Here is a 66735-nt window from a genome sequence, read left to right as displayed (position 1 = left end):
CAGTTTTTGTGACTCCAGTCACTGAAGGCACTTATCAGATCCCTGTATTCGGCTTCTTGTCCATTTGCCCATCCATATTTGGGGTATCCAGAATTTAAACTAAATATTTAGGGATTCTGAAGTGTCGAAAGGTTTTTTTTCACCCTTTCGTTGATCAATTCATGTAGTGAGTTCATGTTATATTCAGTTTCCACTGTGAATTGTTGTATCGCTGGTGTCTTTTGAGTCCATTTACATTTATGGATATAATATTTTCCATACAATACAATTAAACTTAATATAAAATTGTCTGACAGTTGTCATTTCCATTGTCATAAAAAATAAAGCACCCTTTTCTTTTAAGTGAACTCTGACTTACATAGTACATCTTTTTTTAAATAATGGGGTTTATTTTTCCATCCAAAGCTGAAAAGTTTCCTGTCAGTCTGTTTTATAACTTCTTGTGGAACATCCAGAACCATAGCTGGGTACACCAGTGGTGAAAGCCCTTCACTTAAAGTCAAATACGTCCATTTTAAGATAAATCTCTGAACAACCAAACATCACATTTCTTTTTCACTTTTTGAATTAAAGGATCAACCCTCATATGAACCTGTTCCTTTAGATTTTGACATATTTTAATGCCCAGATATGAAACCACATCTTTTATACCATTACCACAGATTTCTAGGATCATTTGGTTCATCTTTTAAAGCAAACAGGTCACATTTTCCAACATTTACAGTCAATCCTGACACCACTGAAAATGTCTTCAGGTGTTCGATGGCTTTTTTTCACCTCAGTTCTGTTTTTGAATCAAATGTTGTGTCATCTGCTGGTTGACAGCACTTGATTTCTTTTCCAGCTAGTTTAAAACCTTCTGATTAATGTGAAGTAACATAGTTTACATGACTAACAACAATAAGAAGGGAGCAGCAGGATCTACGTAGACGCCTCATTGGCTGTGTTTGCCCGCTGCTGAGATACGTCAGCCTGTCCGCCATATTGCTAGAGGCAAGACCGCCTCACAAGCATGTAGAAGTATACGAGGGAACTTAAGTTTTTCTGAATAAGAAGCACACGTGTTCACATAAAACAGATTGTGATGAATGGTTTTAGGACTCAGTGGTCTGTATTCATGTATGTAGTAATAACGGCATCCACTGAGAGCAAAACATGAACGAGCTCTGTGAAATAAAAATATATCAACTGGCAGTAAGCAACAGTAAAATGTGTTAAATCAACAGCAGCATTTGTAAAACGCCCGTCAGTGTTTCTACGTGTCTGCATGTGAATGGACAGTGATAAGCTAAATTTATTAGTGCTGCTGACGGTACAGAGGGTGGAAATGTAGTCAGTTCAGTTGATCTGGATAATGCTACAGCAGGATAATATACTGTATGTCTGTTCATTAAATCCATCCATCCATCCAAACCAACAATAAGACCTCTGAGGTTCAGATCAGTTCAGCGGTCCATACGGGATTATCTTTACACCACTAATGATTAACAGTATCAAAGGCTTTGGAAAGGTCAATAAACAGAGCTGCACAGTGTTTCCTGTTATCAAGGCTGATATAATGTCATTTAAAACAAGAGTGGCAGCAGTGACAGTGCTGTGTTTGTGTCTAAAACCACACTGGTGTCAACTTAAAACAGAGCAGTCTAAAAGAAATGATTTCAGTTTCTCATTTATTAAAGATTCAGATATTTCTGACAGACATCACAGTTTATAAATAGAGGAGAGTTCCTATTTTTCACTCTGTGGTTTTGAAGGGTGCATGCTTATCAGCAACAGAGTTCAATGGTTTACTAAAGTGGTTATGAGCCACGCCAACATCTGTGATTTTAGTGGTATCATGAAGGTCACGTCTAAAATGATGTTTGCTCACTGACATGTTTGAAATTGTGACTAGGACAGTCTCTGTTTAATTTTGTATTTAGAATAGAAGTGATGGGACAGCGATCACTGAGACCAAGCTCAAATCCTCCAGAGTCAGTTATTCTGTCAGCTCTGTTTGTGAACATTAAACCAATCAGGGCTGACTTTAGGAGGTGTTTTTGAAAAGATGTGGAACATTTATTTGTGAATTTTGGGGGGACTTGATTTAAATTTTTGGAGAATTGAGCTTTTAAACTTTCATGTATTAAAAGAAAAATTGAGAAATGTATTTGGAAATTTTTAAGAATTTGATTAGACTTTTTTGAGGGGGTGGGGTTTATTTTTGTGAATTTTATTTTAATTTTGAACATATATTTGTAGATTTTGGGAAATTTGATTTAAATTTCTGGGGGTATAAGCATATAAATTGTATAAATACAAAGTTCAGATCTATTCAGAAGTCTACAAACATACACTTAGCAGCTACAATAAAGAAATGAAAGTGCTGAGACAGCAGCACATCTCAGAAATCATCCATGAAAAGTCAAATAATAGCCGCTACCTGTTCTCTACAGGTGATCAATGGATCAATCCCCCCAGATCAACCCCCACTGACTTCTTCTCTTCAAACAAGTGTCATGAATTTGCCACAAACTTCTTGTAAAAAATGAGCAGCATGAAATCTAACAGCCTACAATTACAACACAGCAATTGTGAGCTTTTCTGTTTGTGGCTTAGTAAACATGTCCATCATAGATCCATCATAGATTTGTTGACTGTAAACCATGAAAGGAAAGTTTCTGTAGTCAAATATCAGAAGTGACTGGATCAAATGCCATCATAACATCATGTTTGTTTAGTTTGGTTCCACGCTCACAGAGATCTTCTCTGGGAGAATCTGCAGTGAGGAGATAGACCAATTTCTAAACAATGGAAGCATCCTGTCAGTGAAAGTGTGTGTGAAGGAGTGTATGAGTGTGTTAGTATCAGGATCAGAGAACAACAACTCTCCTTTGTTACAGTCCAGATTCACTCTGATCCTCTTTGGTTCGGTCTGCATTGAGAGTTCAGTGACTGGATGTGATGGTGATTGGGTGTAGTATTTACCACCACAGAATCGTACTGCCCAACCTGTAGACAACATGTCTTCCTTCCTCTCAGCAGACTCTGGTAACACTCCCAGGATCCAGAATGGACAGTCTCTAACTTCGACGTCCCACCTGTGAGTCCCTGAGTTAAAGCCCTCAGAGCCCAGGACAGAGTAGGAACCATCAAACCTCTCTGGATTATCAGGAAGCTGCTGTCTCTTTCCTCCTGTCACAGCTGTCAGATCATCAGACAGGATGAGGTTTGGATGAGCAGTGTTTGGGTCTAAAATGACGGGTGTGTAGGAGATCATGTCCTTCAACCTGGTCCAGATCTTGAAGCCCAGGTTGCCCAGGTGTTTGGCCTGGTCTATCAGAGCTCCTGAGGGCAGCTGTGTCTCCTCCAGCAGGGGGCGCTGCTGGACTCTCTCCACTGCAGCCTTGTAGTTTTTCAGGAAGGAGACGTCTTGGGCCGTCAGCTGGTCCTCTGTAGCTCTGACTGTCTGTGAAAGATCTGCTATCTGTGCTCTCAGAGCCTCCATCTGCTCCTTCATCCTCTTCATCTTCTGCTCTTCTTCCTCCCTCAGTGCATGCAGCCTGGCCTCCTCTTCCTCTGCTAGAAAGTGATGAAGCTTCTTGAACTGCTCCTTAATCTGCCTCTCTGTGTGTCGGGCCTGGACCTCCATGTGAGCTTCTGTTTGATCAAACTTCACTTGAACGTCTTTAAGAGCCTCTAACTTCTTCTTTAAGGGCTGCAGAGTTTCCTCAAGGTTCTTCTTGTGTTGTTGAACAGCTTCATGGATGGGTCTGAACTGGTGCTCAGCGTGTTTTTCTGAATCTTTGCAGACAACACACATCTGCTCCTGATGGTCCAGACAGAAGAGTTTGAGCTTCTCCTGATGCAGACTGCAAAGATCCTCTGAAGCTCGTCGTTTTCTCTCCTGCAGAAAAGTCTCACACAGATTCTTTAAAGCAGAGTTAACAGGTAATAATCCCTTTGAATGTCTCCTCTTACAGATGGGACACTCCTTGTCCTCCTCCTCCTTCCAGCTCTTCTCCACACACTCTCTACAGAAGCTGTGGCTGCAGGACAGCATGACGGGATCTTCAAAGATGTCCAGGCAGACCGGACAGCTCAGATCCTCCTCTAACTTGGACGCCATTTTGTCTGGAGAGATGCTGGAGACGCTGCAGACAAACAGGAAGCCACTCCCTGTCCCTGAAAGTTCCTTTCTCTTTGGTTCTGAGTTCTTTTAAAGTCTGCTTCAGTTGGTGGAGTCAGTACCTGGTTAAAGTGGAAGTATTCCCAGTATTCCCAGTACTCCCAGTACTCCCTCCTGCTGTCCTCTCTCAGTGAAAGTGGAGCTGGTTTTGTTGCGGAGCTCTCTCTGCCAGAGTGAGCGTCTCTTCAGGGCAGAGTCACAGTCTGTCTCTGTTTGCAGTGAGCTGAAACAGGAAGAGGGGCGGAGTTTCCTCAGAGCAGGAACACAGAGAGGAGGAGGAATGATGACAGTGTGGTTTTTCTCACTAAAGACTGAGGTGGTAGAAATAGAGAGAAAAATCATTGCAATGAAAGTGTTTGCTTTAGTGGGATTCAGTAGGAAATCTGTGATTCAGAGGAGAGGGACTGTGATCTGTGTAGAATGTGTTTTAGACCTGTTATAGCATCTGAGGTAGAAATGACAACATTTACAAAGAAATGCACAGCCACAATGTTATTGTGTGTGCTGTAATACAACCTGAGGGTTCAACACGTCTGATCAGTGACAGCTTCACATGCTGTTATTAGTAGTTCACAGATATTTGAATCAGTAACGCTCTATTTAAGCTGAAATCTTTGTTCCTCTAGACATCCAGATCCAGGTGTGAAGGACCAGCTCAGCTCAAACAGGACCGTTTCCCCAAGAACCTTCAGGGAGGAGGCAGAAGAATTTGTCCCATTTCTGCCAAGTTACTATCTCATATGCCATTTTTTGCCAGCTTTACCAATTTCTGCCTATTTTTTCTTTTTCAGTTAGCACTATTATGACAGTTTATATCAATTTGTCTTCCCATTCACCAGATTTCCACCCATTTTTGCCAATTGAAAGCCTTTTCAGCTGCTTTCTAATTCCCTTTTACCACTATTTATGCCTGTTTTTGCCACTGTTACCCATTTTTGCATTTTTTCTATTATTTTTTGCCATTCTTATATAATTTTTGCCACTTCAAACCCATTTCTGCTACTTTTAAGATCCATTTTCATCACCTTTTCCATCATTTTTTGCCATTATTAACCTTTTTTTTCAATTTTTAGCCAATTGTAATTATTTATTTTTAATAAAACATATAGACATTTTTAAGAAGGCTATATACTACACAAACAATTTTAAAAAGGCATTTGTTTCAATGATAGAGTGGTTATTTTTTCAGGTTAAATAGAAAATAAGGATATCACAGCTTAACTTTACAATAGACCATGATTTTGTTGACCTCCATGGTCCCCCAGTTTGGCTGGGCCCCAGAAAGCTCTCCTCTTTATCCCCCTCATGGACGGCCTTGTCTCCACGTGACTGTTCTAGAAAGTTCATGGCTGTGTTCAACCACCTTCAGGTACAGTGGGGGGTCCCCGGTCTCTTGCACCTTTATTTTGGAGGTCACGGGCTGAAAAGGTTGAGGACCCCTGTTCTAGCAGATTGCAAACTCAAAGGGAGATTCTGAGAGGACGTGTGCCCCAGCAGGCCTCACCTGCAGTTTTCCAGGCCTCACCTGAAGCCTCACTCAGTCCTCATCAGAAGGTCACACCTGCTGCTTCCACTAGGTCCAAGTCTGTGGACATGGCAGACTTTGATGAGGTGAAGAGATCCCTGAACTACACGTCTGAAGAGATTTCTACCTAAAACCAGTCTAATGTTGGTGAAGATACGCCCAGTGATTGGGTATGCTCAAATGTCTGGTTGATGGCTGACAAGGCAAATAGCCAATCATTTTAAAGATTTTGAGGAGGCCAATCAGAATTGGGGGGGGGGGGGGCTAGTCAGCGCTGGCTACCACTGGCTCCGCCCCTGGAACATGATTGGTGCTGCTATTTGCTGCTGTAATCCATTAGGGTGTTATAAATCAAGTTGTCTTTATTATTTGGTTGCCAATATTTTTACTATTTATAGTGTCGTCTCAATTTAGTCCCTAAAAACCAGCCATAAATCCCTCTAGTCAAAATGTTTGTTTACAGTATTAGCATGGTAGCACTGCATTGTGCTGACACTGAGAAGAGTAATACAGTGTAGCACAAGCTTCATGAACTATTGAGGGTCAGACACTTTAGTTTGACTTTCTCTGCTGGAGTAGGGTGAGGAGGGGAGGGGTGTAAATGGACCTTAAGCAGAACAAAACACCAGGACCAGAGAACAACCTTTATGAACGCTCGTCTGAGATTATTGAGTTTTTTTTTGACAAAATCCAACCAAGAACTAAAATTGGGGTTTAAAAACCCAATTTATTTTCTCAAAGCTTCAGCAAAAATATGTACCAAAAATACTCCAGAAATTCATAAATCAACCCTGAGTTGATTAGACTCAGCAAATTTCATTGAGGAGTACAGGCATCAACAGCAAAGAAAAAATGGATTATATGAAAATTTCAATGATTACATGAATGAAAAAGGATTTAAAAGTCAATTTTAAAGCAAAAACAAAACATATTGGTTCAACATGAGAATATAGGTACCAAAAATTCAAAATGGAGTTGAAACCACAAAAGATATCTTTTGGTTAAATGTAGTTCTCCATTGGACCATAGAAACTGTTTACTCTAATCGGCTGATGCTACCTTCAGTGATCAAAATACCAGCATGGGTCTCCCTGACTTTTAATAGCCGTTGGGTAGTACTTGTTAGCTTCTATTCATACCCTCTTTTGTAGAGGGGTTTCCTTTCCACTCACAAGTAGTAACCACCCTTAACTGGTTTGTTCACCCATAGGAGTTATCACTGATCACCCACAGAAGGTCTCAGGACCCAAGAACAGGTACATGCCAATCTGAGCCTATGGTTGGACTCTGCACTAGAGCCCCGACAGGAAACTTGAGGCCTTTTTATTAGGTACGCTAGGTCTCCACTGGTACTGGGACTTCCAAGAAAAGTCATCTTAGAAAGCAGACTTTAGGGAAAACCCTATGTTGAATCTAAGTTTAGAATTTAGAAGGTCACTGTAGTTTAGCGGAACTCAAAGTTCATCCAAAAGGTCACCTGCCGAGGTCAAAGAAGTTCACCCAAAGCAAAAACCTCCTTGCTGTGCTTAGAAGTTCACCAAAAGGTCTCTTGTGGTTTCAACTCGATCAGCTCAAATAAAGAAATGAAAGTACTGAGACAGCAGCACATCTCAGAAATCATCCATGAAAAGTCAAATAATAGCCGCTACCTGTTCTCTACAGGTGATCAATGGATCAATCCCCCCAGATCAACCCCCACTGACTTCTTCTCTTCAAACAAGTGTCATGAATTTGCCACAAACTTCTTGTAAAAAATGAGCAGCATGAAATCTAACAGCCTACAATTACAACACAGCAATTGTGAGCTTTTCTGTTTGTGGCTTAGTAAACATGTCCATCATAGATCCATCATAGATTTGTTGACTGTAAACCCTGAAAGGAAAGTTTCTGTAGTCAAATATCAGAAGTGACTGGATCAAATGCCATCATAACTGGGGTTGCACGGTATACCGATACTAGAAAAGTAGCATGATACCACGCCGTTAAAAAAACAAAGATACTATGTGTTTTCAGTATAGACATTTTATGACTGACAGTGTTTTAATCAGAGTGGCTAGAGGCTGCACACTGTGTGTGTCTGGTCTGCAGCCACAGCACGCTCGGGCTTCTCTCTCTTTCTCTAGCAGTGAAGCCTTCTCTCGCTCCCAGTGTGTCTGTGAAGTTAGTTATGCTTTACACGGATAGACATGGCTGAGAGAAGTGCTCTCACGGACCGGCGGACAAAAATATTTGATTATGCAGCAGTGGCTTTTTCAAAACAATACAATGTACTTTGGTTTTTTAAACATATTTTCACAGTTGCCTTCTCTAAGTGCGAGGCGTTTCCACGTCCTCCATCAGCCACTGCATGTTTCAAAATATGGGACCTTCGCTTTATCCCCGAAAATTGCTTTATTTCTTGAATTGTACAATCGCATAATGGCGTTCTCCTGGAGAGATGGCTTAATCTATATCGTTAGTAGATGAGCTGAGTAGAGCACACATAGACCCCAGCCACAGAGCTGCATGGAATCATGATGTAGTTTAATAAGGTGACACCTGGTTATGAATATAACAGTGTAAATGACGTTAACTATGAAATAAGCCACCTGAAGTCAAGTATACTTTACCTTTTTAAAACTCTAATTTATCATGTTAAGAATGTGGCAATTCAATTCAGTGTATAAACAGCATAGGCTAAACAATGGGGTCACAGAGTATGAAAATAAATAAATGTTAATGTTAACTGTAAATCTGGCAGGATTATGAACCTGCTCACTACAGCACTACAGTGCATTAAAGAAGCTGTCACACCAATGAATCAATACACCTGTGTGCTGTACTCAACACGTTTTCTAGTTTTCCATTTAGTCGAATTGTATTCAAAAATTATACATAAAAATTATACATGAGCACAGGGCAGACTCTCTCTAAAGTTGCTGAATCTACATATAAAACCTTAATATTAAATTGCAATAATTTATCCATCTCCACCCCCCACAGACAAACAAACAGATGCCAGCAAAATTAACTTCCTAAATATATTTATTTTATTGAGAGAACACTGGCAGTTAAATGTTGAAAATATTATTTTAAGTTAATTAAAAAAAAACTAAAAATATTTAGTTCCATGTTCTGTCATCAATTCTTCCATTAGTTTTATGAAGTTTAAGATTTTGCTGCGGTATCGTTTCAGTATCGGTATCGAGATACTTTAGGCAGGTATCGTATCGAGGTCATTATTTTGTTATCGTGACAACACTAATCATAACATCATGCTTGTATAGTTTGGTTCCACGCTCACTGAGATCTTCTCTGGGAGAATCTGCAGTGGGGGGTTTAACCAAGTATGAAAAAATGGAAGCATCCTGTCAGTGAAAGTGTGTGTGAAGGAGTGTATGAGTGTGTTAGTATCAGGATCAGAGAACGACAGCTCTCCTCTGTTACAGTCCAGATTCACTCGGATCCTCTTTGCTTCTGTCTGCACTGAAAGAACAGTGACTGGATGTGATGGTGAGTATGGTCTGTATGTACCATCATCGAACCCTACTGCCCAAACTCTAGACCATATGACTCTCTTCCTCCTAGCAGACTCTGGTAACACTCCCAGGTACCAGTGTCTATTGCCTCTGACCTTGACATCCCAGCTGTGAGTCCCTGAGTTAAAGCCCTCAGAGGCCAGGACAGAGCAGCAATTGCAAAACCTCTCTGGATTATCAGGAAGCTGCTGTTTCTCTCCTCCATCTCTCACAGCAGTCAGATCATCAGACAGGATGAGGTTTAATCCAGCAGTGTTTGGGTCTAGAATGACAGGCGTGTAGGGGACCACATACTTCATCTTGGTCCAGATCTTGAAGCCCAGGTTGCCCAGGTGTTTGGCCTGGTCTATCAGAGCTCCTGAGGACAGCTGTGGCTCCTCCAGCAGGGGGCGCTGCTGGACTCTCTCCACTGCAGCCTTGTAGTTTTTCAGGAAGGAGACGTCTTGGGCCGTCAGCTGGTCCTCTGTGGCTCTGACTGTCTGTGAAAGATCTGCTATCTGTGCTCTCAGAGCCTCCATCTGCTCCTTCATCCTCTGTCTCTTCTGCTCCTCATCCTCCCTCAGTGCACGCAGCCTGGCCTCCTCTTCCTCTGCTAGAAAGTGATGAAGCTTCTTGAACTGCTCCTTAATCTGCCTCTCTGTGTGTCGGGCCTGGACCTCCATGTGAGCTTCTGTTTGATCAAACTTCATTTTAACATCTTTAAGAGCCTCTAACTTCTTCTTTAAGGGCTGCAGAGTTTTCTCAAGGTTCTTCTTGTGTTGTTGAACAGCTTCATCAATGGGTCTGATCTTGTGTTTGATGTGTTTTTTTGAATCTCTGCAGATGAGACACACCGGCTCCTGATGGTCCAGACAGAAGAGTTTGAGCGTCTCCTGATGCAGACTGCAGAGATCCTCTGAAGCTCTCCGTTTTCTCTCCTGCAGAAAAGTCTCACACAGATTCTTTACAGCAAAGTTAGGAGGTAATGATCCCTTTGAGTGTCTCCTCTTGCAGATGGGACACTCCTTGTCCTCCTTCTCCTTCCAGCTCTTCTCCACACACTCTCTACAGAAGCTGTGGCTGCAGGACAGCATGACGGGATCTTCAAAGATGTCCAGACAGACCGGACAGCTAAGATCCTCCTCTAACTTGGACGCCATTTTGTCTGGAGTGAGGCTGGAGATGCTGCAGACAAACAGGAAGCCACTCCCTGTCCCTGAAAGTTCCTTTCTCTCTGGTTCTGAGTTCTTTTAAAGTCTGCTTCAGTTGGTGGATTCAGTACCTGGTTGAAGTGGAAGTATTCCCAGTATCCCAGTAGAACCAGTACTCCCAGTACTCCCTCCTGCTGTCCTCTCTCAGTGGAAGTGGTGCTGGTTTTGGTGCAGAGCTCTCTCTGCCAGTGTGAACGTCTCTTCAGTGCAGAGTAACAGCCTGTTTGTCTGGTTTTTAACAGGCTAGGCAGGTGAGGAGGCGGGGCTTGCCTCAGGTGTTTTCAGAAACATTTGAAATCACAGTCTGCGTCCTGGTTTGTCTGAGGTGGCAATGTTTCAAAAATGTCCAGATAAAATGGTGAAAAAGGGTTAGAGAGTGGCAAAAATGGGTGATCAGTGTCAAAATAGGTGGTGGAGTGGCACAAAGGGACAACAATTGGAAGGAATAGTGGCAAAAGGGGGTTTAAATTGAGACAAGAATTGGTAAAAGAGGAATATTGTGTTGAAAAAAATGGCAAAAATGGATAAAAGAGTGGCACAAAGGTGATGAAACATGCAGGAAAAGTGGTATAAATGGGTTAAAAATGACAAAACTTGGGTTAAACAAGCAGCAAGTATCAAAAATGTGTAGCAAGTGAAAAAACAAGGCTAAAATAGCCTGACAAAGTAGAGAAAGACGTTGCAGAGTTGCACACAGGGGCAATAATAAAAGTAGTGGCAAATCCGGGTTAAAAAGTGGCAGCATGTGTGGCAAAAATCATCAAAAATGTGTAAAGAGCTGCAACAATGTTACAGAAATGGCCTAATAAAGTAATGAAAAGGGGTGGAAAAGTGTCAGAAATGAGTTGATATTGGTGCTAAATCACAACTGGGGAGGGCCCATTGTCTGGGTTTTAAAGATAACATCAGTACAACAACATGCTTATCAGACCAAAATATTTATTTTTTTGTTTGACTTTGTTTGATTTTCTTTGTTTGACTTTCACTCCAAACTGAGGACTTTCAAGGTGAGGTAAGAGGAGTTAACCATCTCTTCATTCTTCAGATCATAGAAGAGCCACAGATTTAATCTCAAACAGTTTTGACTTCATAAATAAAGAGGAGCCACAGTCTAATTCTTGTTAGCCTGTTTAAACATTGATAAGTTTACATGAGTGGATGGATAGCTGGAAAAGAATCAAGTATGTATTCCTACAAGCCTCTTCAGGGCAGAGTACCAGCCTGTTTGTCTGCTTTTTCACAGGTGAGGAGGCGGGGCTTACCTCAGGTGTTTTACGAAACATTTTTAATCACAGTCTGTTTCCTGGTTGGTCTGAGGTCAAACAGGGTGAGGGGGCATTTCTGATTTTGACACTACAATGTTAATATATCCTACAGATCTGTTTAAAGGAGGCTCATATTAGTGACATTTTCATAGTTAAAGACAATAAAAACACACTTTTTTTCTTAAGATTTATTTTTGGCCTTTTTGCCTTTATTTTGATAGGACTGTGGATAGAGTCGGAAACAGGGGAGAGAGCAGGGAGAGACATGCAGGACATAGTGCCACGGGCCGGATTCGAACCCGGGTCGCCTGCGTATATGGTATGCGCCTTAACCAATCGACTACCGGCGCGCCAATAAAAACACACTTTTAACCTGTTCTTTAACCTTAGAAAGAATGAGTTTGAAATATATTTTTGGGACAGTAAATGAGACGATCACTTAACTCTGCTAACTAGAGCTAAGACCAGAGCTGGACCGGCTGTGGAGAAAAACCTCAAAGGTGACTACAGGCAGGAGGGAGATCAGGGACAGGAGACAGCTCACATCCTGAGGACTGATGACCAGAGAATAAAGACAGTCACTCTCCATTATTTCCTTCCTCTTAGTAACATTTATGTGCAACAGGTGGAGACTCACAACTCTTTATGTAAGACAAAATACGTCAACTTTTACCATTCCACTTAAAGAGGGAACCTTTAAAGGGACATTTCAGTGTTTTTGAAGTTGGGCTGTATGAAGTAGCAGTAGTAGTGGCATTAGCCTGCAGTGATTTTAGTGAGCATTGCTCCTTTAAGAAGGACTCCATGGTTGTACTGGCCAGGAAGCTAGGCTATACAGCAGAACAGATGCAGCTTTTAGTTAACAGTTACGTTTCCTGCATTGCAAAATAGTGACAAAAACACAGAGGCTTTATATGAAATGAAATGATTCAAAAAATGTACACCCTACAACCAGTGAGTCCTTCTTGGAGACCCTGTAAAGTTAACTTTAAACTTTGTGTAGAAGTACTAGGGTCCAAAACATTAAATAGGGCAGAAAAATGTAAAGCTGCTTGTCAAAAACACCGCTACCAGTGAACAACCTTTATGAACGCTCATCTGAGATTATTGGTCTTTTACATTTATTCTGGCTGATTTCAGTATTCCACCTCAGTTTGACTTTACTGGTTGGGCTACGAGACACCTCGCCTCCTGAAGCAAACTCTTGCCCTTTAACAAGAGAAACCTTTTTCTCCTGCCCCAGCTTAACTCTGCTTGGTTATAAAGACCTTCTAGACTCATGGTGAGTTCTTGCAGTTTAACATGGAGACAGTCTTCACTCTATAGATGCTCTGGAATCTCTATTTGTCCCTGTGACACCAAGTCCTTCATACTATCTTCATGCCACACATGTTGAGCTCCATGTGATGAGATCCTGGATAAAATACTGAGTATTGAAAAGTTACAAGGACTGTTTTAATCCTGTCTGGCTTCAATCTGCAGCTTCTTACTCACTCGTACATGCTGTAGTGTTAGGGCTTGTGGTTTCCTGCACCTAGCAGGCTGAGAGAACTCTGAGCTTCAACATAACTCTACATCTCTCAGCCCCTCCCTTGTGTGTGTAAGAATGAGCCTGCTGGATTCTGAGAGAGAAGCCGGGTCAACTCTTGAGACTCACCTACAGGGGCGGAAGAAAAACTGGGAGAATTTACATCCTAAATAATTCCACAAAAAACAGAAAAAAAAAATGAAATCCTCAAAGGCGTGTAAGGTTAATCCAGAAGTTTTGACAAAATCAAACCAAGAACTAAAATTGGTGTTTAAAAACCTTTTTATTTTGACAAACCTTCAACAAAAATATGTTCCAAAAATACTCCAGAAATTCAAAAATCAAACCTGAGTTGATTAAACTCAGCAAATTTCATTGAGGAGTACAGGCATCAACAGCAAAGAAAAAATGGATTTTATAAAAATTTAAATGATGACATTAATGAAAAAGAGTCAATGAATCCAAAAGGTCTCCTGTGGTTTCACCTCCACTTGTCTCCATTATGTAGGAGAGAAAAAACAAAACAAAACAAAACGAAACAAATCAAAAAACTGAAACCCACACACAAAAGTAAATCCGCCTGTTGCTAGGGCAGATTTCAGACATGTCATACTTTGTTATATCACCTTAGGATAAATGTTTAACAAGCCTCAATAAAGGAGCATTAAGCCATGGTACTGTTATTTCAGCTTCAGGAAAGTCATTTAATAACAGCAGAATGTGGATTCTCTCAACAAATGAAGCAAACACCAAAGGCTCCTTGGAGAAATGGGGAAAGGCTGAGGATGCTAAAAAGATCTCAGAGAAAGGCTGAACATCAACGGCCAAAGAACAAAGTTCAGATCCATTCAGAAGTCTCCAAACATACACTTAGCAGCTACAATAAAGAAATGAAAGTACTGAGACAGCAGCACGTCTCAGAAATCATCCATGAAAAGTCCAATAATAGCCGCTACCTGTTCTCTACAGGTGATCAATGGATCAATCCCCCCAGATCAACCCCCACTGACTTCTTCTCTTCAAACAAGTGTCATGAATTTGCCACAAACTTCTTGTAAAAAATGAGCAGCATGAAATCTAACAGCCTACAATTACAACACAGCAATTGTGAGCTTTTCTGTTTGTGGCTTAGTAAACATGTCCATCATAGATCCATCATAGATTTGTTGACTGTAAACCCTGAAAGGAAAGTTTCTGTAGTCAAATATCAGAAGTGACTGGATCAAATGCCATCATAACATCATGTTTGTTTAGTTTGGTTCCACGCTCACAGAGATCTTCTCTGGGAGAATCTGCAGTGGGGAGCGACAAAAATTACTAAAGACTGGAAGCATCCTGTCAGTGAAAGTGTGTGTGAAGGAGTGTATGAGTGTGTTAGTATCAGGATCAGAGAACGACAGCTCTCCTCTGTTACAGTCCAGATTCACTCGGATCCTCTTTGGTTCTGTCTGCATTGAGAGAACAGTGTCTGGATGTGATGGTGAGAATGTTCTGTATTTACCATCAGAGAACTCTACTGCCCACATTTTACACAATGTGTTTCCCTTCCTCTCAGCAGACTCTGGTAACACTCCCAGGAACCAGAGATCACAGTCTCTGACCTCAACGTCCCAGCTGTGAGTCCCTGAGTTAAAGCCCTCAGAACCCAGGACAGAATAGTAAATAGTCAAGATACCACCAATCCTCTCTGGATTATCAGGAAGCTGCTGTCTCTCTCCTCCATCTCTCACAGTGGTCAGATCATCAGACAGGATGAGTTTTAATCCAGCAGTGTTTGGGTCTAGAATGACGGGTGTGTAGGAGACCATGTCCTTCATCTTGGTCCAGATCTTGAAGGCCAGGTTGCCCAGGTGTTTGGCCTGGTCTATCAGAGCTCCTGAGGGCAGCTGTGGCTCCTCCAGCAGGGGGCGCTGCTGGACTCTCTCCACTGCAGCCTTGTAGTTTCTCAGGAAGGAGATGTCTTGGGCCGTCAGCTGGTCCTCTGTGGCTCTGACTGTCTGTGAAAGATCTGCTATCTGTGCTCTCAGAGCCTCCATCTGCTCCTTCATCCTCTTCCTCTTCTGCTCCTCTTCCTCCCTCAGTGCACGCAGCCTGGCCTCCTCTTCCTCTGCTAGAAACTGATGAAGCTTCTTGAACTGCTCCTTAATCTGCTTCTCTGTGTGTCGGGCCTGGACCACCATGTGAGCTTCTGTTTGATCAAACTTCATTTTAACATCTTTAAGAGCCTCTAACTTCTTCTTTAAAGGCTGCAGAGTTTTCTCAAGGTTCTTCTTGTGTTGTTGAACAGCTTCATCAGTGGGTCTGATCGTGTGTTTGGCGTGTTTTTCTGAATCTCTGCAGACAACACACACCGGCTCCTGATGGTCCAGACAGAAGAGTTTGAGCGTCTCCTGATGCAGACTGCAGAGATCCTCTGAAGCTCTCTGTTCTCTCTCCAGCAGAAAAGTCTCACACAGATTCTTTAAAGCAAAGTTAGGAGGTAATAATCCCTTTGAGTGTCTCCTCTTACAGATGGGACACTCCTTGTCCTCCTTCTCCTTCCAGCTCTTCTCCACACACTCTCTACAGAAGCTGTGGCTGCAGGACAGGATCACGGGATCTTTAAAGATGTCCAGACAGACCGGACAGCTCAGATCCTCCTCTAACTTGGACGCCATTTTGTCTGGAATGAAGCTGGAGACGCTGCAGACAAACAGGAAGCCACTCCCTGTCCCTGAAAGTTCCTTTCTCTTTGGTTCTGAGTTCTTTTAAAGTCTGCTTCAGTTGGTGGATTCAGTACCTGGTTAAAGTGGAAGTATTCCCAGTGTCCCAGTAGAACCAGTACTCCCTCCTGCAGTCCTCTCTCAGTGGAAGTGGTGCTGGTTTTGGTCAGGTGCTCTCTCAGGTCAAAGTAACGGCCTGTTTGCTTTTCTCTGTCTGCAGTGAGATTAAACAGGGTGAGGAGGCGGAGCTTTCTCAAAGCAGGAACACAGAAATCAGTCTGATTTTTTTCATGAAGCAGAATCTGGAGATCAGGAATGATTTTTAATGTTAATATATCCTACAGATCTGTTTAATAGAGCTGGAGTTAACACTGGCTGAGTACGGTGGCCCAAAGGGTCCCTCAGAGAATAAAACCTCAGAGAGAGTTACAACATTTAAAATGATGTAGAAATAGTTGGTCTGCTGCTGACGTCACATCACAGTAAAGAACTCAAGATTTCAGAGTTCATTTTGTGGACTAAAACTCTGACTAAAAATGTTTGTTGACTACCTTTGGATGATCAGAAACAGTGATATTTCTCCACTCCATTTTTATTTATTTACTTATTCATTTTTAAACACATACAGATATTCCATTACATGGGTTTCACTCGTGTTTATACAATAATATACACTACATATATTTGTACATGTAGATACAATACAACACAATAATAACTTTATTCATCCCCGAAGGGAAATTCATTTGTCAGGAGTCTCATCTGTTTATAGTAGAATTATAGAGTCTTATTGCTGATGGTATAAAGCATCTTACTGCAGATGTCTATTGATCGGAGTCTTCTCAGGCAAAAGAGGCGGCTCTGCCCCTTTTTGTAGATGAAGTCTCTGTTTTTAGACCAGTCCAACTTATTATCCAGGTGTACACCTAAATATTTATACGATGTCACCACCTCCATGTCCACGCCACAAGCGTTCACTGGCTGAAGAGGGGGTTTGGATCTGTGGAAATCTCTGATCATTTCTTTTGTCTTTGAGGTGTTGAGTAGGAGGCAGTTTTTGTGACTCCAGTCACTGAAGGCACTTATCAGATCCCTGTATTCGGCTTCTTGTCCATTTGCCCATCCATATTTGGGCCTGAGTTTCCATTAGCCCGTAATTACCAGTCATCAGCCGGTAAAAAGGGCGGAAGTCCGGCAGATAAAAATATAACCGGTCAAAACGTCCGGCAGAAAACATGCAAAAGACCAGATAAGTAAATACTGAATACTTATATATTATATTTTGTGTAACCTAGAAGATATGTTGCGAGAATGCGTTAATATAAACTAAGAGTTGCCTAATCTAACTACATCTACTGTCCTGCGGTGCTGGGGTTGTTTATCTCCTCAGACGGCAAGCACATGGCTAATTATGTATGCACAACGACGTCAAAGCGAATCTATCTCTCTACTGCATCTGCTCATTACTGCTGGAGACTCTGCAACAGTCTATGCTCTGTGGGGAAAGTTTGACCAGAGCTTTCGCATAAAGCAGAATTTTAATCTAAGTGAGGTTTTCCTGGTTAACCAAAGGCTTAATATCATCAATATCACTATGGAGGGATTTTGAGTGTCATCGCTGCGAGTAATGGAGAGGCTGAAACAAAGGGACAACTGAGCATCTGAAACACCGATGCAGCAGCAGAGAGAGAGAGAGGCCTACGCCGGTTAATTAGCAGAAGTAGTCTTGGATAAGCCGTTAATGAGAGGAGGACTGGACCGGATCTGCTGTGGAGTTTTTATCTTTTCGGGACCAGTCCAAATAAACCAGGATGGTTGGATTTACTGCTTTATTGGAGGTTACAGTTATATCATCATGAGGACTGATATTAGCAACTGACGGTAAGACTCATTTTTTATTTGAAATGTAAAGTTGTAAAGCAGCGTCCACTTAAGAGAGCACTTTTGTTATGTGTTTGGATACTTCGTTGTTGTCGGTGGAGGATGGTATTTTGCTGATGTAAGCTACAAAGAACTTAGCGGCCAATGAGCTAACAGGCTAACGGTGCTAATGTGACGCTAACTGTTGTTTATAAGTTTAATGTGGGCGTATATTGTGTAACTGACTGCGTGTGTCAGGAAAAGCGCGCAGCCTTTATTTTGAGACTTTAACCCACTTGCACAAAAAAATAAGAGAAAGTCTTTGTGCAGTCGTTTTTAGTGTCTAATCACGTGTCTACTAGTTTTTAATAATGGGGTAATAATTAGTCAGGTTTACTGTTGGCTTGGTTTCTACTGTCTCGGTTTTGGGTCAGGTCTGGAAATAAAAACGTGTCCTCTCTCCCGTTTAGCGCAGACTTGTGTATCAATGTATCACAGAATATCAGATTTATGCGTTTTGCTGCTGTTAATGCAGCAAAATAATGTTAAAGCAAATGTCCAGTAGTTGTTCTAAATGGCTGGAATTCTTGAGGACTGCTGGTCATTTTGACCAGGGACAAAAAAGTCTAGCGGAAACGCTGATTTGGGGTATCCAGAATTTAAACTAAATATTTAGGGATTCTGAAGTGTCCAGAGGTTTTTTTTTCACTCTTTTGTTGATCAATTCATGTAGTGAGTTCATGTTATATTCAGTTTCCACTGTGAATTGTTGTATCGCTGGTGTCTTTTGAGTCCATTTACATTTATGGATATAATATTTTCCATACAATACAATTAAACTTAATATAAAATTGTCTGACAGTTGTCATTTCCATTGTCATAAAAAATAAAGCATCCTTGTCTTTTAAGTGAACTCTGACTTACATAGTAGGGGCAGGGGGGACATGTCCCCTGCACTTTTTAAAAAGGCAGTTTTGGTCCCCTGCAGTTTTTACCATCCAAAAACAATGTTACGCTATATTAAATGGAGACAGGTTGAGCACTAGGACCAAGCGGAAAACGGCTGCTCAAGCTGAAGCCTGTTTCCCTTTGTACCGCCCACTGGCCCACAAGCTCATTGGCTCTGCCGTTTCTTGCTAAGGTGTGATTGGCCGTCCCCGCTGGTTGTAAACAGCTCCTGGACTATAGCACATGAGCACACCGGTGTTCAGCTAGTTGGCCATGAGTCCACGTTCATCTGCCGCTGTAAGTTGTTAACATGTTGGGCATTTGTTCTGCCTGGGTCACGTCAGCTAGACGGATTTAAATATCAGAGGTTTCCTTTACATTAACATTGAATGTGTGTCTGAGTGCGTGTGTATGTGTGTTTGGTAAATAGGCGCAGCCAGGTGGCAAGATTTCGAAAAAACAGAAAACTGGATATAAGAGACTTCTTTAGAAGTCAAAGTGTAAGTTACTCAGAGGAACACATTACACCACAAACTCCTTCCCCTCATCCATCAGAAACTCAGACTCTCTCCCCTCCTATTATTATTATTATTATTATTCGTAATAGTATTACTTGTATTTTTTAAATATTCTATTATTTAACTTTATGATAAACGTATGTATTGCAATTTATATGTTCATATTATGTAATTGTTTTATTCTTGTAAAGTGTCTTTGAGTTTTATTGAAAGAGCTGACAAAATGTATTATTATTGTTATTATTATTATTATTATTATTATTATTATTATTATTACTGTAGAGCCTCAACAACACAGAGATTTTAAAAAAGTGTATATTTAAAGCCAAAGAGATACACTTTTTGATTTTTTTCTCATGTATTTGTGTTTTGAAAGGAAGCCACTGTTTAAAACACTAACAATGAAAGTTTGTGAGAAAAATAAAATAAAACCTTGGATTACAAATGTGATTTTATACATCCATATTGTTTGTGAATAAATTAGACATAATAATTGAGAAACTGAGTTTTTTATTCAGACTATACCATTAAAATCAATGATTGTTGCATCCCAAATTGTCCCACTGTTCATATGTCATCCATCAATATATTTTTGTCAGGTGACAGATAATAGAAATCCAGAAGAAGATACAGGAGGAAGTAGAGCAAGAGAGGCTGGAGGAGATGGAGGAGGTAGAGGAGGAGAGACTGGAGGAGATGGAGGAGGAGAGGCTGGAGGAGATGGAGGAGGTAGAGGAGGAGAGACTGGAGGAGATGGAGGAGGTAGAGGAGGAGATGGAGGAGGAGAGACTGGAGGAGATGGAGGAGGTAGAGGAGGAGATGGAGGAGGTAGAGGAGGAGAGACTGAAGGAGATGGAGGAGGTAGAGGAGGAGATGGAGGAGGAGAGACTGGAGGAGATGGAGGAGGTAGAGGAGGAGATGGAGGAGGAGAGACTGGAGGAGATGGAGGAAGAGAGGCTGGAGGCTCACAGGTGAGGTTGAAAGAATAAAGATATGTTAGTCATGAGATTGAGCATTGTGACAAATGTTAGGGTGATGATGATCTTATTTTTATATCTTATTATAGCTTATTATAGCTTATTTTTACTCAAAAATTAGGTATAATTTTATGTAAATGAGGTCTGTTGACCACACCCCCCATACTCAAACCAGTTGTGCCCCCCCCACCTCTGAAATCAAAATTTCGTCCATGGAAGTAACATAGTTTACATGACTAACAACAATAAGAAGGGAGCAGCAGGATCTACGTAGACGCCTCATTGGCTGTGTTTGCCCGCTGCTGAGATACGTCAGCGTGTCCGCCATATTGCAAGAGGCAAGACCGCCTCACAAGCATGTAGAAGTATACGAGGGAAGTTGAGATTTTCTCAAAAAGAAGCACTCGTGTTCACATAAAACAGATTGTGATGAATGGTTTTAGGACTCAGTGGTCTGTATTCATGTATGTAGTAATAACGGCATCCACTGAGAGCAAAACATGAACGAGCTCTGTGAAATAAAAATATATCAACTGACAGTAAGCAACAGTAAAATGTGTTAAATCAACAGCAGCATTTGTAAAACGCCCGTCAGTGTTTCTACGTGTCTGCATGTGAATGGACAGTGATAAGCTAAATTTATTAGTGCTGCTGATGGTACAGAGGGTGAAAATGTAGTCAGTTCAGTTGATCTGGATAATGCTACAGCAGGATAATATACTGTATGTCTGTTCATTAAATCTATCTATCTATCTATCTATCTATCTATCTGTCTGTCTGTCTGTCTGTCTGTCTATTTATGAGATAGCTCTGAAACCAACAATAAGACCTCTGAGGTTCAGATCAGTTCAGTGGTCCATACGGGATTATCTTTACACCACTAATGATTAACAGTATCAAAGACTTTGGAAAGGTCAATAAACAGAGCTGCACAGTGTTTCCTGTTATCAAGGCTGCTATAATGTCATTTAAAACAAGAGTGGCAGCAGTGACAGTGCTGTGTTTGTGTCTAAAACCAGACTGGTGTCAACTTACGGTTTTTCTCAGTGGCTTTGGTGCATTTCTCACATCACTATCTACATTTGCACAAAAGTTAATGCATTTCTTAAAACAATTAGTACAAACTACAAAACCTAGTTAATGACCTACAAAAGCGTGTCACTTGCTCAAAATGGATGGTTCATTCCTCAAAAGCAAGTATCCGTGTCAATGAAAGTGTCAGTGTCATCAAGATGACAAGTCCTGACACCATTGTTTATGAACAAGATAGTCAAATGGCTTTGTCATGTTTTCATTATGACACTTTACTCTGTAAGAGTTTTCCAAAGCAAAAATGTCGGATCTTGGTGACATTACCTGAAAATGCTCAAGAAAGCACTATATACTATTTAAAGAGCCATCTGAAAACTACAGTAAAGTTACATATTACTGTATTTAGTGAGGTAACTGAGTACAAGACACTGAATATGTATGTTTGACATGTTTACTGCATATGCTCTTTGCAATTCTAGTTTGTTCACAGCAATGTGCAAAAGAAAAAATACACCCTTATTTACAGCATCCAAACTCCCTTTGGGTAGAGCTGTGCACAACTGTAAACAATACTGCAGTACATATTGGAACTGAACATACAACATACTCAGTACTGTAAATCATTCATGCACATCCAGACGTTCCTGTCTGTATGGCCACATATTTTCATCTACATCACAGCCAATATCATCTCTTGCAATGCAGCGAGGAAAGTATCTCCTGGAGTGGCGAGTCCACCCTCTGCAGGAGGGTTCATGGGATTCAGCTCTGGGTGACTGTGGAGAAGTAGCTTATCACTGGTTGCAACTAATGCTTCACACATCCCTTCTCATCAGTGAAAGCTGAGGTTTACCTCAGAGCAATTGTTCAGTTTTCAGAGACATTTTCAGGGAAAGAAAAAAAGATTTTAAACAGTGTATAAAATTTGCTAGACAGATTTTGACAACTGGTTCAACATTTTTGTATGTAATGACTCAAGCAATGAAATGAGGACTATTCATTTTATAGGGAATGACTATTCATATTTTACAAGTATAGTTCATTCTGACTGACATGGCATAAGCGAATGATAATGTCACAAAACAGCAGAGAGCTGTTTGAAAGCAAGTGATGCATGTCCAAAAGCATTCGCAATTTGTTGGAAGGAATGAGAAGCTGCTGCTATGATGTGCACAAATGACTCAGTGTTGTGGAGGTTGAACTAACTGTTGTGCAAATGTTAATAGTGATGTGAGAAATGCACCAAAGCCACTGAGAAAAAGTGTAAAACAGAGCAGTCTAAAAGAAATGATTTCAGTTTCTCATTTATTAAAGATTCAAATATTTCTGCAGGACACGACAGTTTATAAATAGAGGAGAGTTTCTAGTTTTCACTCTGTGGTTTTGAAGGGTGCATGCTTATCAGCAACAGAGTTCAATGATTTACTAAAGAGGTTCAGAGCTGCGCCAACATCTGTGATTTTAGTGGTATCATGAAGGTCACGTCTAAAATGATGTTTGCTCACTGACATGTTTGAAATTGTGACTAGGACAGTCTCTGTTTAATTTTGTATTTAGAATAGAAGTGATGGGACAGCGATCACTGAGACCAAGCTCAAATCCTCCAGAGTCAGTTATTCTGTCAGCTCTGTTTGTGAACATTAAACCAATCAGGGCTGACTTTAGGAGGTCTATTTGAATAAATCTGGAACATTTATTTGTAGATTTGGGGGATTTGATTCAAATTTTTGGAGGAATGAGCTTTTAAACTTTCTGGTGTTTTTATTAAAAATTGAGAAATGTATTTGGAAATTTTTAAGAATCTGATTTGATTTTTTTGAGGGGGCGGGGTCTATTTTAGTGAATTTTATATAAATGTTGGACATATATCTGTAGATTTTGGGATTTTTTTTATTTTGGGGGGTTTAAGCTTTAAAACTTTTATGTATCATGGAATTTTGAAAACTGATTTGATTTGATTCAAATTCTTTGGGAAAATTTGCCTTGAGATTTTTATGTGTTTTCATGAATATTCTAGAAATAAATGTTTACATTTTTAGGACATTGATTAGAATGTTTTAGGGAAATTTGCTATATTTTATTTCCTATATATTTCCGATATTTCTGAGTACTTTTATGAAAAATTTTAACATTTATTTGGAGATACTGGGTGATTAGATTTGACTTTCTGGTGGGATTATTTTTTAAAAATTTCTGTTATTTTCAAGAAAATTTAAGAAATTTTATTTGTAAATTTTGGGGGAAATTGTTCTGTAAAATTTACTTTGAGATATTTAAGCGTTTTCCTGAACATTTTTGGAATATATTTGTAATTTTCTGAGATGTTGATTTGAATTTTTTGGGAAATTTGCTTTTTTTATAGTTATTTGACAATTTTATTTGTCAGTTTTTAGGAATTTAATTTCAGATGTTTGGGAAAATTTGCTTTGAGATATTTAGGTGTTTTCATGAATATTTGGGGATTTAATTGTAAATTTTAACTAATAGGTCTGAATGTTTTGGTGATTTTTTTTTAAATTTTTGAGTATTTTATGAAAATTATTAACAAATACTTGTAGATTTTGGGAGATTTGATTTAAATATCTTGGGGTATTTTCTTTAAACCTTTTGGGTATTTTCATGAAAATGGAAAATTTATTTTTAAATTTGGGGGAATTTGATTTGAATTTTTTAATTGTAATTATTTGGGAGTTTGATTTGAGATTCAGATTAAAATGTAATATATACTACTGCAATTTTAAATCCACAGAAGGTTCATTCTCTCTTTGACCTGAAATGTGTTTGAAATACCAGTTTAATGATTATTTTAGTCAAGGGTTTTATTCTCTACACATCCTGCAAACATTCAAGTGTCAACAATTTTCTAGAACAATTTGTAGAAATTCCTACTTTCCTGTTTTTGTAAATGTTTGTCTTCTTAAAACTAAGAAAGACAAAAATCATCTCTCCCTTCAATGCAGTTCATACCAAATTTACAATATGAGAGAAAACAATCGCATTGAGATATTTTTTTTTAATTGTTGAGAATTGTTGAGATTCTTCATAGTCATAATAACCAAAAATGACAATGTGGTCAGAAGCGTAAATCAGCGTTTTATTGGTGAGAATACATCCCATATGTTCATTCAACAATATATGAGTCATAATCCACCATCATGTCATCATGCAGTGACATGATGGACAATTTCAACTGTACAGTGGGTCACATCATTGACAGTATGGCCCCCATAAAAACTACATGAATGAAGCAAACACCAAAGGCTCCTTGGAGAAATGGGGAAAGGCTGAGGATGCTAAAAAGATCTCCATTCAGAAGTCTCCAAACATACACTTAGCAGCTACAATAAAGAAATGAAAGTGCTGAGACAGCAGCACATCTCAGAAATCATCCATGAAAAGTCAAATAATAGCCGCTACCTGTTCTCTACAGGTGATCAATGGATCAATCCCCCCAGATCAACCCCCACTGACTTCTTCTCTTCAAACAAGTGTCATGAATTTGCCACAAACTTCTTGTAAAAAATGAGCAGCATGAAATCTAACAGCCTACAATTACAACACAGCAATTGTGAGCTTTTCTGTTTGTGGCTTAGTAAACATGTCCATCATAGATCCATCATAGATTTGTTGACTGTAAACCATGAAAGGAAAGTTTCTGTAGTCAAATATCAGAAGTGACTGGATCAAATGCCATCATAACATCATGTTTGTTTAGTTTGGTTCCACGCTCACAGAGATCTTCTCTGGGAGAATCTGCAGTGAGGAGTTAGACCAATTATAAAAGAATGGAAGCATCCTGTCAGTGAAAGTGTGTGTGAAGGAGTGTATGAGTGTGTTAGTATCAGGATCAAAGAACGACAGCTCTCCTCTGTTACAGTCCAGATTCACTTGGATCCTCTTTGGTTTTGTCTGCACTGAGAGAACAGTGTCTGGAAGTGATGGTGTTTGTGTTCTGTATTCACCATCATGGAACCGTACTGCCCAAACTCTAGACCATATGTTTCCCTTCCTCTCAGCAGACTCTGCAAACACTCCCAGGATCCAGATTTTACTGTCTCTGACCTCGACGTCCCAGCTGTGAGACCCTGAGTTAAAGCCCTCAGAGCCCAGGACAGAGCAGTAACTATAAGTCCTCTCTGGATTATCAGGAAGCTGCTGCTCCTCTCCTCCTCCTTCTCTCACAGTGGTCAGATCATCAGACAGGATGAGTTCTGGATGAGCAGTGTTTGGGTCTAGAATGACAGGCGTGTAGGAGACACTCTCTCAGTGGAGGTGGTTATGCTGTGGAGCAGAGAACACAGTCAAATCCATTCCTCTGACATTCAAACAGGAACCAGTGGCTGTTTCAGAAGAGAATGGTAACACTGATTCAACAATAAATGAGTCTAAGGCTCCTGAATCTCTCAGTATCTTCACTTTTATTTTTTATCACATCCTAGTACTGAAACATGACAAAAATGCCCCATAACCAGGATCAATCTTTTCTGTGACTGACTCTGCATGTGAGGGTTTTGTGTGAGCCTGAACTGCAGCTATAGCACGAGCTCTCTCTTCACTACAAAAAGACACGGCTGCTCCAGCTGGCTTTGTTTGTGGCAGAAACCCAACTTTAACTTTTTCATTAAGACACATTTCTCTAGTGACCCTTGCCTAAACAATAGTTACAGACACGGTTGGAGTCTAATTTTCCCTGTGAGTTATGATTCGGCCTTTCTGACCAGAATGTACTGGAGGACATCCCCACATTTCTCTCCCTGCAGCTTTGATTTGCATGACTCCTCTCAAACAAATTTTGATGAGTCAATGCAAACTCGTCTGCTGGCTTCTGCTTCTGAAACTTTGCCAACCTTCTGCTCATTTAAGTAGGTAGTGATTTGGTAAGACATTTTTGAACTGCTCTAACAAAATTTACTCCTGCAGATCCTCCAAAGACTCAACATGAGAAGAAGAACACCATCGAATGAAATGTGTAACCAAGACACAAACAAACTCAGTGTAGGACTGTTTGCCTTTTCTAAGAGACCTGAATCTCTGTCGATATTCTTCTGGGACTAGCTCATACGCTCTAAGCACAGCAGCTTTAACTAGCTGATAGCTAGAACTATCACTAACACTCAAGGCTGAAAAAGTCTTCTAGGTCTTACCGGTGAGCACACATTGAAGTAAAAGGGTCTGTTTGATATCAGACCAACCTCTGGCCTCAGCTAAACAACACAAAGAAAATGTCAGGACCCTTTTCATGAAACCTGGGCACTAATTTCTGATTTAAAGCAACATCAAATAAATGATGCTGAGCCAGTGGTGTTTGGTGTGTCAGACTGAAGCTTTCCCTCACTCATGACGTCCAGCTTGTACTTCTCTAACTTGTGTTTAGCCTGTACATGTAGCTCAACTTCATGAATATGTGCTTCTACTCTTAACTTCTCTAATTCAAGAGCATTTTGGTGTTCCTGCTGCATCTGAAGCAGAAGCATCTGTTTGCTCAAATGTCAAACCATCCCCGAGCCCGCTCAGAACAGGAGCTGAAAGTGACACTTTACTCAACACACCTGCACTGGGAAACCTTACATTAGAACCACACCTCATCTCTGCAGGTGCACTGCACTTTGATTTTGGATAGACAAAACTTTTTTTTCTCCACTAGGTGTCCCTTAATGTTTCAAGCATTTCATTTTTGTTTAACTTTTAGAAAAACTCAATGCAATAAAGATCAGCTACTCTCAAAAGCGGGTCCTTTTTGTAAGAGTCAAGCAACTCTTCACTGGAACACTGAATAAACTCTCAGGGGTCATCAGGTACATTTGCACAAGGGCCAGATTTAGTCTTGACAGAGTCTCTGGGAGCCGGACTTCCAAATAAAGAAAAATTAAATCAATATTTTGTTCTGATTAATGTATTATTTTATTATTATTTGTATTTTCTTTCAAAAACACAGGACAGTTTTAGTCATTAACAGTGAGATCTATCCTGATGTATAATATCGTAGACCAGGAGACAGGCCTGCCCACAGAACTGGAATTGGAGAGAATGGAACCTCAACAGTTGTGATTTAGCACCAATTATGAACTCATGTTTCACACTTTTCACTACTTCACTGCTTCATTCTGCCATTTCTGCAACATTTTGTGCCACTTTTAACTCATTTTTGCCACTTCTTGCTATTTTATCACTCTTTAACCCTCTTTCATGCCTTTTCACTGCTTTGCCATTGGCTATTTTTGCACCATTTTGCTACTTTTAACCAATTTTTGATACTTTGGCCCTTTTGTGCCTCTTTAACCCAATTGTTTGCCATCCTTTAACTCCTTTCAACCACTTTTCTTGCCTGTCTTATCCCTTTTATTCCGCTCTTATATCCATTTTTGTAACTTTATGTCTATTCTGTCCACTTTTCATTCCTTTTTTCACCATTTTTGCCACTTTTAAACCATTTTTGTTATACTATTAGCCACTTTATTCCTGTAACACTAATAGTCTGCCACATTTTAACCTCTTTTCACCACATTTCCTGCAAGTTTTTGTCCCTTTGTTCCACTCCACAACCCATTTGGATGCTTATTGCCCATTTTTGCCACTCTTTAACCACTTTTCACCACTTTATTTGGACATTTTTGCCAGTTTTAACAAATTTTTAAAATATTTACTAATAATGGATGACGAGTGCATTTTTGTAAAGACAGATCAAATGTGAAGTCATTCTAAAACTGTTTGAATATTTATCACTTTTGGGGTGGATTTACCAGCTGTAGACATTTAAAGCCAAAAGATACTCTTAAAGCCACAACGTTTTCTTGCTTTTCTGAATTTAATGATCTTCTGGGGTCAGACAGGAAGCTTTCGGAGGCCTGATTTGGCCCCCGGGCCACCAGTTGATGATCAGTGTTATAGAGTATACCCACCATCAGTGTTGTTCAAGTCCACACCTAAAGTTTAGTTCACCAGCCTAAATGATCCTGTTGACATTCATGGTTCACGATTTTAGGGAAAAGATTGAACTTTTCCACATCCATCATTATAAATGTAAATATTCTCATCTGTGTAATAAATATGCTGATGAACTATGGATTTACATAATATTTAAACAAACCAATGAAGTTTTCTAAAAAAGAAAAAAAAAAAAAAAGCCTTGACACCCTCTAACACACTTTAATTTGGTCCTGCTCACAAACTACACAATATACACTGTCCCACACATAAATAATATGATAGATAATAGAAATAAGTCAGAACATGAAAACAAGAAGGGCGATACATTTCTTCTCCTCTTATAAAAATGTAAAAAATGAGAATTCTTCCTCTGGGACATGCAGACAAAAAAAGCTTTCACACCATCTTAAACATCCATGCTCCTCCAGCTCTTTCAGGGCTGTTCAAAAACTGAAATAACATCCGATTTAAAAAAAAAAAACAAAAAAAAAAGAGCATCCGTCCATTCTGAGTGAGTGTTCAGCATTGTTGCAGTAAAATGCAGCAAGATATACAAATAAAATCTCCACTCTGTTCATGTTTGCTCTACAACATAAAATACAAATTAGTGTCTGCAAGAGACATTTTCTCCACAGAGAGCAACAAAGATCTGTTAGAACATGAAAGAAAAAAAAAACTGTAATGACCCACAGAAGGGCTTTACATTTCTTTTCCTCTTAGTGCAATGGACAAATGACAATAAAATGAAAATAATTCCTAAAGGCCAAATGCAGAAACATCCTCCTGAGCCATCCCTCTAACAGAGCAGTTTATTTCGAGAGTGGACCCTGGGACTGCACATCTCGGACCTGATTCCCATGAACAGGTGCTGAATCATCTCAAAAGTATATTTCAAGTCTTTTGGATAGTCAACATTCAGCACGTACAGCAGACCCATCAGGTTCACAAAAGCGTTGGGTACATCACACAGATGATGCATGACAATCTTTTCCTCGATGACGATGGCAACATCGTTGTAGGAAACTGGAAGGGGCTCCTTCACATCTTCAACGGCCAAAAGGATTCCAATCACCATTCCCTTCATGATGTCCTCCACAAGATCTGTTGGCTTCATGTAAAAACAAACAAAAAACACAAAGGCAGTCCTTCAGATGTGCTTTGCCATATAGTGTATACACACAGAGGATGCATGAAATGACATGTTTAACCCTGCCCATTGTGGACTAGTTTTTGTATCATTGAGAAACATTTTGCTGCTTACCTCACACCTCTTCATCAATGTAGAAGGATTTTCCTTCATGTACCATGGCAGTCCCTGCAAAGCTGCTGCTCTCTTCCTTTGGTTTGATGTCTGCAAAACAGGATATGTAAATTCAGTTGATATCAGAACTCAGAAGATTTTTGTCAACCCTCAAATGACAGAAACTGAGCTTTCAGTTCAAGAGAGGTAACTTAAACTCTGACCATCTCACTGGCAGGTTTTATTCAACAAACCCAGAGTTTCTCTCCATCTCCTCCATCTTTAAGAGCCAGCTATGTTGTTTCATTTTCTTATTCATTCAGTCTGTATCAAAGTGCCTATCCAAGCACATTAATTAGAGGAGGTTTACTGTCTGTCATAATCTAAATCCTAGTCCCTTCTCCTCAGTTGGGTTGCACAATTAATGTGGACCACAACTACAACAAATATGCACTTACATCCTTGTTGAGACTCTCCATTAAGGATGTCAATTCTTGTGCCTGCTCGAAGCACTTCAACCGGAATACCTGAAGTTTATGCAGAAGGCTGTCCAGACCCTCACAGAACTTATTGATGTCCATCGACATGAGCCTGGTGAATTCCTTGATGATCTATGTGGAGAAGTAACATTACAGTTGTAGTGCAAGTTAAAAGTCACCTAAACATTCGCATTTTAGTACTACAGCTGACGTGTGGTCAGATACAGTTTGAAACAGGTTTTCCCAAAAATTGTCAACAGTACTGAGGTGATGTTTCTTCCTCTTATGTGCACGAGAAGTACTGTACACACTGGACTGAAAACTACAGTCTTTAAAGAGACATTTAACAGTTTCCTTATTGTGTATGTGTATTTTTAAATGTGCAAAATACTGTGTATCACTACAGGTCTCTGAAAAATTGCACAGTTCACAATTTAACCTTGTGGTCACCTGCTTTGTACAGGCTTGACTATAGTCTCAAGTTAAATGTTTTTTCAGAGATGATTCTGTCTTGAAGGAGCACACACAGTCAGGGCCGTAACAAGGATTTGACAAATACCGAGGTCAGAATTTGGTGGTCCAAGGGCAGCGTTGACATACAGTGTATAAAAACTGTCACTAAATTGAATTAGTGGAGGCCAATTGAATTTCAACTGAACCATTTATTGAAGATGAAGATGAAAGGATGGATGAATGGGTGGATGGATGGATGATTTTCTTTACAAACAGATATATCAAATCAAAACATTGCCACGCACATATCACGATTAAATTAAAGCTAACAGGGATCAACTTAAATTAATTTATGCATCCAATATGTTACACAAGGAGTGAGGAATTGCTTCAGCTTCCTGCTGAACAAACATAAATTAGTGCACTGTGTCAAAATAGATTATTCTTTTTAAACTTAGGTAGGAAAAGTACTCACTCATATGTGTCCTTTAAAGTAGACAAACAATTCTAAGTCTCTAGATCTTCTTTGTGGTTTCAGTGGTCAAACAAACTTCTACCTTTGGTGAAAGTGACAAACATAATTAAAAGGATGCACTTATTTGCTAAACAAAGGAAAAAGTGGAATAATTCAACAAACTTACTTAAGTGCTGTGGCAGCATGGACAGAGCAGGCTCAAGGACCAAAGGGAGGCCGATAACCACACCCATCTCTTAAATAACCTCTTGAGGCTCCTCCTCCCTGCTCTGCCATGATTGTCTCAGTAGGACTGAGGATTTGAGATTTTTAACACAGTGCTTTACAAATCTATTAGACCTCCACCCAAAGTAAGGTTTGTGCCACAGCTGCCCTAAATTAACAGCATTGGTAATTACAAACATCATTTTGTATGTTTCTGCAATGGTTAATACACCAATATGTAGAAGCTCTTTAACCCAAATGATATTTTTAATGCTAAAATAGAATTATTATTGTTATCCATGAATTTTCAAAATTTACTGATTTACAAGAAAACTGAAAAAATAGTAAAGCACATTAATATTTCTTGATTAATATGTCAAATTATAGTTATTTACTTGCATTCCTGAAGAGAAAAATGAGTTTTAGTGGTTGAATGTTATGCTTGATTCATTTCTGACTTCAGAGAAGCCCAGTGAGCCGGTTCAAATTTGGGTGAATTCCTGTTCAAAATGGTAAAACATTTTTATTTTTAATTTTTAGTTTAAAACAAGTTTTTGAAAGATTTCTAAAATATTTATGTTTTCTCATTTTTATGACAGGTGGTCTAATAAATTTGTTATGCACTGTAAAAGGAGATGGGGGCAGCCAGTCAGCATCCACGAAGACACACTGAAATTACATGAATGAAATGGGTTATTGCAGGCCTGTACACCATCAGATATTTCTTTTTATATGGTGTGTGTGTGTGTCTTGGGGGTAACTGTGGTTTTGATTAATCCACTTGTTGTTCAGAGGGCTGTACTTCTCATCATCATTTAGCTTTTTATTTTTGTACCTGGCAGGAACCAATTCATTTAAATAATTCAAGTACTAAATAGTGAGAACTCAAATACAAACAGCACAAGAGTAAAAGTAAAATTTAGGTAATACAATGATACTATTACTCTTAAAGTTGGTATGTTGTTAAATTTAGGCTATATAACAGGGGTCATCAAGAACATTTGCACAAGGGCCAGATTTAGTCCCGACAGAAACTCTGGGGGCCGGACTTTCAAATAAACAAAACCTGAATCAATATTTTGGGTTTGATTGAAATATTGTTGTATGTACTGTTTTATCCCCTTTGTGACAATTTTATCCATTTTTGACACTTTTGAACCTCTTTTGTTACTTTCTTACAACCATTTTTGCAACTTTAAAATCAATTTTTGCCACTTCTATTTGCCAATTTTTGCAAGCTACTGCTTGCCTCTGTACCACATTTTTTGCCATTCTTTAACCCATTTAAACTTTTTCTGCATGTTTTATCCCCATTTTGCCACTTCTATTTTTTGCCACTTTTAAACACTTTTCATTACTTTATTGCACTATTTTTGTCATTTGCAACCATTTTTTGATAATCTTTGTCCTTGTTTTCTCTTTTACCAATTTTTGCCACATTTTAACCTCTTTTCACCACTTTTTTTCTGTCAATTCTTGTCCCTTTTGCCCATTTAGCCACTTATCACCTATTTTGCTACTCTCTAACCCCTTTTCCCCATTTTGTCTGGTCATTTTTGCAACTCTTCTGCCAACCTTAACCCTTTACAAAAAAAAATCTACTAATTATGACAGTAAATTTCAGTAAAACAGATCAAATGTTGAGTCATTCTAAAGTTATTTCAGTATTGTTTGTGGGATGGATTTAACAGCTGCAGACATTTAAAGCCAAGGGATACTCTTAAAACCAGAAGATCTTCTTTTCCTCCTTTTCTGAATGTAATGATCTTCAGGGGCCGGATAGGAAGCTTTGGGGGGCCTGATATGGCCCCCGGGCCGCCAGTTGATGATCAGTGCTATATAAGTTCCATTATGACTGCCATAGAAAACCTCTGTGGTCATTACATTGTTTGAACTTGATCAGAGGACAGTATTGTTTGTTTAACATCATATATGGTACAAGGATAATCCTGTCCTGGGTGGGAACTGTGGGCAGCACTTGACTTCTCACTCACCACTTTTCTTTCTTTTTCTCCCCCTCTCATCCTCTTCCTGTCCAGTTATTTTCCCAAAGGGGAGCAAGGTTTGGGTAAATTTCTTCATCTCTGGTGATAAAAATCACCCGACGACACAGCACGGAGAAACATAAATGCTGTCCACAGCGCTATTATACCGACAGCGTTAATATTCATTTCATTCAAGTGAAACCAACGTCAGTTACGTGACGTCAATATATGTATAATTAAATGTAAAGTGAACTTCCATTGCGTTACCTTGGCTGGACTCTGTTGTAGCGGTCTATACATTAGAAATCAGTACTAATCTGGTGGATTTTTGGGGCAGACCACCTTCAAACCACTGTGATGACCAAAGATCGTGTAGTTACGAGAGGATGATCTACCGCACAGTGATGTAGAGGCGCAAGTGATGTCCAACACAAAGTATATTTGCCATCAGTTATATCACCTTCTTTTTGTCTCTTGAAAAAAATACCGAGGACATGACCTCAGTGTCCTCAATGGTAGTTACGGCCATGCACACAGTCTGCATAGACACAAGGAAGAGGACAGTTCCTTGCCTGATGACAGTGCTTCAGTTTATAATGGACAATTAGTGTGTGTTTGTTTGGCGAGGAGAAACTGCAACACTTGCAGGACCACTTCGTTGAGGGGGAGTTGCCCCAAACAGCACGGCCTGCACTGAAGTGAAGTAACCCTGTACAGAAAAAAGAAAGAAAAAAACATATACAACTATTATCAGCACAAACCACACTAAGTTCAGTTTCCTTATTGTGTATGTGTATTTTTAAATGTGCAAAATACTGTGTATCACTACAGGTCTCTGAAAAATTGCACAGTTCACAATTTAACCTTGTGGTCACCTGCTTTGTACAGGCTTGACTATAGTCTCAAGTTAAATGTTTTTTCAGAGATGATTCTGTCTTGAAGGAGCACACACAGTCAGGGCCGTAACAAGGATTTGACAAATACCGAGGTCAAAATTTGGTGGTCCAAGGGCAGCGTTGACATACAGTGTATAAAAACTGTCACTAAATTGAATTAGTGGAGGCCAATTGAATTTCAACTGAACCATTTATTGAAGATGAAGATGAAAGGATGGATGAATGGGTGGATGGATGGATGATTTTCTTTACAAACAGATATATCAAATCAAAACATTGCCACGCACATATCACGATTAAATTAAAGCTAACAGGGATCAACTTACATTAATTTATGCATCCAATATGTTACACAAGGAGTGAGGAATTGCTTCAGCTTCCTGCTGAACAAACATAAATTAGTGCACTGTGTCAAAATAGATTATTCTTTTTAAACTTAGGTAGGAAAAGTACTCACTCATATGTGTCCTTTAAAGTAGACAAACAATTCTAAGTCTCTAGATCTTCTTTGTGGTTTCAGTGGTCAAACAAACTTCTACCTTTGGTGAAAGTGACAAACATAATTAAAAGGATGCACTTATTTGCTAAACAAAGGAAAAAGTGGAATAATTCAACAAACTTACTTAAGTGCTGTGGCAGCATGGACAGAGCAGGCTCAAGGACCAAAGGGAGGCCGATAACCACACCCATCTCTTAAATAACCTCTTGAGGCTCCTCCTCCCTGCTCTGCCATGATTGTCTCAGTAGGACTGAGGATTTGAGATTTTTAACACGGTGCTTTACAAATCTATTAGACCTCCACCCAAAGTAAGGTTTGTGCCACAGCTGCCCTAAATTAACAGCATTGGTAATTACAAACATCATTTTGTATGTTTCTGCAATGGTTAATACACCAATATGTAGAAGCTCTTTAACCCAAATGATATTTTTAATGCTAAAATAGAATTATTATTGTTATCCATGAATTTTCAAAATTTACTGATTTACAAGAAAACTGAAAAAATAGTAAAGCACATTAATATTTCTTGATTAATATGTCAAATTATAGTTATTTACTTGCATTCCTGAAGAGAAAAATGAGTTTTAGTGGTTGAATGTTATGCTTGATTCATTTCTGACTTCAGAGAAGCCCAGTGAGCCGGTTCAAATTTGGGTGAATTCCTGTTCAAAATGGTAAAACATTTTTATTTTTAATTTTTAGTTTAAAACAAGTTTTTGAAAGATTTCTAAAATATTTATGTTTTCTCATTTTTATGACAGGTGGTCTAATAAATTTGTTATGCACTGTAAAAGGAGATGGGGGCAGCCAGTCAGCATCCACGAAGACACACTGAAATTACATGAATGAAATGGGTTATTGCAGGCCTGTACACCATCAGATATTTCTTTTTATATGGTGTGTGTGTGTGTCTTGGGGGTAACTGTGGTTTTGATTAATCCACTTGTTTGTTCAGAGGGCTGTACTTCTCATCATCATTTAGCTTTTTATTTTTGTACCTGGCAGGAACCAATTCATTTAAATAATTCAAGTACTAAATAGTGAGAACTCAAATACAAACAGCACAAGAGTAAAAGTAAAATTTAGGTAATACAATGATACTATTACTCTTAAAGTTGGTATGTTGTTAAATTTAGGCTATATAACAGGGGTCATCAAGAACATTTGCACAAGGGCCAGATTTAGTCCCGACAGAAACTCTGGGGGCCGGACTTTCAAATAAACAAAACCTGAATCAATATTTTGGGTTTGATTGAAATATTGTTGTAGTAGTATTTGTATTTTCTTTCAAAATGCAGGACATTTTTGGGAATTAGCAGTGAGATCTATCACTATTATCTACGTATAATGCAGCAGGCCACAAGGAGCCTGACAACAGAACAGGCCCCTGAAAATCCCAGAGAATGGGCCCTCTACAATTGTGATTTAGTACTGGTTTTTTCGTTCATTTTTGACACTTTTAACCCCTTTGTGCCTCTTTAACAAGTTTTCTTGCATGTTTTATCCCCTTTGTGACAATTTTATCCATTTTTGACACTTTTGAACCTCTTTTGTTACTTTCTTACAACCATTTTTGCAACTTTAAAATCAATTTTTGCCACTTCTATTTGCCAATTTTTGCAAGCTACTGCTTGCCTCTGTACCACATTTTTTGCCATTCTTTAACCCATTTAAACTTTTTCTGCATGTTTTATCCCCATTTTGCCACTTTTCTTCTATTTTTTGCCACTTTTAAACACTTTTCATTACTTTATTGCACTATTTTTGTCATTTGCAACCATTTTTTGATAATCTTTGTCCTTGTTTTCTCTTTTACCAATTTTTGCCACATTTTAACCTCTTTTCACCACTTTTTTTCTGTCAATTCTTGTCCCTTTTGCCCATTTAGCCACTTATCACCTATTTTGCTACTCTCTAACCCCTTTTCCCCATTTTGTCTGGTCATTTTGCAACTCTTCTGCCAACCTTAACCCTTTACAAAAAAAAATCTACTAATTATGACAGTAAATTTCAGTAAAACAGATCAAATGTTGAGTCATTCTAAAGTTATTTCAGTATTGTTTGTGGGATGGATTTAACAGCTGCAGACATTTAAAGCCAAGGGATACTCTTAAAACCAGAAGATCTTCTTTTCCTCCTTTTCTGAATGTAATGATCTTCAGGGGCCGGATAGGAAGCTTTGGGGGGCCTGATATGGCCCCCGGGCCGCCAGTTGATGATCAGTGCTATATAAGTTCCATTATGACTGCCATAGAAAACCTCTGTGGTCATTACATTGTTTGAACTTGATCAGAGGACAGTATTGTTTGTTTAACATCAGTGTGTATATGGTACAAGGATAATCCTGTCCTTGGTGGGAACTGTGGGCAGCACTTGACTTCTCACTCACCACTTTTCTTTCTTTTTCTCCCCCTCTCATCCTCTTCCTGTCCAGTTATTTTCCCAAAGGGGAGCAAGGTTTGGGTAAATTTCTTCATCTCTGGTGATAAAAATCACCCGACGACACAGCACGGAGAAACATAAATGCTGTCCACAGCGCTATTATACCGACAGCGTTAATATTCATTTCATTCAAGTGAAACCAACGTCAGTTACGTGACGTCAATATATGTATAATTAAATGTAAAGTGAACTTCCATTGCGTTACCTTGGCTGGACTCTGTTGTAGCGGTCTATACATTAGAAATCAGTACTAATCTGGTGGATTTTTGGGGCAGACCACCTTCAAACCACTGTGATGACCAAAGATCGTGTAGTTACGAGAGGATGATCTACCGCACAGTGATGTAGAGGCGCAAGTGATGTCCAACACAAAGTATATTTGCCATCAGTTATATCACCTTCTTTTTGTCTCTTGAAAAAAATACCGAGGACATGACCTCAGTGTCCTCAATGGTAGTTACGGCCATGCACACAGTCTGCATAGACACAAGGAAGAGGACAGTTCCTTGCCTGATGACAGTGCTTCAGTTTATAATGGACAATTAGTGTGTGTTTGTTTGGCGAGAAACTGCAACACTTGCAGGACCACTTCGTTGAGGGGGAGTTGCCCCAAACAGCACGGCCTGCACTGAAGTGAAGTAACCCTGTACAGAAAAAAGAAAGAAAAAAACATATACAACTATTATCAGCACAAACCACACTAAGTTCAGTTTCCTTATTGTGTATGTGTATTTTTAAATGTGCAAAATACTGTGTATCACTACAGGTCTCTGAAAAATTGCACAGTTCACAATTTAACCTTGTGGTCACCTGCTTTGTACAGGCTTGACTATAGTCTCAAGTTAAATGTTTTTCAGAGATGATTCTGTCTTGAAGGAGCACACACAGTCAGGGCAGAATAAGGATTTGACAAATACCGAGGTCAAAATTTGGTGGTCCAAGGGCAGCGTTGACATACAGTGTATAAAAACTGTCACTAAATTGAATTAGTGGAGGCCAATTGAATTTCAACTGAACCATTTATTGAAGATGAAGATGAAAGGATGGATGAATGGGTGGATGGATGGATGATTTTCTTTACAAACAGATATATCAAATCAAAACATTGCCACGCACATATCACGATTAAATTAAAGCTAACAGGATCAACTTACATTAATTTATGCATCCAATATGTTACACAAGGAGTGAGGAATTGCTTCAGCTTCCTGCTGAACAAACATAAATTAGTGCACTGTGTCAAAATAGATTATTCTTTTTAAACTTAGGTAGGAAAAGTACTCACTCATATGTGTCCTTTAAAGTAGACAAACAATTCTAAGTCTCTAGATCTTCTTTGTGGTTTCAGTGGTCAAACAAACTTCTACCTTTGGTGAAAGTGACAAACATAATTAAAAGGATGCACTTATTTGCTAAACAAAGGAAAAAGTGGAATAATTCAACAAACTTACTTAAGTGCTGTGGCAGCATGGACAGAGCAGGCTCAAGGACCAAAGGGAGGCCGATAACCACACCCATCTCTTAAATAACCTCTTGAGGCTCCTCCTCCCTGCTCTGCCATGATTGTCTCAGTAGGACTGAGGATTTGAGATTTTAACACGGTGCTTTACAAATCTATTAGACCTCCACCCAAAGTAAGGTTTGTGCCACAGCTGCCCTAAATTAACAGCATTGGTAATTACAAACATCATTTTGTATGTTTCTGCAATGGTTAATACACCAATATGTAGAAGCTCTTTAACCCAAATGATATTTTTAATGCTAAAATAGAATTATTATTGTTATCCATGAATTTTCAAAATTTACTGATTTACAAGAAAACTGAAAAATAGTAAAGCACATTAATATTTCTTGATTAATATGTCAAATTATAGTTATTTACTTGCATTCCTGAAGAGAAAAATGAGTTTTAGTGGTTGAATGTTATGCTTGATTCATTTCTGACTTCAGAGAAGCCCAGTGAGCCGGTTCAAATTTGGGTGAATTCCTGTTCAAAATGGTAAAACATTTTTATTTTTAATTTTTAGTTTAAAACAAGTTTTTGAAAGATTTCTAAAATATTTATGTTTTCTCATTTTTATGACAGGTGGTCTAATAAATTTGTTATGCACTGTAAAAGGAGATGGGGGCAGCCAGTCAGCATCCACGAAGACACACTGAAATTACATGAATGAAATGGGTTATTGCAGGCCTGTACACCATCAGATATTTCTTTTTATATGGTGTGTGTGTGTGTCTTGGGGGTAACTGTGGTTTTGATTAATCCACTTGTTTGTTCAGAGGGCTGTACTTCTCATCATCATTTAGCTTTTTATTTTTGTACCTGGCAGGAACCAATTCATTTAAATAATTCAAGTACTAAATAGTGAGAACTCAAATACAAACAGCACAAGAGTAAAAGTAAAATTTAGGTAATACAATGATACTATTACTCTTAAAGTTGGTATGTTGTTAAATTTAGGCTATATAACAGGGGTCATCAAGAACATTTGCACAAGGGCCAGATTTAGTCCCGACAGAAACTCTGGGGGCCGGACTTTCAAATAAACAAAACCTGAATCAATATTTTGGGTTTGATTGAAATATTGTTGTAGTAGTATTTGTATTTTCTTTCAAAATGCAGGACATTTTTGGGAATTAGCAGTGAGATCTATCACTATTATCTACGTATAATGCAGCAGGCCACAAGGAGCCTGACAACAGAACAGGCCCCTGAAAATCCCAGAGAATGGGCCCTCTACAATTGTGATTTAGTACTGGTTTTTTCGTTCATTTTTGACACTTTTAACCCCTTTGTGCCTCTTTAACAAGTTTTCTTGCATGTTTTATCCCCTTTGTGACAATTTTATCCATTTTTGACACTTTTGAACCTCTTTTGTTACTTTCTTACAACCATTTTTGCAACTTTAAAATCAATTTTTGCCACTTCTATTTGCCAATTTTTGCAAGCTACTGCTTGCCTCTGTACCACATTTTTTGCCATTCTTTAACCCATTTAAACTTTTTCTGCATGTTTTATCCCCATTTTGCCACTTTTCTTCTATTTTTTGCCACTTTTAAACACTTTTCATTACTTTATTGCACTATTTTTGTCATTTGCAACCATTTTTTGATAATCTTTGTCCTTGTTTTCTCTTTTACCAATTTTTGCCACATTTTAACCTCTTTTCACCACTTTTTTTCTGTCAATTCTTGTCCCTTTTGCCCATTTAGCCACTTATCACCTATTTTGCTACTCTCTAACCCCTTTTCCCCATTTTGTCTGGTCATTTTTGCAACTCTTCTGCCAACCTTAACCCTTTACAAAAAAAAATCTACTAATTATGACAGTAAATTTCAGTAAAACAGATCAAATGTTGAGTCATTCTAAAGTTATTTCAGTATTGTTTGTGGGATGGATTTAACAGCTGCAGACATTTAAAGCCAAGGGATACTCTTAAAACCAGAAGATCTTCTTTTCCTCCTTTTCTGAATGTAATGATCTTCAGGGGCCGGATAGGAAGCTTTGGGGGGCCTGATATGGCCCCCGGGCCGCCAGTTGATGATCAGTGCTATATAAGTTCCATTATGACTGCCATAGAAAACCTCTGTGGTCATTACATTGTTTGAACTTGATCAGAGGACAGTATTGTTTGTTTAACATCAGTGTGTATATGGTACAAGGATAATCCTGTCCTTGGTGGGAACTGTGGGCAGCACTTGACTTCTCACTCACCACTTTTCTTTCTTTTTCTCCCCCTCTCATCCTCTTCCTGTCCAGTTATTTTCCCAAAGGGGAGCAAGGTTTGGGTAAATTTCTTCATCTCTGGTGATAAAAATCACCCGACGACACAGCACGGAGAAACATAAATGCTGTCCACAGCGCTATTATACCGACAGCGTTAATATTCATTTCATTCAAGTGAAACCAACGTCAGTTACGTGACGTCAATATATGTATAATTAAATGTAAAGTGAACGTCCATTGCGTTACCTTGGCTGGACTCTGTTGTAGCGGTCTATACATTAGAAATCAGTACTAATCTGGTGGATTTTTGGGGCAGACCACCTTCAAACCACTGTGATGACCAAAGATCGTGTAGTTACGAGAGGATGATCTACCGCACAGTGATGTAGAGGCGCAAGTGATGTCCAACACAAAGTATATTTGCCATCAGTTATATCACCTTCTTTTTGTCTCTTGAAAAAAATACCGAGGACATGACCTCAGTGTCCTCAATGGTAGTTACGGCCATGCACACAGTCTGCATAGACACAAGGAAGAGGACAGTTCCTTGCCTGATGACAGTGCTTCAGTTTATAATGGACAATTAGTGTGTGTTTGTTTGGCGAGGAGAAACTGCAACACTTGCAGGACCACTTCGTTGAGGGGGAGTTGCCCCAAACAGCACGGCCTGCACTGAAGTGAAGTAACCCTGTACAGAAAAAAGAAAGAAAAAAACATATACAACTATTATCAGCACAAACCACACTAAGTTCAGTTTCCTTATTGTGTATGTGTATTTTTAAATGTGCAAAATACTGTGTATCACTACAGGTCTCTGAAAAATTGCACAGTTCACAATTTAACCTTGTGGTCACCTGCTTTGTACAGGCTTGACTATAGTCTCAAGTTAAATGTTTTTTCAGAGATGATTCTGTCTTGAAGGAGCACACACAGTCAGGGCCGTAACAAGGATTTGACAAATACCGAGGTCAAAATTTGGTGGTCCAAGGGCAGCGTTGACATACAGTGTATAAAAACTGTCACTAAATTGAATTAGTGGAGGCCAATTGAATTTCAACTGAACCATTTATTGAAGATGAAGATGAAAGGATGGATGAATGGGTGGATGGATGGATGATTTTCTTTACAAACAGATATATCAAATCAAAACATTGCCACGCACATATCACGATTAAATTAAAGCTAACAGGGATCAACTTACATTAATTTATGCATCCAATATGTTACACAAGGAGTGAGGAATTGCTTCAGCTTCCTGCTGAACAAACATAAATTAGTGCACTGTGTCAAAATAGATTATTCTTTTTAAACTTAGGTAGGAAAAGTACTCACTCATATGTGTCCTTTAAAGTAGACAAACAATTCTAAGTCTCTAGATCTTCTTTGTGGTTTCAGTGGTCAAACAAACTTCTACCTTTGGTGAAAGTGACAAACATAATTAAAAGGATGCACTTATTTGCTAAACAAAGGAAAAAGTGGAATAATTCAACAAACTTACTTAAGTGCTGTGGCAGCATGGACAGAGCAGGCTCAAGGACCAAAGGGAGGCCGATAACCACACCCATCTCTTAAATAACCTCTTGAGGCTCCTCCTCCCTGCTCTGCCATGATTGTCTCAGTAGGACTGAGGATTTGAGATTTTTAACACGGTGCTTTACAAATCTATTAGACCTCCACCCAAAGTAAGGTTTGTGCCACAGCTGCCCTAAATTAACAGCATTGGTAATTACAAACATCATTTTGTATGTTTCTGCAATGGTTAATACACCAATATGTAGAAGCTCTTTAACCCAAATGATATTTTTAATGCTAAAATAGAATTATTATTGTTATCCATGAATTTTCAAAATTTACTGATTTACAAGAAAACTGAAAAAATAGTAAAGCACATTAATATTTCTTGATTAATATGTCAAATTATAGTTATTTACTTGCATTCCTGAAGAGAAAAATGAGTTTTAGTGGTTGAATGTTATGCTTGATTCATTTCTGACTTCAGAGAAGCCCAGTGAGCAGTTCAAATTTGGGTGAATTCCTGTTCAAAATGGTAAAACATTTTTATTTTTAATTTTTAGTTTAAAACAAGTTTTGAAAGATTTCTAAAATATTTATGTTTTCTCATTTTTATGACAGGTGGTCTAATAAATTTGTTATGCACTGTAAAAGGAGATGGGGGCAGCCAGTCAGCATCCACGAAGACACACTGAAATTACATGAATGAAATGGGTTATTGCAGGCCTGTACACCATCAGATATTTCTTTTTATATGGTGTGTGTGTGTGTCTTGGGGGTAACTGTGGTTTTGATTAATCCACTTGTTGTTCAGAGGGCTGTACTTCTCATCATCATTTAGCTTTTATTTTTGTACCTGGCAGGAACCAATTCATTTAAATAATTCAAGTACTAAATAGTGAGAACTCAAATACAAACAGCACAAGAGTAAAAGTAAAATTTAGGTAATACAATGATACTATTACTCTTAAAGTTGGTATGTTGTTAAATTTAGGCTATATAACAGGGGTCATCAAGAACATTTGCACAAGGGCCAGATTTAGTCCCGACAGAAACTCTGGGGGCCGGACTTTCAAATAAACAAAACCTGAATCAATATTTTGGGTTTGATTGAAATATTGTTGTAGTAGTATTTGTATTTTCTTTCAAAATGCAGGACATTTTTGGGAATTAGCAGTGAGATCTATCACTATTATCTACGTATAATGCAGCAGGCCACAAGGAGCCTGACAACAGAACAGGCCCCTGAAAATCCCAGAGAATGGGCCCTCTACAATTGTGATTTAGTACTGGTTTTTTCGTTCATTTTTGACACTTTTAACCCCTTTGTGCCTCTTTAACAAGTTTTCTTGCATGTTTTATCCCCTTTGTGACAATTTTATCCATTTTTGACACTTTTGAACCTCTTTTGTTACTTTCTTACAACCATTTTTGCAACTTTAAAATCAATTTTTGCCACTTCTATTTGCCAATTTTTGCAAGCTACTGCTTGCCTCTGTACCACATTTTTTGCCATTCTTTAACCCATTTAAACTTTTTCTGCATGTTTTATCCCCATTTTGCCACTTTTCTTCTATTTTTTGCCACTTTTAAACACTTTTCATTACTTTATTGCACTATTTTTGTCATTTGCAACCATTTTTTGATAATCTTTGTCCTTGTTTTCTCTTTTACCAATTTTTGCCACATTTTAACCTCTTTTCACCACTTTTTTTCTGTCAATTCTTGTCCCTTTTGCCCATTTAGCCACTTATCACCTATTTTGCTACTCTCTAACCCCTTTTCCCCATTTTGTCTGGTCATTTTTGCAACTCTTCTGCCAACCTTAACCCTTTACAAAAAAAAATCTACTAATTATGACAGTAAATTTCAGTAAAACAGATCAAATGTTGAGTCATTCTAAAGTTATTTCAGTATTGTTTGTGGGATGGATTTAACAGCTGCAGACATTTAAAGCCAAGGGATACTCTTAAAACCAGAAGATCTTCTTTTCCTCCTTTTCTGAATGTAATGATCTTCAGGGGCCGGATAGGAAGCTTTGGGGGGCCTGATATGGCCCCCGGGCCGCCAGTTGATGATCAGTGCTATATAAGTTCCATTATGACTGCCATAGAAAACCTCTGTGGTCATTACATTGTTTGAACTTGATCAGAGGACAGTATTGTTTGTTTAACATCAGTGTGTATATGGTACAAGGATAATCCTGTCCTTGGTGGGAACTGTGGGCAGCACTTGACTTCTCACTCACCACTTTTCTTTCTTTTTCTCCCCCTCTCATCCTCTTCCTGTCCAGTTATTTTCCCAAAGGGGAGCAAGGTTTGGGTAAATTTCTTCATCTCTGGTGATAAAAATCACCCGACGACACAGCACGGAGAAACATAAATGCTGTCCACAGCGCTATTATACCGACAGCGTTAATATTCATTTCATTCATGAAACCAACGCCAGTTACGTGACGTCAATATATGTATAATTAAATGTAAAGTGAACTTCCATTGCGTTACCTTGGCTGGACTCTGTTGTAGCGGTCTATACATTAGAAATCAGTACTAATCTGGTGGATTTTTGGGGCAGACCACCTTCAAACCACTGTGATGACCAAAGATCGTGTAGTTACGAGAGGATGATCTACCGCACAGTGATGTAGAGGCGCAAGTGATGTCCAACACAAAGTATATTTGCCATCAGTTATATCACCTTCTTTTTGTCTCTTGAAAAAAATACCGAGGACATGACCTCAGTGTCCTCAATGGTAGTTACGGCCATGCACACAGTCTGCATAGACACAAGGAAGAGGACAGTTCCTTGCCTGATGACAGTGCTTCAGTTTATAATGGACAATTAGTGTGTGTTTGTTTGGCGAGGAGAAACTGCAACACTTGCAGGACCACTTCGTTGAGGGGGAGTTGCCCCAAACAGCACGGCCTGCACTGAAGTGAAGTAACCCTGTACAGAAAAAAGAAAGAAAAACATATACAACTATTATCAGCACAAACCACACTAAGTTCAGTTTCCTTATTGTGTATGTGTATTTTTAAATGTGCAAAATACTGTGTATCACTACAGGTCTCTGAAAAATTGCACAGTTCACAATTTAACCTTGTGGTCACCTGCTTTGTACAGGCTTGACTATAGTCTCAAGTTAAATGTTTTTTCAGAGATGATTCTGTCTTGAAGGAGCACACACAGTCAGGGCCGTAACAAGGATTTGACAAATACCGAGGTCAAAATTTGGTGGTCCAAGGGCAGCGTTGACATACAGTGTATAAAAACTGTCACTAAATTGAATTAGTGGAGGCCAATTGAATTTCAACTGAACCATTTATTGAAGATGAAGATGAAAGGATGGATGAATGGGTGGATGGATGGATGATTTTCTTTACAAACAGATATATCAAATCAAAACATTGCCACGCACATATCACGATTAAATTAAAGCTAACAGGGATCAACTTACATTAATTTATGCATCCAATATGTTACACAAGGAGTGAGGAATTGCTTCAGCTTCCTGCTGAACAAACATAAATTAGTGCACTGTGTCAAAATAGATTATTCTTTTAAACTTAGGTAGGAAAAGTACTCACTCATATGTGTCCTTTAAAGTAGACAAACAATTCTAAGTCTCTAGATCTTCTTTGTGGTTTCAGTGGTCAAACAAACTTCTACCTTTGGTGAAAGTGACAAACATAATTAAAAGGATGCACTTATTTGCTAAACAAAGGAAAAAGTGGAATAATTCAACAAACTTACTTAAGTGCTGTGGCAGCATGGACAGAGCAGGCTCAAGGACCAAAGGGAGGCCGATAACCACACCCATCTCTTAAATAACCTCTTGAGGCTCCTCCTCCCTGCTCTGCCATGATTGTCTCAGTAGGACTGAGGATTTGAGATTTTAACACGGTGCTTTACAAATCTATTAGACCTCCACCCAAAGTAAGGTTTGTGCCACAGCTGCCCTAAATTAACAGCATTGGTAATTACAAACATCATTTTGTATGTTTCTGCAATGGTTAATACACCAATATGTAGAAGCTCTTTAACCCAAATGATATTTTTAATGCTAAAATAGAATTATTATTGTTATCCATGAATTTTCAAAATTTACTGATTTACAAGAAAACTGAAAAAATAGTAAAGCACATTAATATTTCTTGATTAATATGTCAAATTATAGTTATTTACTTGCATTCCTGAAGAGAAAATGAGTTTTAGTGGTTGAATGTTATGCTTGATTCATTTCTGACTTCAGAGAAGCCCAGTGAGCCGGTTCAAATTTGGGTGAATTCCTGTTCAAAATGGTAAAACATTTTTATTTTTAATTTTTAGTTTAAAACAAGTTTTTGAAAGATTTCTAAAATATTTATGTTTTCTCATTTTTATGACAGGTGGTCTAATAAATTTGTTATGCACTGTAAAAGGAGATGGGGGCAGCCAGTCAGCATCCACGAAGACACACTGAAATTACATGAATGAAATGGGTTATTGCAGGCCTGTACACCATCAGATATTTCTTTTTATATGGTGTGTGTGTGTGTCTTGGGGGTAACTGTGGTTTTGATTAATCCACTTGTTTGTTCAGAGGGCTGTACTTCTCATCATCATTTAGCTTTTTATTTTTGTACCTGGCAGGAACCAATTCATTTAAATAATTCAAGTACTAAATAGTGAGAACTCAAATACAAACAGCACAAGAGTAAAAGTAAAATTTAGGTAATACAATGATACTATTACTCTTAAAGTTGGTATGTTGTTAAATTTAGGCTATATAACAGGGGTCATCAAGAACATTTGCACAAGGGCCAGATTTAGTCCCGACAGAAACTCTGGGGGCCGGACTTTCAAATAAACAAAACCTGAATCAATATTTTGGGTTTGATTGAAATATTGTTGTAGTAGTATTTGTATTTTCTTTCAAAATGCAGGACATTTTTGGGAATTAGCAGTGAGATCTATCACTATTATCTACGTATAATGCAGCAGGCCACAAGGAGCCTGACAACAGAACAGGCCCCTGAAAATCCCAGAGAATGGGCCCTCTACAATTGTGATTTAGTACTGGTTTTTTCGTTCATTTTTGACACTTTTAACCCCTTTGTGCCTCTTTAACAAGTTTTCTTGCATGTTTTATCCCCTTTGTGACAATTTTATCCATTTTTGAAACTTTTGAACCTCTTTTGTTACTTACAACCATTTTTGCAACTTTAAAATCAATTTTTGCCACTTCTATTTGCCAATTTTGCAAGCTACTGCTTGCCTCTGTACCACATTTTTGCCATTCTTTAACCCATTTAAACTTTTTCTGCATGTTTTATCCCCATTTTGCCACTTTTCTTCTATTTTTGCCACTTTTAAACACTTTTCATTACTTTATTGCACTATTTTTGTCATTTGCAACCATTTTTGATAATCTTTGTCCTTGTTTTCTCTTTTACCAATTTTTGCCACATTTTAACCTCTTTTCACCACTTTTTCTGTCAATTCTTGTCCCTTTTGCCCATTTAGCCACTTATCACCTATTTTGCTACTCTCTAACCCCTTTTCCCCATTTTGTCTGGTCATTTTTGCAACTCTTCTGCCAACCTTAACCCTTTACAAAAAAAAATCTACTAATTATGACAGTAAATTTCAGTAAAACAGATCAAATGTTGAGTCATTCTAAAGTTATTTCAGTATTGTTTGTGGGATGGATTTAACAGCTGCAGACATTTAAAGCCAAGGGATACTCTTAAAACCAGAAGATCTTCTTTTCCTCCTTTTCTGAATGTAATGATCTTCAGGGGCCGGATAGGAAGCTTTGGGGGGCCTGATATGGCCCCCGGGCCAGTTGATGATCAGTGCTATATAAGTTCCATTATGACTGCCATAGAAAACCTCTGTGGTCATTACATTGTTTGAACTTGATCAGAGGACAGTATTGTTTGTTTAACATCAGTGTGTATATGGTACAAGGATAATCCTGTCCTTGGTGGGAACTGTGGGCAGCACTTGACTTCTCACTCACCACTTTTCTTTCTTTTTCTCCCCCTCTCATCCTCTTCCTGTCCAGATATTTTCCCAAAGGGAGCAAGGTTTGGGTAAATTTCTTCATCTCTGGTGATAAAATCACCCGACGACACAGCACGGAGAAACATAAATGCTGTCCACAGCGCTATTATACCGACAGCGTTAATATTCATTTCATTCAAGTGAAACCAACGTCAGTTACGTGACGTCAATATATGTATAATTAAATGTAAAGTGAACTTCCATTGCGTTACCTTGGCTGGACTCTGTTGTAGCGGTCTATACATTAGAAATCAGTACTAATCTGGTGGATTTTTGGGGCAGACCACCTTCAAACCACTGTGATGACCAAAGATCGTGTAGTTACGAGAGGATGATCTACCGCACAGTGATGTAGAGGCGCAAGTGATGTCCAACACAAAGTATATTTGCCATCAGTTATATCACCTTCTTTTTGTCTCTTGAAAAAAATACCGAGGACATGACCTCAGTGTCCTCAATGGTAGTTACGGCCATGCACACAGTCTGCATAGACACAAGGAAGAGGACAGTTCCTTGCCTGATGACAGTGCTTCAGTTTATAATGGACAATTAGTGTGTGTTTGTTTGGCGAGGAGAAACTGCAACACTTGCAGGACCACTTCGTTGAGGGGGAGTTGCCCCAAACAGCACGGCCTGCACTGAAGTGAAGTAACCCTGTACAGAAAAAAGAAAGAAAAAAACATATACAACTATTATCAGCACAAACCACACTAAGTTCAGTTTCCTTATTGTGTATGTGTATTTACAGATGTGCAAAATACTGTGCATCACTACAAGTCTCTGAAAAATTGCACAGTTCACAATTTAAGGTTTTAATGTATCCTAACATTAAATAAACTTATCAATGGATAAATTAATAATAATAAAAACTTAATTTAATAAATAAATAAATGTATTAGAAAGTGGACCCACTTGGCCATGTCACTCATTTGAATGGTAAGTGATTACATTGTAAAAACAGAAGCCACATGGCACAGCACTGACAGGACAGCGAGAAAAGAGAGCTTCTCATGAATGATATGAGTGCTGTTACAGCTGGTGAGCTGCATGGCCGTCCAGCCCCACTGTTGCGCGTTGCAATGGATACAGAATGTAACGGCACCCATATCACTAAGCACATGAAAACAATCACCTTACAACCTGTTTATACTACCCCCCTTCCAAATGATGGAAAGTACGGCTAGTGTTTCATCGCGTAGCACCCCCACCCCCGGAATGACATATAGTACGGCAGTGTGTCGCCCGCTAGGTAACGCTACGATAGCATGTTGCGCTAGGTAGGCCAGTGTTTCACCGTATAGCCGACCCCCCGGAACCACATAAAGTACAGCGTTTCATGCGCTAGCACTTGCTAGCGCTACGGTAGCATGTAGTGCTAGCTAGCTAACATATTTTTGAACTAAACCCGAAATATTCATCACAGGTTATGTTAACAGACCATTTGAGATGAAGAGATTCATTAGATGATTAATGCACTTTACCTACAGATGAACTAACTTTGCTTAAACAATTTTAAATGTACCTACTTGGATGGCTCGGCTCTGAGAAAAAAATATGGTGATCGGCTCGGATTTTCAGAGTTCAACACTGCGCATGATGTCACATTGTGGGCACATGCGTGTTGGTTGAAATGTCCACCTGGACGTATTTTCTGAAGTTGACCGAACTGATTTTTGTGGGTTTTTAATGATTTTCCGAGCTTGTTGCAAGTTGAAGTTGCTGTAACTCTTCTTACTTTGTTGTGATGGGCAGTGAGTTCTCTCAGCTTGACAACACTAGTCCTTCTGACGAAAAGCCCAAATCCCTTTTAACAGTGCAGGTGATGAAGGAACCCTGCTGATGAATTTACGTCCACAATAATTCCATAAAAAACAGAAAAAATGTAAATCCTCAAAAGTGTGTAAGGTTAATCCAGAAGTTTTGTTGACAAAATTCAACCAAGAACTAAAATTGGGGTTTAAAAAACCTTTTTATTTTGACAAAGCTTCAGCAAAAATATGTACCAAAAAAACTCCAGGAATTCAAAAATTAAACCTGAGTTGATTAGACTCAGCAAATTTCATTGAGGGGTACAGGCATCAACAGCAAAGAAAAAATGGATGATATGAAAATTTCAATAATAACATGAAAAAAAAGGGTCTAAAAGTCAATTTTATAGCAACAACAAAACATATTTCAGCTTCAGGAAAGTCATTTAATAACAGCAGAATGTGGATTCTGTCAACAAATGAAGCAATCACCAAAGGCTCCTTGGAGAAATGGGGAAAGGCTGAGGATGCTAAAAAGATCTTAGAGAAAGGCTGAACATCAACGGCCAAAGAACAAAGTTCAGATCCATTCAGAAGTCTACAAACATACACTTAGCAGCTACAATAAAGAAATGAAAGTGCTGAGACAGCAGCACATCTCAGAAATCATCCATGAAAAGTCAAATAATAGCCGCTACCTGTTCTCTACAGGTGATCAATGGATCAATCCCCCCAGATCAACCCCAGTGACTTCTTCTCTTCAATCAAGTGTCATGAATTTGCCACAAACTTGTTGGAAAAAATGAGCAGCATGAAATCTAACAGCCTACAATTACAACACAGCAATTGTGAGCTTTTCTGTTTGTGGCTTAGTAAACATGTCCATCATAGATCCATCATAGATTTGTTGACTGTAAACCATGAAAGGAAAGTTTCTGTAGTCAAATATCAGAAGTGACTGGATCAAATGCCATCATAACATCATGTTTGTTTAGTTTGGTTCCACGCTCACAGAGATCTTCTCTGGGAGAATATGCAGTGAGGAACAACACCCACTAAAAAAAACTGGAAGCATCCTGTCAGTGAAAGTGTGTGTGAAGGAGTGTATGAGTGTGTTAGTTTCAGGATCAGAGAACGACAGCTCTCCTCTGTTACAGTCCAGATTCACTCGGATCCTCGTTGGTTCTGTCTGAACTGAGAGAACACTGACTGGATGTGATGGTGAGAGTCTGTGGTATTTACCACCATAGAACGCTACTGCCCAAACTCTAGACCATTTGTATCCCTTCCTCTCAGCAGACTCTGGAAACACTCCCAGGAACCAGTATGTACTGGGTCTGACCTGGACATCCCAGCTGTGACTCCCTGAGTTAAAGCCTTCAGAGCCCAGGACAGAGCAGTTACCAATCCTCTCTGGATTAACAGGAAGCTGCTGCTCCTCTCCTCCTCCTCTCACAGCTGTCAGATCATCAGAGAGGATTACTTTTAATCCAGCAGTGTTTGGGTCTAGAATGACGGGCATGTAGAAGACCATGTCCTTCATCTTGTTCCAGATCTTGAAGCCCAGGTTGCCCAGGTAGTTGGCCTGGTCTATCAGAGCTCCTGAGGGCAGCTGTGGCTCCTCCAGCAGGGGGCGCTGCTGGACTCTCTCCACTGCAGCCTTGTAGTTTTTCAGGAAGGAGACGTCTTGGGCCGTCAGCTGGTCCTCTGTGGCTCTGACTGTCTGTGAAAGATCTGCTATCTGTGCTCTCAGAGCCTCCATCTGATCCTTCATCCTCTGTCTCTTCTGCTCCTCTTCCTCCCTCAGTGCACGCAGCCTGGCCGCCTCTTCCTCTGCTAGAAACTGATGAAGCTTCTTGAACTGCTCCTTAATCTGCCTCTCTGTGTGTCGGGCCTGGACCTCCATGTGAGCTTCTGTTTGATCAAACTGCATTTTAACATCTTTAAGAGCCTCTAACTTCTTCTTTAAGGGCTGCAGAGTTTCCTCAAGGTTCTTCTTGTGTTGTTGAACAGCTTCATCGATGGGTCTGAATCGGTGCTCAGTGTGTTTTTCTGAATCTCTGCAGACAAGACACACCGGCTCCTGATGGTCCAGACAGAAGAGTTTGTGCTTCTCCTGATGTAGACTGCAGAGATCCTCTGAAGCTCTCCGTTTTCTCTCCTGCAGAAAAGTCTCACACAGATTCTTTAAAGCAAAGTTAGGAGGTAATGATCCCTTTGAGTGTCTCCTCTTACAGATGGGACACTCCTTGTCCTCCTTCTCCTTCCAGCTCTTCTCCACACACTCTCTACAGAAGCTGTGGCTGCAGGACAGGATGACGGGATCTTTAAAGATGTCCAGGCAGACCGGACAGCTCAGATCCTCCTCTAACTTGGACGCCATTTTGTCTGGAGAGAAGCTGGAGACGCTGCAGACAAACAGGAAGCCACTCCCTGTCCCTGAAAGTTCCTTTCTCTTTGGTTCTGAGTTCTTTTAAAGTCTGCTTCAGTTGGTGGATTCAGTACCTGGTTAAAGTGGAAGTATTCCCAGTATCCCAGTGGAACCAGTACTCCCCTGCTGTCCTCTCTAGGTGGAAGTAGTGCTGGTTTTGGTCCGGAGCTCTCTCTGTCAGAGTGAGCGTCTCTTCAGGGCAGAGAAACAACCTGTTTGTCTGGTTTTTCACAGGTAGGGCAGGTGAGGGGGGCAGAGCTTCCTCAGAGCAGGAACACAGACAGAGCAGCCTTGAATGCAAGGAAGAGTTTTGCCTCATCGGATGTTTTATGCAAAGTATTTTTAATTTTTGATTGCAAGTGAATGCAACACCAGATTAGTCTTGAGCTGACCAGACGGAGTAAACAAGGTAAATGATGAACTCTCTATGGCAAAATGACAATTATCTAAAAAGCGCATGGCTAATGGAGTTGTGATGCTGATACAAATCTGAATGAAAAAGAAATCCACAACTCTTTCCTGAGTTTGCATGTAATGTTAGCTAGGTCTGACGTCAGCTCTGTTTTAACCTCAGGCACTCCTTTAAAAAATCACACTCTCCCTCTTAAGGCAGGATTGTGAAAACACGAAGATCGGGTTGAGGTGCAGACACTCACAGTCATGTTTGCAACTTAAAGTATTAAGGGAACATTAACAACAGTTACTGTTTTTAGTTCAGAGGATGAAGACCAAACAGGGAAATTAAATTTCAAGCATTTTCACAGAAAATCTTAAATCAGATGTATTTCTGTTTTTGGGGTCAAACTATGGAGTTATTTACAGTGATCTCAAGAGCCATTAGGATATATTTTAGTTGAATAGAAAGAGGATTGTTAAACATGAAATCAGGAACCAGTCTGTTGTGTTTTGTCTCTTTTTACATTTGAGGATTTAGCCACCCTCTTTAAAACTGCTTCTCTTTCTCTTTTGAATGGTACAATAATATCAGTTTCTCAGTAACTGTAGCTCAGCATACATGAACATTTGTGTTCAGAATGAGGGTCAGGTTTAGGGCTGGGCAATTAATCCAAAATAAGATTAAAAGGCAACATGGCCTGCTGCAATTTACAAATCACAGGAGGTGCAATATTTCTTTAAGCTGAAATTTGTGTCAAATAGCCTTTAAAACGTTTTTCTTTTTTCTTTTTTTCAGCAGAGATGTTACGTATAACAGATTTATTTATTCTATTTATTTATTTATAATGGGACAATGCACATTAATGAAGATGAACATGTAAATGTGCCAGATTGTAGCCATAGGCTGATTTTCATCTGTAGTCCCCAGCAGGTTGATGGTTTATACAACAAAATTACATTAAAAATCTACATAAAAATCAGACAACACCAAAACCAGACAGTTTGGACAGTACGATAAAATACAAAGGCCCAAATATAACGATACTTAGCTCAGGACAGACCAGAATAGAGTGACCATTGCAGGTAAAGTGCACAGATCATGCAATCATCCCCGGGCAATTTTTTAGAATACAAAAATCCTACTTGTTTGTAAGTTTTCTTATTAAATATGAGAATGACATAACAATTATAACTCCCTTTAATACATCAATCCCTATCAAGTTCAGTTCATTGGTTATAATATAGAACTAGGGCTGCAAGCAGCACTGGAGGGCCCTTGCACCCCGTTGCATGTTGGGGTGTCTTGGCAGTATATGGGAATATTTGGGTGTTAGCAAACCCATGCAGTGTGCTGCAACACGGCAGAAACGTAGAGCATCTTCATAATAGCATTAGGTTAGAAAAAAAGTGCCACAGAGCATTGTGTTTATGAGTTTAATACTGTCCTTTAACAATTAGTCACACCTGAAGCAGATCCATTCTCTGTGTTTGTCAGGGGCACAGCCAAATCTGTGGGTGGGCCTGATCATAGAACAAAGTAAAGAACAGAAATATATTTTCAACATGTCACTTGTTGTTATTGTTACCAATAGAATCGAACATTCCAGTTTAGAATTTGACTATTAGATGTTTCTCCTATATTCCAATTTTACATAATGCACCTTTAAAGTAACCTTGCAAAGCAGATGGATAGGCCCGTTTCCTTGTTTTTTACTGGCAAATCCATCTTGTTAAGCACCTGTCTGAACTGTTTGGGCCGGGTTAGCCAGCGACAGGACCAATCAGCGAGGAGGGGCAGTACTTTAGGCAGTGTCGTTACGCAAACAAGCAGCAGCAAGAGCTGGTGCAGTTATGGAGGAAGAGATTAGTGAGGATGCTGCTAAAGCACCAGTTTTATCAGAACTTGATGACATGTCTTCATGAAAAGAAGAACAAAGATCAGCGGTGAGGTGTTTTCTTTTCAAAAATGACAAAAGTCAAGTACTAACATGTCTATAGTCACCATGTTTCGCGTTAATCCTTGGTAGCAGCGCAAGCCGCTAGATAGCTGCTATGTCACGTGTTTTGTTGCTCTGTGTGGCCCGTGGAGATGTGACAGACAGAACGTTCATCCAGTACACTCCGAGTTTTTTTCAAATCCTCTGCCTTTTCTCAAACATTTCCTATTGAAGCCTTCCCAGATGGATGTGTGAAACACATCCATCTGGCGTGTCAGGTAACCTTTAAAGGGATGCTTCAACATTTTGGCAAATTTGCCCATTGCCATAATTCCTGTAGTCTGTAGTCCACGCTTTGAAATAATAACGTATAATTATGTAACATTACGACACATGAAGCTAATACTTGGAACTATTTCTTGAGTAAACCACTCAGCGGAGTGACACAGTGACGCAGCCATGACTGGAGTGTAGTTCCAGCTTTGCATTTAACTTTAAAACATCTCTGTCTCGTAATGTTCCATGATTATTTCATATTTTCATATTTCATATCCTATGTAGATATACTGCTAATTGTTTCTCCCATGGTGTCACTTCACAGTACGGGGGTTTCATTCCCCATGTGAATTGTCTGATTAAGTAAATTGTGTAAGATTAATGCTCAGTGACAATACACAATAGCAAATGACTAATACACAAAAAGACATATATATTGATGTTGTTATTGTGATGATGCCAGATGAATCAAACTTAAAGAATACCATAATCAGTGACTGGCATTTATATCTAAAAAAACAACAACAACAACAACAACAAAAAAGAAAACAGTATGGGATATTTAAGTTCACTGTGGCGTTATTCTTATCAGTTGGTTGAGAGTCAGAATCATTTTATTGGCTTAAAAGATTATTTTATTAGCTCTGTGTCTATGTCTAAGGCAGCTCATACAGAGTATTAGCATTGGGCGTGTTTTAGTGTAGTTTCCCTTAGTAAACAAAAGATTTAAATGGTGTAGTATGAGCATGTGTCTCTTAATATTATGTGAAAAATGAAGTTACCTTCTGAATTTTCTGTTTTGATATGGAGCTGACCTTGTTTGGCTTACACTGGCTCTCTATTGGAGTGCCTGTTTCTTGACTGGCTAGTTAAGATGTAAAGTTATATTTAATTATGTTCACAATTGTCAAACAGTATTAATATGCAGGCTGATTATCTGGCTGTAACCAGGATTGGTATTTTATTTAATGGCGTGTATCCTTAACATTACCGTTAAACTGGATTACTGAATTATACCTCGCTAACTTTGTTTTTGTGCGTGCAATGGGTTATGCCACACGACTAGCTTAACTTATGTTAACAGCTGTGAACACATGTAGTTATTTAAAAATAACATTATAGTAGTTGATGTATGGCACTATCACTGCCATTGTTATTGCTGTCGAGTTTGCTGTATCTGCTTCCACGTCAGATCTGAGCGTTTCGAAAAATGGGGGCGGTGAAATGTGACGTCACGTCTGTGTAACGGCTTTCTAGGCGCCAGAGAACATGTTTCGCCATTTGCCTTTCAGACAACCATGGCTGCGGTTGGTGGACGACGATTTAGAACAAGTTTTATTAGATATTCTTGTTTTTAAAGTTAAATACATGTTATTTGAATGTGCTTCATATTCTAATGTTATGTTTTTGGAAAAAAGACAAAAATTTTGATTTAGAATGTTGTAATAGGTCTTTTTTTTCTCCCAAAAATGCCGTTTGGTAGAATAAAATGGTTAGCTCCATAGCATCATTTACTCTGTAATTTTTTGTGCCAGACTGTAACATCTTCCTATACTCTCACACACACTGCTGATTCATTGTGACTTATTTTTGTGAAAATGTTCAAATATGACTCAGGCTAGTAGGCTATGGTGCTAAAGGCATGTGACATAGACACTGGTAGTGACCTCAAGATTGTTTGTAGCTGAGGACAAGTCCGAAACGTCGTGTAATTTTTTGACTTACATAGTTTCTACAGACCGCGAGGTCTCTCACTGAAGACAAACTGATACTAGCTGTTCTGATAAAGATAGCATGTTAGTAGATTTGCTGACAGGGCCAATTTTTCAAGTTTCAGTAAATTCTTACTTTTAATTTGTATAAAATATGATGGCATTGAAGGTTATGTTAAAATATAGTCATTGGTCTTGTGTCAAAAAATATACATTTTTAGCTTGTGAAAAGCTGTGTCATCATATGGTTGTAATTAGGTAACAAGGAGACATGTAGACAATTTTAGATTTATTATGATGGAATAAAGCAGGTATTAGGATATAGAGCAGTTATAAGCATGCAGTCCTGTCAACTTCAGCATTTAGAGGCTATTCAGAGTAAATTTGATGCCTACTGCAATCAATATTTTTAACAAAATTTAGATAAAGCAATAAACAGACTTTTGGTGCTTTTATGCACTGTCAGTACTGAAGTTTTATAATAGATGTTTATTGTTGTAAATGTTTAAGAAGATGTGATGAAATGAAAAAAAAAAACATATTGAATGTGTCTTTCTTTCTGTCCTTCTTTAGACACCTACGGTGAACTCACCCATCCCCTCCTGTGCCGACCTGACCATGCAGGCGTATAGGCAGGATGTTTACATCTTCACTGTAAGCTTCATTATTTCATGTCAGCCTAATATTCAAATACATTTTTTAATGATTTCCAGGTTATTCAGTGCAACTTGACATGTAGGATTAAAAAATATATCTGTGAAAATACATGGCAATAAATAGTAAATATGGATAAAAAAATATGATTAACTACATTGATTGATGGCATATATATGATAGCAAGCAATGAAAATATTAACATGTTGAAGTTTATAGTTGATGAAAATATTAAATGTCTTTACTTGTTTTCACCCACATGGATGTTTAATGTTTTCAGTACGAATGCCAAGATGCACACATTAATCACAGGACCCTCTTCCAGAGGGCATGTGAGATTGGGGCCCGTGGCCTCAATTTAATGGTTTCTTTTTGGAGGCGGTACGAGGCGGCCCAGTGCTGGATTCGACTGCTGGAGAGGGAGCTGGAGGACGCCAGAAAGAAGATCAGGAACATGGAGGAGAATATGGATCTGGAAAAGATTTTCCAGGTGGAAGAGGCTCAATCAAAGGGAACGGTACAACTGAGCATCTTAGAAACACCGATGCAGCAGCAAAGAGAGAGAGAGGCCTACGCTAGCCAATTAGCAGTAGTCTTTGATAAGCTGTTAATGAGAGGAGGTTTGGACTGGACTTTCTGCCTTGGAGCTTTTATCTTTTCAGGACTAGTCCAAATAAACCAGGATGGTTGGATTTACTGCTTTATTGGAGGTTACAGTGATATCATCATGGGGACTGATATTAGCAACTGATGGTAAGACTCATTTTTCATCTGAAATATAGAGGTGTAAAGCAGTGTCCAGTTAAGAGAGCACTTTTGTTATGTGTTTGGATGCTTTGTTGTTGTCAGTGGAGGATGGTGTTTTGCTGATGTAAGCTACAAAGAACTTAGCGGCCAATGAGCTAACAGGCTAATGGTGCTAATGTGACGCTAACTGTTGTTTATAAGTTTAACGTGGGCGGATATTGTGTAACTGACTGCGTGTGTAAGGAAAAGCGTGCAGCCTTTTTTTTTGATACTTTAAAGCACTTACACAAAGAAAACAAGAGAAAGTCTTTGTGCAGTCCTTTCTAGTGTCTAATCACGTGTCTACCAGTTTTTAATAACGGGGTAATAATTAGTCAGGTTTACTGTTGGCTTGGTTTCTACTGTCTCGGTTTTGGGTCAGGTCTGGAAATAAAAACGTGTCCACTCTCCCGTTTAGCGCAGACTTGTGTATCAATGTATCACAGAATATCAGATTTATGCGTTTTGCTGCTGTTAATGCAGCAAAATAATGTTAAAGCAAATGTCCAGTAGATGTTCTAAATGGCCGAATTCTTGAGGACTGCTGGTCATTTTGACCAGGGACAAAAAAGTCTAGCGGAAACACTGACCCAGTCATCACGTCTTTCTGCTCGACTTACCTGCTGCGTTTGAACTAATCCCTTATAACGTTTGTGTCCCATTTCTACTATGTATAAGTATAAACATTTCTTAATGCATCCAATTCATAACCATAACCATCCTGTACAAAAATATTCCACTTAAAACAAGAAGTTTTCACGGCGTGTCACCTCTGCATTGTTTTTAACAGGGACCTGCACAGTCACCTGTATTTTCTTTCCAGGTATTTAAGTCTTTAAACCTACTTTCTGATGCCCCAAGCACTTATCACGTGACGTTAATATCCCCACAAGCACCAATAAATTGTTATCATAGAAAATCGGGTGATAATACTGCATTTTCAGTGCTATTTGTAAGGTAAACACAAACTGTCAAAAGCCACACCCCTTAACATCTGCCTTACTTAATTCAACACCAGTTAATCTGTGACACCGGCCGGCATACAGACCCAAGATATCACCACACAACCTCATCGATGTCTGTGTTGGTCAGCACATACATAGTACCAACACTCTCCATTATGTCCTCCACTGTCTTCAAAACATATTCTCCATCATATTCATCTTGTTCTGTAACTTCAGCAAGTCTTAAATGTTCTCTCATCAAATTTGCCGTCGCCATGTTTCTCCTCCACCGGGATTCCTTCTGCACCTGCGCACAACAACGTTCCTACTGCGCACATTTTTTTGTGCATATTTCCTTTGCTTTTAAAGTGACATTATAATGTGCCTTGTAAGCGATAAAAAAAAGAAAGAAAGAAAGAAAGCAGTTAAAGCAACGACAATGTGGCGTTTAATGTGCGCAGTAAAAAGCACATTAAGCACAAAGCACTATTTTATTATTTTATTTATTCGTCTTTATATTTCTACTTTTTATTAGCCTTTTCTTTTATGGATTTATTTTTTGATTAATATTACTTTATATAGCAACATTATTAATTTTTTTATGTCATTTATTCATCTTTATATTTCCACTTTTATTTGCTTCTTCTTTTATAGATTTATTTTTGTAATTTGGCACTCTCACTACTCCATAGGAAAGGGTCATAAAAATTCTGTCATGCCATTTTACAATCCGTCATTATAATTTCCTCTTTAATATCTGTAATATGATGTAATTCAATATGTCTTTTTTAGCAGTGTTTAATTAATGAAGCACCATTTTTAAACTTAAATTCAAAAACAATCTTTGAGGTTCTGCATTTTTAATGTCACTGAGAGAGAGATGACAGCTGCAGCGTTTACTCCTTGTCATTTTTACGCAGTGACGGTGGAGCAACAATCCCTGACTTTAAGCAAGCAACTATCAACTGAGCCATTTGAGATATTATGTACAGTTTTAAGGATATTTTTAATTTCAAGATGTTGTAGTTTGACAACCATAGCTGGTAACAAGTTGTTAAAAGGCAGCACTGTGGAGCTGTGCGCATTTGTCTGCTCCACAGGAGTCGTGAATGGCAAATAGTTTCGTACTGCGAGCCTGTGTCTCATGAGTGTGTCACACACACATGCGTCATAGCGCAGAGACAAGCTGGAGAGATGGAGAAAAACTTTATAATTCTGTCTCTGTTATGACCTGTCAGTAGGCTACAAAAATATGCCTTTATCTGTTACATTTACATGGTTGATATCCACATAATACACGGGAAAACTACGGTTTCAGTGAAGTGAAGTTTCAGTAACAGAGAGAGAGGAGGGTTAGGCGATGGTGATCGAGCAAGAGAGAATAAAGCAACAGGCGCTGATCGGAACCATCAATCACCCATCTCTCTGTAATATTTCCACGTTTGATATCCAAATGATAAATGAGCAAACTTTGGTGTTTAAAGTGAGGTTTCGGTGGTAAGCAAATGAGATGGAAGCAGCGGGAACTGTCTTGAATCATCGGTCACCTTGGACACATACGAAGTTTTGCATAAAATCGAGCCCGTTCCGAAAAAAAAAAAAAAAAATGGGAAAAACGACAATTTCGGCATCAGTGTGCAGACATGATTATAACAACATGGCACATGGCTCATTGTGCAAAGGCCTTAACACTCTGCATGCTGGCCTGTGTACTGAGACACCTGCAGCAGCCTCTCTGTGCTGTCAGCACGGAGACTGCTGCGCTTTCATTAATCTACGTTCAGTCAGAAACACTCTCGTCATAGATTTAAACCATTAATTGCCAAATGGAATACAGTTAGAGTTGGCGTTATAGCTCTGCTTTTCAGAGTACTCCCTGGGTTAGCCAAGCAGCCTGCTTAGGCTTGCCAGGGAGTGCATGCAAAATCCCCCAAATGGGTAAATACATACATAGAGATTCGATAGGATACAACATGCAGACTTGATAGGAGGAGGCTGGGGTGGAGGAGGCAGTATTTCAGACAGCAGCGACGGGGTAGCATAGGAGTAGCAAGGATAAGTGAGAGTGGAGACGTAATTTAAATACACCGCCTTATTGCTAAAAACGCGCTGTGATTGGTTGAGTGGGGTTGGGAATAGTGATTCGAGCATCAGCCTGTCAGCTGATAACGGCTGGGCGTATGACTTCCGTGTCCTGCATGATCTTATGTAAACTTCATATGTTGAGGTCAGTGAGAGAGCCCACTAGGTACAAGATTTTTAATAGATTAAATAACCTCCTTGATAGTCCATGTGTGCAAAATGGTAAAGGTCTATGCATTTGTCTGTGTGTGCGCTGAAATGCAGGCTCATCCTCATTATTCCAGCCCATCAAAATGACGGACAACCTTCAAAATTCTCCGTCATCCTTAAAAAAAACAAAACCAGTCAATAACGGAGAATATTCGGTTAACGTGACCTCTGCCTATAACTACAGATAAAGGGCAAAATTTGTTACATTTTCTGTTCCATATTTGTTTTCATGTTTTGTCTGCTTTCTATCACGGATAATATTTGCATAACATAATCCAGATTGCATGTGTGTATGTCTTCCAACATTTCAGTGCACCGATAATGTTCGTGCCAGTAACACTCAGAGCAGTTTTTGTCTCTATGAGCTTTCAAACACATTCTCTATGAATTCAGTTATATTTGATTTAGATTTGACCAATGAAACATCCTACTAGTTTTTAAAATTAATTCATATTTACGATTCATGCTGGTATGCTTAAAGTCAATGTCGTTCTGATGGTATAATGTTTTTTTTCTAATTAAGACATCCATTTTGGTGATTTATTACATAATGCACCAAATTCTTACATTTTCTTGATTAAAAAAAGTGCAACACCTGCATTTTGTAATTACTGGTGCAATATGTAAGAATGTATTACATAATGCACCAAAGTTTATTATATATTGTGTTTAAGAATTTTATTACAAAATGTGGCAGATTATTACAAAATGTGGCGTTATTACATAATGAAGTGAAAATTTATTACATTATTACATAGTTCGGCGTTATTACATAATGTGGCGCTACAGGGTACAATAGTTGTGTACTTTTTCCACCTCTGGAAAATAAACACCTTGACTACATGTAGCTAAGGCTATGGACTTTCAGGTGTAAATAATTAGTAACAATAATAATAAATTCTTATCTGAGAATGTGTGAGTTTGAGCCAAACATCCCATGAGGGTTAAAAACCTTTGCCAGACGTCTGAAGAAGCAGAGTCAGACCATGTTTCTGTTCCAGCTACCACTTCCTAAAAGGTTAGGCCAAAATGATTTAGCTAGCAAACTTTATGTATCAGGGCAACATCTGAAGAAATGCAGGTCAGACCAAGACAGTCTGACTGCAGACCACCGTTCTCAGATGCCTACATCTGCAGACCACTGCAGTCAGGATGGAAGACAAAAGCTAATGCTAACAAAGCTGCATTAGCTATGTAGCTAACATTGCTACATTTGCCAACGTTGCTGAAGCTAATTTAGTTACATCAGCTGCCATAGTTTAGTTAACTACATAGCTATCATTGTAACATTAGCTGTATCCGAGCAACAATTGTTCAAGTGAGCCACGGTTCATGTAACTATGACCTAAATTCCAAAAAAGTTGGGACGCTGTGTAAAATGTTACAAATAAAAACAGAATTAAATGATTGTCAGCTCTCACAAAGCCATATTTTATTCACAGTAGAACATAAACAACTTATCAGATGATCAGAGACATTTTAACATTTCATGAAAAATATCTTAGCTCATTTTGAATTTGATGGCAGCGACAAATCTCAAAAAAGCAGGGACAGGGAAACAAAAGGCTGTTAAAGTAAGTGGTGCTGATGAGAAACAGCTGGAGGAGCATTTTGAAACTAATCAAAGGGTTTATTGATTAGGTTGATTTGCAACAGGTCAGTCACATGACATAACATCGCCAAAGCAGTTTACAGATTCTCCATAGTAATGATAACAGGAAATAATGTATTGTTATTGGTATCCTTATCAACATTTTGGGTTTTACTTTAAAATGATGGTAAAGTCAGTAGAATTTCTATCATGTCAATCAGACTAAAAAATCTATAAATGTGTGTAGGCGGTCCTGTTCATGGTGGTGCTGGTGTGGTGTTTGAGGATCTGTAATCAGGTGAGGCCTAACTTTAGATCCATCATAGATTTGTTGACTGTAAACCATGAAAGGAAAGTTTCTGTAGTCAAATATCAGAAGTGACTGGATCAAATGCCATCATAACATCATGTTTGTTTAGTTTGGTTCCACGCTCACAGAGATCTTCTCTGGGAGAATCTGCAGTGAGGAGTAAGACCCACTGAAAAAGAATGGAAGCATCCTGTCAGTGAAAGTGTGTGTGAAGGAGTGTATGAGTGTGTTAGTATCAGGATCAGAGAATGACAGCTTTCCTCTGTTACAGTCCAGATTCACTCGGATCCTCTTTTGATCTGTCTCCACTGAGAGAACAGTCCATGTATGTGATGGTGAGCGTGTTCTGTACTCACCATCATGGAACCGTACTGCCCAAACTCTAGACCATATGTTTCCCTTCCTCTCAGCAGACTCTGCAAACACTCCCAGGTACCAGTATCTACTGTCTCTGACCTCGATGTCCCAGCTGTGAGTCCCTGAGTTAAAGCCCTCAGAGCCCAGGACAGAGTAGTAATCATCAAACCTCTCTGGATTATCGGGAAGCTGCTGTCTCTCTCCTCCTCTCACAGCAGTCAGATCATCAGAAAGGATGAGGTTTAATCCAGCAGTGTTGGGGTCTAGAATGACGGGTGTGTAGGAGACCACATCCTTCATCTTGGTCCAGATCTTGAAGCCCAGGTTGCCCAAGTGTTTGGCCTGGTCTATCAGAGCTCCTGAGGGCAGCTGTGGCTCCTCCAGCAGGGGGCGCTGCTGGACTCTCTCCACTGCAGCCTTGTAGTTTTTCAGGAAGGAGACGTCTTGGGCCGTCAGCTGGTCCTCTGTGGCTCTGACTGTCTGTGAAAGATCTGCTATCTGTGCTCTCAGAGCCTCCGTCTGCTCCTTCATCCTCTTTCTCTTCTGCTCCTCTTCCCCCCTCAGTGCACGCAGCCTAGCCTCCTCTTCCTCTGCTAGAAACTGATGAAGCGTCTTGAACTGCTCCTTAATCTGCCTCTCTGTGTGTTGGGCCTGGACCTCCATGTGAGCTTCTGTTTGAACAAACTTCACTTTAAAGTATTTAAAAGTCTCTAACTTCTTCTTTAAGGGCTGCAGAGTTTCCTCAAGGTTCTTCTTGTGTTCTTCTGCAGCTTCATCGATGGGTTTGAATCGGTGTTTGGCATGTTTTTTTGAATCTCTGCAGACGAGACACACCGGCTCCTGATGGTCCAGACAGAAGAGTTTGAGCTTTTCCTGATGCAGACTGCAGAGATCCTCTGAAGCTCTCCGTTCTCTCTCCTGCAGAAAAGTCTTACACAGATTCTTTAGAGCAGAGTTAGGAGGTAATAATCCCTTTGAGTGTCTCCTCTTACAGGTGGGACACTCCTTGTCCTCCTTCGTATTCCAGCGCTTCGCCACACACTCTCTACAGAAGCTGTGGCTGCAGGACAGGATGATGGGATGTTTAAAGATGTCCAGGCAGACCGGACAGCTCAGATCCTCCTCTAACTTGGACGCCATTTTGTCTGGAGTGAAGCTGGAGATGCTGCAGACAAACAGGAAGCCACTCCCCGTCCCTAAAAGTTCCTTTCTCTTTGGTTCTGAGTTCTTTTAAAGTCTGCTTCAGTTGGTGGATTCAGTACCTGGTTAAAGTGGAAGTATTTCCAGTATCCCAGTAGAACTAGTCCTCCCAGTACTCCCTCCTGCTGTCCTCTCTCAGTGGAAGTGTTGCTGGTTTCAGTCTGAAGCTCTCTCTGCCGTAGTGAGTGTCTCTTCAGAGCTGAGAAACAGTCTGTTTCCTGTTTTGCTGTTAAACAGGATGAGGAGGCGGAGCGTCTTCAGAGCAGGAACCAGTCTGATATTTTCATGAAGCAGAATCTCAATTTCATATTAATGTTGTAATGCAGCTGATGACATTCAAAGAAAATAAACACCTGGACTACAGGTAAGCTAAGGCCATGGCCAAATATTGAGAAATAAAGTTCAGACAGGAGCATTTAATAGAAGGGGAGCTGTATCTGAATATATGCACTGGGAGTTTTTGTGAGTGAATAATAATAATAATGATTACAAAAAAAATATGACAGTGAAGTTTTGGTGACAGAAACAAAGAAATTCCAGATTGACACAGTAGCTGCTGATAGCTGCTGTAAATTATGTTTGAAGTGAACTTTTGATGTTTTAGAGATTATTTTGATGTCAGATTTAGTGTCCAGGGATCATAAAATAACATCAACACAGAGCCTTAGAAAAGATCCTAGAGGAGACTTCCACAGTCCCCTTTTGAGGTCTGTGCTAAACCTTGATAGGATGGTTTCAATCACGTGATCCCAGGTGTCTGTTATGTCTGCAATATTCCATATTAAGACGTAAAAATTGTCAAATGTGTAGTCTGCAAGGATTGCATTACATTACAGCTTGATTTATGGCCAACGCCTGGAGAAATGTAACGTCACAAGCAGAGGCGGCTGGTCAATAGGGGGCGCTAGGGCAACCCCCCCCCCCATCACTCTCTCCACAAGGAGGTCTGAAGTTCCTTGATTTATATAAATATAGATAAACTCATAGGCGTTTCTAGCCCATTTTTGGGGGTGCTGAGGTACCCCTAAATTTGAGAGATTTAAAAAAATAATTATTATTTTTAATCTTATGGTTTTTTTTAACGAGCTAGAAAAGTGTGAAAACCATACAGTACCTGATTGAAATGTAATAGTTTAACAACTAAAATACAGCAGCAACCCCCACCCCTTACCTCAAAAATAGTTTGATCTACCCGGGGCTCTGAGAGCTCTATCTGATCTGCACAGAGCCTACCTTCCAGTGATATGCAGTAGTGGTGCAAGTACCTAACCTTGCAAAGCAGATGGATATGCCCATTTCTTTTATTTTCACTGGCGAATCCATCTTGTTGAGCACCCATCTGAACTGTTTGGGCCCGGTTAGAAAGTGGCAGGACCAATCAGCGACGAGGGGCAGTACTTTCAGGCGCAGCAGAGTCGTGACGTAAACAAGCAGCAGCAAGAGCTGGTGCAGTTACGGAGGAAGAGATTAGCGTGGCTGCTGCGAAAGCATAAGATTTATCAGAACTTGACAATTCTTTGTTAAAAGAAGAACAAAGAACAGCAGTGAGTGGTTTTCTTTTCAAGAATGACAAAAGTCGAGCACTGACATGTCTGTAGTCGCCATGTATTCCTCGGTAGCTGTGCACGCACAGCTCGATAGCGGTTACGTCACGTGTTTTGTTGCTCTGATTGGCCCGTAGAGATGCCACAGACAGAACGTTCATCCAATCACACTCCGAGTTTTTTTCAAAGCCTCTGCCTTTTCTCAAACGTTTCCTCTTGGAGCTCCCAGATGGATGTGGGAAACAAATCCATCTGGCGTGTCAGGTTAGTAAGTTCCAGGATATGTGGCACATTTCTTAACTTCTACCACTTAAAACCAACACATTATCATCACCAGTCCTCATTTTTGCTGCATTTATTTCTCTGGCTATGTTGTTAGGTAGGAGTTAGCTGACGTTTTTCTAGCTAGGAAACATTGCAGGTGGTCAGACAGTACCAC

General features: G+C 39.3%; 5 protein-coding genes and 4 long non-coding RNA genes across 15 annotated transcripts; all 9 read right to left on the bottom strand.

Annotated features, from left to right (window-relative positions):
* Nucleotides 1–6: 6 nt before the first annotated feature.
* On the bottom strand, nucleotides 7–4358 carry LOC121524782 (nuclear factor 7, brain-like). Its single transcript, XM_041810286.1, has one exon. It carries the CDS (start codon nucleotides 4106–4108, stop codon nucleotides 2717–2719), a length of 1392 nt encoding a protein of 463 aa, XP_041666220.1. The 5' UTR covers nucleotides 4109–4358; the 3' UTR covers nucleotides 7–2716.
* A 4579-nt stretch (nucleotides 4359–8937) lies between these two features.
* LOC121525220 (nuclear factor 7, brain-like) lies at nucleotides 8938–10350 on the bottom strand. Its single transcript, XM_041811088.1, has 2 exons — nucleotides 9207–10350; nucleotides 8938–9149 (listed from the first exon to the last, which is right to left on the bottom strand). Exons 1-2 carry the CDS (start codon nucleotides 10348–10350, stop codon nucleotides 8938–8940), a joined length of 1356 nt encoding a protein of 451 aa, XP_041667022.1.
* A 4094-nt stretch (nucleotides 10351–14444) lies between these two features.
* Nucleotides 14445–15851, bottom strand: LOC121525219 (nuclear factor 7, brain-like). Its single transcript, XM_041811087.1, has one exon. It carries the CDS (start codon nucleotides 15849–15851, stop codon nucleotides 14445–14447), a length of 1407 nt encoding a protein of 468 aa, XP_041667021.1.
* A 15678-nt stretch (nucleotides 15852–31529) lies between these two features.
* LOC121525127 lies at nucleotides 31530–34814 on the bottom strand. 2 transcript variants are annotated; one of them, XR_005993200.1, is made up of 5 exons: nucleotides 34514–34814; nucleotides 34348–34429; nucleotides 34217–34270; nucleotides 33004–33703; nucleotides 31530–31678 (listed from the first exon to the last, which is right to left on the bottom strand). It is a non-coding gene; the product is annotated as an uncharacterized LOC121525127 (long non-coding RNA). The 2 variants fall into 2 exon arrangements; XR_005993199.1 differs by lacking the exon at nucleotides 31530–31678 and having other exon boundaries at nucleotides 32671–33703.
* A 2580-nt stretch (nucleotides 34815–37394) lies between these two features.
* Nucleotides 37395–38413, bottom strand: LOC121525131. Its single transcript, XR_005993203.1, has 4 exons — nucleotides 38283–38413; nucleotides 38117–38198; nucleotides 37986–38039; nucleotides 37395–37475 (listed from the first exon to the last, which is right to left on the bottom strand). It is a non-coding gene; the product is annotated as an uncharacterized LOC121525131 (long non-coding RNA).
* Nucleotides 38414–40805: 2392 nt separating this feature from the next.
* On the bottom strand, nucleotides 40806–42357 carry LOC121525130. The gene is made up of 4 exons (XR_005993202.1): nucleotides 42057–42357; nucleotides 41891–41972; nucleotides 41760–41813; nucleotides 40806–41246 (listed from the first exon to the last, which is right to left on the bottom strand). It is a non-coding gene; the product is annotated as an uncharacterized LOC121525130 (long non-coding RNA).
* Nucleotides 42358–44545: 2188 nt separating this feature from the next.
* LOC121525128 lies at nucleotides 44546–45954 on the bottom strand. The gene is made up of 4 exons (XR_005993201.1): nucleotides 45824–45954; nucleotides 45658–45739; nucleotides 45528–45581; nucleotides 44546–45016 (listed from the first exon to the last, which is right to left on the bottom strand). It is a non-coding gene; the product is annotated as an uncharacterized LOC121525128 (long non-coding RNA).
* Nucleotides 45955–46379: 425 nt separating this feature from the next.
* Nucleotides 46380–64910, bottom strand: LOC121525124 (nuclear factor 7, brain-like). 6 transcript variants are annotated; one of them, XR_005993198.1, is made up of 3 exons: nucleotides 63552–64910; nucleotides 48331–48772; nucleotides 46449–46528 (listed from the first exon to the last, which is right to left on the bottom strand). XR_005993198.1 is itself a non-coding variant. In XM_041810940.1 (3 exons), exons 1-2 carry the CDS (start codon nucleotides 64690–64692, stop codon nucleotides 48573–48575), a joined length of 1341 nt encoding a protein of 446 aa, XP_041666874.1. In that variant the 5' UTR covers nucleotides 64693–64910; the 3' UTR covers nucleotides 46462–46528; nucleotides 48524–48572. The 6 variants fall into 6 exon arrangements, 5 of the variants coding, with proteins under 5 accessions (XP_041666876.1, XP_041666874.1, XP_041666873.1 ...); XM_041810940.1 differs by having other exon boundaries at nucleotides 46462–46528; nucleotides 48524–48772; XM_041810942.1 differs by lacking the exon at nucleotides 48331–48772 and having other exon boundaries at nucleotides 46380–46528.
* LOC121525126 (nuclear factor 7, brain-like) lies at nucleotides 50374–52642 on the bottom strand. Its single transcript, XM_041810944.1, has one exon. The coding sequence runs from the start codon at nucleotides 52247–52249 to the stop codon at nucleotides 50858–50860; it is 1392 nt and encodes a 463-aa protein (XP_041666878.1). The 5' UTR covers nucleotides 52250–52642; the 3' UTR covers nucleotides 50374–50857.
* Nucleotides 64911–66735: the final 1825 nt, after the last annotated feature.

This window comes from Cheilinus undulatus, linkage group 17 (genome assembly GCF_018320785.1).
Source record: "Cheilinus undulatus linkage group 17, ASM1832078v1, whole genome shotgun sequence".
Lineage (NCBI taxonomy): Eukaryota > Metazoa > Chordata > Actinopteri > Labriformes > Labridae > Cheilinus > Cheilinus undulatus.
The sequence above is the reverse complement of the archived record's forward strand: the minus strand, read 5'-3'. Positions and strand labels throughout refer to the sequence as shown.

Excerpts from the sequence above, each read along its gene's own strand:
- LOC121525126 (XM_041810944.1), bottom strand. The coding sequence starts at position 52,249 with ATGGCGTCCAAGTTAGAGGAGGATCTGAGCTGTCCGGTCTGCCTGGAC.
- LOC121525124 (XM_041810938.1), bottom strand. The coding sequence starts at position 64,692 with ATGGCGTCCAAGTTAGAGGAGGATCTGAGCTGTCCGGTCTGCCTGGAC.
- LOC121525219 (XM_041811087.1), bottom strand. The coding sequence starts at position 15,851 with ATGGCGTCCAAGTTAGAGGAGGATCTGAGCTGTCCGGTCTGTCTGGAC.
- LOC121525220 (XM_041811088.1), bottom strand. The coding sequence starts at position 10,350 with ATGGCGTCCAAGTTAGAGGAGGATCTTAGCTGTCCGGTCTGTCTGGAC. Across the intron at positions 9,150-9,206 it reads GGCAGTAGGGTTCGATGATG|AAGCAAAGAGGATCCGAGTG; the intron begins GTACATACAGAC and ends CAGTGCAGACAG.
- LOC121524782 (XM_041810286.1), bottom strand. The coding sequence starts at position 4,108 with ATGGCGTCCAAGTTAGAGGAGGATCTGAGCTGTCCGGTCTGCCTGGAC.